This window comes from Ischnura elegans, chromosome 8, assembly GCF_921293095.1.
Source record: "Ischnura elegans chromosome 8, ioIscEleg1.1, whole genome shotgun sequence".
In the NCBI taxonomy this organism is placed as follows: Eukaryota; Metazoa; Arthropoda; class Insecta; order Odonata; family Coenagrionidae; genus Ischnura; species Ischnura elegans.
Window position 1 is genome coordinate 19137093 of NC_060253.1, and position 71857 is coordinate 19208949.

Consider the following 71857-nt stretch of genomic DNA (forward strand, 5'->3'; position numbering starts at 1 on the left):
CACGAAAAATTAATGCAGGTAATTATGCAAGGAGGGATTTTTGAAAAAAGACAGAGAAAACGGTCAAGAATTCCATGCAAAGAAGTATTGGCGATGGAAATGGGATGCATCCCTTACGATGACATGTAGAGATATGCTGGAGATAGAGTTTGTTGGAAGATTAGGTGAAGATTGAAAACTCCTTATTTCGACTTCTTTGCCTACCATTAGTAATCGCTGACTCCATCGAATTAAATAGCAGACTTAATGATATTAATTTGTTGCATTTGAATAATGCAAAATATGCGACGAAAATAAGGAATCCCATCCCGAAAAAAACCGGAAAAACTCCATTCCGTTTAGTCCGAATGTTTGCCACTATCGAAAGGATTATGCTTAACTGAAGTGTCCATGATACGTTTATATTTTATCACCATGTACACTCGCTGAATGCGGGACAAAATCCAGTCAGTTCTCCATGATAACTAGTAGAGCAATTTAGTAGTTGCGTCCAAAATATTTTATGTAGTCTCACACTGGGTGCCAAAGACATGAAGACAACCCTCTTCATTCAAGAATAAAATTATATTTATGTACTCGAAACTGTCCGAAACCAAATCCGCTATCCTGGAATACATGACCTTAGTCAGGGGCGTCAGAAGTAGTAGTAAATGCTAGTTTGATAGGCACTGGAATTAGTTCCTTCTTTTCCTGCAACTGCATGTAACCGAAAATACTATCTTGCTTTGAAATATTTTTGGCGTTTGGAATGGTGAAGCTTGTAATAATGGCGAAAAGCATCCCGGGAAAATAAGTTTGAAAACCCAGTTAACACCCTGCAGTTTTATCATTGTCGGAAGTAAGGTCATCCCTGCTCTATGAAGCCTTAGGCATTTGTCCTGCTCACCTTATCTCCTTATTTTTCCTTTTTAATCTCGGTAAACTAGGATCATTCCAGCCTTTCGATAAGCATCCATATCTCCGTTGCCTGGATATCGATAATCACTATGGTATTGTGTGCCAAGCTTGGTTGGACAATTGTTCGCTCCACGATCGTTCGCTCTTACACTTGGATACTTGAAAATTTTCCTCCACAATTTTGTTGCCAAATTTACCGATACCATTCAAGAAAATGCCCGTCACACTAGCCAGCCAAGTATCTGAATGGCCAACCCACAAGTACACGTAAAGCGAGAAATTTTCCAGAGGAAAAATTAATCTCCTTGACCTTGACCCGAATATCGTGATTTTTTATACGTTTTCTCAGTTAACCGTTTTTAACCCAGAGCAGCCTGTTGGAGAAATTAAATTTCAATACTTTTAAAATATGAGAATTTTCTACTCAATCATAAATATTGTGGAAGCTACATATTTCGCCATTAAACATAACAGCATTAAGGGACACGTAGTTTAAATATTTCCTGAATAGAGCTGAAATTATATAAATTGTCGATGTTGCTTACAAGCAAGATTGGGTTATAATGGAGGATATATATACAAATGAGCAGATTATTATCCTAATTAGTGATGAAATTCAAATTTCAGGGGTACACTTTGAAAAAAGGACCAAAACAACCAAATAAGCCACAGGACCGCGGTAGACAGGGCAGAGGTGGATAAAAATGAAATGACGGCGAAGGAAGGGAAATACCTTCATCCCCTCTTCTGTTATTTCTGTAACTAAATCCTTTGCCCGCCTAGATAAACCAATAATTGCCGCATGCGATATATCCATAGTCATCGATTCCTACAGTGTTCAAAGTTGATTTGCTGCAACTTCACTAACAGGTGGAGTGAATATGAATCATCTGTAGCGGAATATGTAATTTTTTAAAACTCTTCATTAGGGATTGATTTGATAATCAATTTAAGTACCCATGAATGAATACGTATATGTACACATTTTTATGACAATGATTGCTATTTTCTCGTTATTGTGCGCTATTATGATATTTTTGAAACAATGAGGACTTTTATTTACATAGAATTTCCTTAATACTTAGATATTTTTGTTTTTCTGTGCTGGCATACACATCAAATGGCAACCGTACCAGAACAGTGCACTTCTCCGCTGCCTAATTTCATTCCATTGTAGCAGAAGCTTCCGTTTTCTCAAATCTGCGGACTCCTAATTGCTGGTCAATGAATTCCCTATTGCTATAAAAATTATGCTAACCCCACCTCGGTGAATGTGCTTAATTTTTACAACATACTTATCCTGTAGTTCGTCTTGTCCTTCTCTTACACTGGGAAGGCTACACTGGCCCCTAAACACTTTATTGGAACAGCATACTTAAAATGGATGCGATTGAGGCCCGGACGAAAATCCTTTGATTTTGTGTTGGCTCTACTTTAGCTGTCTTTTGATTAGCTGTTCGAAAATAGGATGGTTTCCTATTATTTTTTTATTGCCTAATCGAAAGATTATTACTCCTGGAGTACGCACTTCACGCTTTCAGATTTTTAAATGACGATATCAATTTTTCGCGATTAATTGAAAAGGGAAAATTTTCAAGCGCGCGAAAACGCGACGGCTACGAATGAATGCTGGGAAAAGCTCGTGTGACGTCATTCTAGATCCTTCTTTCACCATGTGAGGTGACCTTTGGGCGAGGATATTGTGCGCCGCCACGATGCTGACTGCTAGCAGGTAGCAGAGTATCTTGCTAAGAGGTAGCGCTTGCCTTAAATAAGGATTATTAATACACTATCAAACGAAGAAAACTTTCCGACCATAGGCAATTTAAATAGGTCATTATTAAGATGTATTTCCCTGAAATCTATGCCTCATGTTTGCATTGGTTATCTCTGACGTAAAGACGATGTAAAACTCTTATGTACTCGTATAGAATCCAGGTCCCTATGACGTCACGTGGAGTGGCATCGCATTGGCGCCAATTTGGCCTTCTTCAAATGCAGTTAAAATTGACCATTGCCATTCGTCTAAACTGGGATTTCTAAAACCAAATACTTTTTATATTATGAATATACTAATGGTGGGTAACGAATCGCAATCAATGCCTTTAGTTTTCTTTGATGTAGGAAACTACCCTATTTAAGGTTGTTAGAGCGCTTCGATAAGAGTGACAAGACTTTGATGAAACTTTGGTCACATATTCATTGAAAGACGCACTTCAAATGATTCAAAGAAGAAAATGATTGCCATGTGCCGTTTTTTATATTTGACGGTAAAATTAGGAATATTTAAGATAGGCTCTTATGGATAAATACGGGTTTTTCGAGCTGGCGAAGCTGTTTGTAACAAGTTGTTGAGACGGCACTTTTTAGAAGCAAAATTTGATAAAAATCTAAAAATTTACTGGAAAGTGTAAGACCATGATGAAATGAGGTCAATAGAAGCCAAGGGGGATTAGTGCAATTTTGATAATTTCGAGGATAAGTGCAGATAATTAATTGTTTGTGGGGTGCTCCACACTATTGCAGCAAAGGGATACATGTGAATCACTGCTAAGCATATCCATATAGATTCAGTCATTTACATGTATCTCTTTGTTACAGCAATATTGTGTACCCAATCAGCCATTATCTATACTTATCTCCAAAAATAAAATAATTGTACTAATCCCTCTTGGCTTCTAATTTCCTCAATTAAGAAAGATATTTGCGAAAAACTGCCTGAAACTGGCAAGGCGGCTGGAAATACCCTATACCAACATTGCAAATCGAAAATCCTTACACCAAATTTGCCTAAATTACGCAAATATATTAAGTTTCCCGGCTTTTACATGTGTCTTACTTATCTTTTGTTTATAAATAAATATATTAATTAGGTTTTACCACTTACATTGTGAATATTTACTCAAAAGTGTCGTCAACAGTTCAGTGAGCAAAGGCTGGAAGGAGTGCTGAAACTAGTCAAGTTGACTACTGTAAATACGTTATAAAAATCTATTTTTGACGTTTGCATTGTGCTGAGGTACAAAATAGCACTCAAATTTCATTTCGAATTATGTTTTTTTTTGTTAATTTTTTCCGTTTGACTGAGAGACATGAGCACTGTGAAAAATTTACTCGCTTGTGGCTCAGTCAAGAGTAATTAACCCATGCCATCACCTATCCATATTCATATCGTTCAACCTTTGGATGAAATGACTGCGTTATGATTCATTATATGGAACTTACCATCGAACGCCTGTTGGCTTAGTCTTAATTGAGCATGCCCATAAAAACCTCCAACTATAACCGCGGAGAGAAATATTTGAGACTGTGCTTTGATAACGACCAATTTTTTAAATGAGTCATGTATTTTTCCTCGGCAACCACACATCTGATACCTTCCCGCTAAAAAAATTATCTCTCTTATTTAATTTTTTCTGTAATTTCTTGAATAATAATAATAATAATGGGGAAGACGCAGAAGGGTCCGGATTGAATCCCCGGTGTAACCTTTGAATAAGTCTGTTAAATATCCTCGCTAAGAGAAACGGTTTAATGAAAGGAAATTGCCCTTCACTGTGTAAAATTTACTCGCTTGTGACTCAGTCAAGAATAATCTATCATCACTTATCGATATGCCATCACTGCCATCACTTATCGATATGCATATCAACCTTTGAATGAAATCTCAGCGCTATGATGAATTATATGGAAATTACAATTGAACGCTTAGTCTAAATAGAGGTCAACCATAACATACCCATAATAACCTCCAACTAGAACCGCTAAGAGAAATACATGAGAATGAAGAATCTGTATTTAGCGGTAGAAATATGAAAGAGGAAATTTAATTAATCATAAACTCAGATATTTTTCTTAGAAGGGAGCTGTTAATCTCGGCTAACACGAGCCAACCAGGAAAGGCGTTGTTGCATGAAAGATTTCCTCAATTGATGGAATATTATTATCCGAATCTTTAGATCCCTATCGGAGGTCACATTGAAGACAAAAACTTGAGATAAAGTAATGCTCGGAAAAGCTTGCAGAGGAAGGAGGGGGGTGGGTGACGAGATATGGAAGATAAAGCGTTATTTATCCCTGGCTTGTGAGACCAACAGCCTTAGTCTGTGTGCTTTGCTGGGCTGGAAATTATCTCAGTGCACCTGCTTCGGATCTGCCTTGTATCCCAGAGGCTTCAAGAGTTGTCGAGGTTCCAAAGTGACCTCACATATTTCCAAGGTACGTCTGTGCGGTTGGATGAGATATTTCAAGACTGAATTAACGCAGAGTTTCTCGAATCTTAGGGTGCTTCGTTTGTGGCCATCTCTGGCGTTACAAAGATCATCAAGAGGACTAGCAGTGCTTGCCTGGGTGTTGCGCACCCAGTTTGACCCTGCTGGGCTATCGGATGTTACCTTGTAGTTTGTCGTGGCCCATTTATGAGAATCATTGCTCAGTCGCGAGAATCATGGTCAAATTGCGAGAAATGGTCGCAGGGGGTTATTAGTGAATTGGAATTAATTTTGGCATGCCTGTGCCTGGATCTCCTTTGCTGGAGTTTTGAAAAGGAGAACCACAGCAGTGGAGAGGCAAGAAATAACTGTGGCTTGCCACTGTTTGTTTCCCGTTTTGTGGGAAGGCCGTTTTTGGTCCGTTTATGCAAGTTTCGGCCTCGCATCGTATCATCCTGTAATTCCTTTTTGCAATCTAAGGATCCCGGGATTAAATACCATCCTTCTGAAGGTGAAGCCTTCGGTATTCACACATCTGAGTCTTAGTCTGGGGTGAACTCGATAGCCCCACATAGTTCCGCCTCCGCCTTTCCTTCATTTGAAGGATAAATATTCAGAAATAGTAAAAGTCTCAAATTGTTCCATGAAATTCAAATCCAAAAGTCTTTACCAAAGGGTGAGTAACAGAGACAGAACCTTCAATGGAAATCTGAGGCTTTTCTCATCATTCCTATCCTATGTCTCTGCCACTTTCCGAATCCAAAACGAGTTGTATTTAAGTGCATAATTCTTGTTCCTAACATATTAAAAAAATATGTAATACACATTAGACAGTCCACCAGATGGCACAAATATCGTGGTATGTGATTTTAACCTCAATAGCATTCAGCGAAATGGGTGATTGCTTGCATTAGACCCATCTTAGTGTATCAAGACGATCCGCGAACGAAAGAGGGGCAAAATTCAGCTGTGGATGGAATTTAAAAAATACACGCGAAAAAAATCCAATGGTGAATGAATTCAGAAATCACTACCGCCGCTATGATCCCTCAATTTTGAATCCCGGAAAAATTCCAGGATGTATTCATTCTCTCCAAATATCAAAGCATGATGGCTTCGCATTCTGATTGCCGCCATAAATCTTTTATCACTTTTCTGGCCAATGGCAGCGAATTGACACTTGATATCCACAGCAAGGATGCACATCTCTTATAAAATACCTTTATCAAAATGAATAAAACTGGAAGCGCTCGCGAGCGGTAAATTAATTTTACGATGCATTGTATCTACTTAAAAAGGCAGGAGAAAAACATGCCATAAAATTACACACTCAATGGACCGTGAACAAATTACACAAGGTGGAACAAACCCGAAGGTTGGTTTTGATTGGTGAGAATAGAGCTCACTTCGAATTAAGACTCAGGTGTGTAAATTCCGAGGGCTTCACCCAAGATTTGATTCCTGGATCCTCTAATGACAAAAGGGAGTAACATGGTAATACGACGAAGTGCCGAAATATAATCCTAAGATTCTATGCAACTATCTCAAGTGATGAAATTTCGTTTTTTACCCAACATACTCGCAATCTTCATCAGGCCAACTTGCCTCAAGGTATGTCCTACACGGTTTTTCCGTCTACTTGTCAAGTTTCTTACGAGGCTTCTCTTTTCTCCTAATATTCTTGCAGGGGGGGTTAACAATGGCTTGAAATTTTATACTGTTAGCGAAATGTTTTTTTATGCAATGAGAGGACGTTACCACGAAAGTGAAGGCGTACGGATACTTAATCATTCCAGTCAATTATGTCCTTTTTAATGCTACGTCATTTTTACGTCACGCAGGATGCTTGATAATTCGGACACAGTTCGAGGCTGATTCTTATGAGGACATAGAGATTCTCAAATTGCGAAAATTCCTCATGAAAAACTGTTTCCGTGTAGGCAGTAAAAAAATAAAGGCATAAAAAATAATCTTGAATTTGTATAACGTTTAGTCAATAGGCTTTATTATATTTTATAAAAAAATATGAGAAGATAGCTTACATAAAGCCATATAATATAGTTAATAATAGTTGATTTCCCCGTGGAATTCGGGTCACTCAGCTGCGAGCGCCGCGAGTGTCGACTCGTGTAAACCCATTTAAACGCGCGGTGGGTGACAGAAAATTGACAAAGACAGGCTAGAGAACTCTCAACCGTAGCATTCGTGGGTAAATCAGTATTTTTGTGCACGGAGAGAAAACATTCTCATCGGCATAGGCATTGTGGAGCGAAGTTTGAACTCCCATACTTGTCTACTAACGGAAGGGCTGTCATAAATTCAATGATGGAACTAACGCGTACTAATTTTTAAATTTTATCGTTTTAACCTACCCTCATGTCCATCACAAAAACCGCTCATATTTCATTATAAACATTATTGGAATCGTACTTGTGACTATGTGTAACCAAAATTAAGGATAAAGTTTGCGGAGAAAAACAGAGGGAATTGCTTTGTTCATGACGCGCCTCGCTTTGCTACATAGGTACATGAACAAGCATTATGCATTCTAAGAAGGCATTGGTTTCTTAATCGCTGTTGGTCATTGCGCTTCAACTTATTTTTCCATATGGGATATCTGGAAAATTTCCACCGGAAAAATATTTTTTTTTCCGTATCAATGGAGGAGAATGTTTGCTCCCTCAAGCCGTGAGTTTTGAAATCTTTTAATCTCTCAAGATTATCTTTTCTAGAGGTTTCAAAGTCTATCTCGAAATGGCATGTATGCATGTGAGATAAAACTTCGCCGCTAAAAACCAAAGAGATTTTTAATCTAAAATTGTTCGATTACCGATAGATCTGAGAGAATCAGGCGGTTAGCCTTCGCATGTCACGGTAATTTTATCTCATAATGGCATCAGGTGATGATCAAACAATGGACGCAATCGGCCAATCATGTGTTACACGAGACTGTTCAAAGAAACGAAGGAAATGAATTCTTTCATGAAAACTTCAATTTCTTTATATAATTTTTCGTAATCGTCTGGAGGCCGACACATGTCTTACATGCTGTATTTCCCATGAATACCACTAGAAAAATTCGCCATTTGACGATTATATCAATTTCTGTCGAAGGTTAAGAAGAATGCTCATGCTTAAGAAAATGCGTTATTTTCATAATCGACTGATCATAGGTTTCGTCAAACCTTCATAAATATTAAACTTCGGCTCAACGAAGAATTAAATTTAGAGATAGTAGCACATTGATTTTTGTTACTATATTCAAATCACGTTGCTTATATCAAAATGGTTCTACTGTTTGATTAGAGAGAGATGATGACTTTAAAATATAAGTTCGACAGACTCGGGCTCGATGTAATGGAAGGTATCTTTTACCTTGTCTTAAAAATTATTTAACAAACGCTCAGCATTTGAATTTATATTGTATTCATGCTTGATTACAATGTTTTGCAACCGATAGAAATTCTTTGAGTTGAAAAGCGTTATGTGGCATATTAATAGTGTTGAGTAGTGAGCAGTTTTTCTATTAAAAACTTTACCGATTCAATTGTTGCGCATTCCATGTACTCTAATTGTTTAAGAAATCGTCGCAGGTGATATTTTGTGGTAGTTGTTGATCTTCGCAATAAAAAAATGCTGTAAACTTGTTTTACTCCACTGTGGTCAACTTATTTCAATACTAATCTTCTTTAATCCTCTAAATCAACCAGATTTCGGTAGTTCTGTGCCATTTACTAGGGTCTATATGTGGTAGTGGCTGGGTATATAATGTTGGAATGGGTGGTTGAAGAAAGAATGAGAGGTAAAGAGGGGTGGGGAGGGGTAAAAATGCGTGTGGAAGGTGACTCGTTAAGAAGTTACACGCGAGTAGCTAGTGTAACCAGGGTGATGGGATCAGTTGGAGGAACGAAGGCTGTGAGACAGGTAGCAGTGACTTTCAGTGTGTTATTCTGCATCTTCGAATTTCGGAACGATACGGATGACGTCACAGATTTAACCAATTGCGGCCATTATTAGGAAGTTCAATTAGTGCCCGCCTGCGGCGTGCGAGAGACCGCTCACGCAGAGTCCTCTAGATTGCTCTCTCAACACTACTCTCGTAGTTATTATATGGCAATATAGAGGACTCTGCGCTCACGTACATGACTCACTTCCAAGAGAACGTGTCATCGTAGTTGACTCCAGCAAAGAATCACTCATTGAACGATTCATTTGAAGATCCAGCATCTTTCCGAAATGTGATCATTTTCATTTAGGTACAGAGAACAATCCAATTAGGACATATGAGTGTGTGGAGAAAATCACACGATCGAAGTATAAAATATTATTGCCATTAATAGCAGTGCGTTAGTGGATAGCGCTACTCGGGATTAACCGCTCCGCTAAGGTGTTCGCTAACTCGAAGGGACGCCATTTTCAACAGCGAAATTCCCCTATGAACGCGGACTTATGTTAGCGGTGATCCCTGATTGGTAGCTATGGTACTTATAGCGCGTATCATGCGTACCACACCTCCACCTGGAACTGTTTTCAAACATGCGTGGTGTTATGTCGTTCCCTTGGCAACAGCACGGCGTTCACCGGAATACATCACCGCTTCATCAGTGCTGCTCGCTTAGCTAGCTCATCGCTAGCCTGGGTGAACGCACCCAATTTCAAACGATTTCGTATATCTGTAATAATCTTTTCTAATTTCTAATCAATGCAAATGCAATGGAGTGTACGATATTTTTAGTGATCCCACGATTATTAAACTTTTTAACGACCATAACAAAGGATTTATTTTATAACAAAGCTAAGAAAGAGACGTCAAACAACATAAACAATACTGACAGTCGTCGAAGGAACATTAACCCAAAAACTCTAAAATTTCACCATTTTTATGAATGTTTATTTTCCAAAATTCACCGTAAATCTCGTGGTAAACGAAATTTAAATGCAAGAATAAAAATGTGTATTTATTTTTATTTTCAATGGCACCTATTTCAACTATATGTGACCCTTATCACTAATTTAAATATGCAAAAGAAAAAAATCTCTGCAGGCATTAACAACGATATTTACATGCATTTCTTATGGAAATTATTCATGCTCCATTCCAGGGCCTCTTGGGCCCTCCGGAATAATGACAAATAGTTAACGTCCTATTCTCAGACCTACTGAATGTACACATAAAATTTCGTAGGAATCGGTCGAGCCGTTTCGGAGAAAATTGTTGCAAAAACTGCGATGCGAAAATTTTATACATTAGAAGATTATAAAATAGCTTAAATTTTCCATGCCCCTAATTTTTTTTAACGGAAATATTCGTTACAACTTTAATTTGTTTCCGTCTCTTCGGTCAGAAACTTTTGGGATATGTTTCCGCGTCACCGTTTGGGTGACTCGAACGTTTCCCATCTGATGCAGGACGTAATTTCAAGGCAATCTGGCATGGGAGGGCTTTTTCTCTTGATATTTATATGCTTTCTGCGTCAAATGTTTAAGTAAGGAAGGGGGAAGGCGGGTCGGAAGATGACTTGAATGCTGTATCTCCGGATTACTGGTTGCCAAGCGCGGCTTGCCATGTCAACGCCGGTATTTCTATTTCCAATTGCATCTATCCTTAGAGCTGTGGTATTCATGAATAAATCTTTCAAAATGAGCGATCCATCGGAATGAATCGTTTGTATTGAATCAAGATCCTGTGATGAAATCTTTCAAAATGTACGTTGAATCCAAATCTAGTTGAGTTAGCTGTGTTGCTGGAGAATCAGTCGAACATAGTTTGGCATATGATTGGCGTTGGTTGTTATAATATGTTGTGATTTCCTTGGCTGCTAATTGGAATGATGAATTCGAAATCACTAAAATCCTCTACGAACGCGCCATGGATTCGCGGTTCAATCCAAAGATTCGTGAATTTCTATTATTTCATTCATCATGAACAAACAATTTGATGAATCAAATATTGCCATGGATTGAATCTTGTGGTCCGAATCATCAAAATAGACCGAAAGTCCCACCTCTCCTTGTCTCCCCCTTCAATGCCTATCGATTCTCGAACGAGTACCTGCTCAAAGCCATTCACTTAAGCAACGATTGTTATTTTCCTTACACTACAAAAAAATACATTTTTCTGAGCACTGACTTCTAATAGCACGAAGAAGCTGTATGCCAATTATATGAATCGGTAGTAAATTTAACTTCAAAATTTTCAAACTCAATTTTCAACGACCGATTTATACTCAGATCGCGCTATGTACAAGTTTAAAAGGTATCAAAAACATTAAATCCACATTTATAATTAAGACTGCGTACTAATTATACTAACAACTTAAATTAATTATTATTTTATCCGACTCATACGATTAAAATTATAATCCAGCAACATAGCCAAGAGCTGAATTATGAAAATGTGGCCAAAGGCTTATGAAAGTTTGTGAGCAATCGATATTTTATCAACTTTATCTCTGGAGTTGTATACTTAAATACGAAATGCGAAAATAAGCGCCAATGGTTTTGAAATTTTATACCGAAATATGCCGATAATTGATAGAATTTTAAAAACTGATGTGCAGAAGATTGAGAAATTATATAACGCGGCGAGTCCAGTTTGAATAATTCCTATCGTATTGACGGTCTAAATTTTATTTATTTTTTCTATCTTCCATACTTTCAGTTTTAAAGGTGGCAAGGAAGCTGGGAGAAAAATGAAGTATTCGAGCCTGTTCGTCGGAGCACTCATCTTGGCGGTAGCTCTGCCTTTATGCTGCGGGTATTACGTTGTGGATGGCCCACAAGCAGGTGAAAAATTAAATTATATCCCTAAGTAATTAGAGAAAGAAAATAGATTTAACAACCAAGTATCGATTGAATTTAGTGGTGAATGTTTACGAGCATTATTTAATAAAAATCGTAATGTGAAAGTAGCATGACCTCATACACTGGGTACACCTACGATGGGTAAAGATAGTAATCAAGAAGTAAAGTTGGAAATCTAAGGATCCATGATAAAAGAACACAAATGGTAATTTTCAATTAATTTAGTACTCAAAAACCGACCATGGTTTCAACATATTGTGTCATTTTCAAGGTGATACAACCAGTAGGTTCTCTTTCAGTATTTATACTCAGGCCAAGGTTTGAGGTGGGGGTATATTGAAATGGCGCGAGGAAAGTGGGAGGGAGAACAGTTTGGCTGAACAAATGAATGAAGGCCGATAACAGAAAACATACAACAGGTGGGGCGTGAGTGAATGTTAGGGTTTTGACGTCATGAGGATGCTTAACTTTAACAAAGGTGAGCTAGTACAAAATAAAACATCATTACAAAGTCCATCCGGGCTATTGTCAATTCCGCTTTTTTCCATAAAATCTAATTTAAGCCCTTCGTCATTACAATGTAAAACATCCATTTCAAAATTGCTAAAATGGTTATCCAGGCAAATATGCTTTGCAAAACAAGATTTTCCGTCATTATATATAAAACTTCGTCTGTATTCCCTCACTTTTGCCTTACAAACTTGCTTTCAAACCTGCCAGTCTGGCCAACATAACACATACCGCAGTCCTCACACTTTAATTTATACAATCCACCTTTGTCCATTCGATCATATCCGTCCATAGAATTGAATGAAATTCCATCCATGTTAAAAGAACACTAATAGTTATTTCCTCACTATTAATTCAAAACTCAACAACTGGCCATGATTTCAACACATTGTCATTCTCAAGGTGATACAACCAGCTCTCTTTCAGTATTTATACCCAGGCCAAGGTAGGACATATAGGATTGGTGTGAGGGAAGTGTTTTTTGTTCTTTTGCCATGGATATATCGAACTTCCACAAAATCAAGCCGCAAACGATTTTAATCGAAACCAAAGGACTTCATTAGAGCCAGAGGAAGCGCTTTAAAGGAGCATATCAAGTTCCCTCAGAGAGTGTATGACTGTAAACAGGACTCAGACAGATCATTAATCTTGGCCCCCAACAAAGCAGCTATTTCAAATATTTCAGGCAGCAAAAGCAAGCGGGTCATTCAGACTTGCTTGATCGGATCAAATCTAAAACGAATATGAGAGGAATGTTATGGTAAATATGGTTACACATCATCCTGGATATATTTGATAAATAACAGCAATATCATTAATTTTTCAAAATCTAAGTTCAGGGGTGCCTGCGGCAGAAAAGATAAATAATATTAAAGGTATGATAATAGCATTTCTATGAAAAAAACGTTTAAATAATAAGAGGAAATTAACAGTCTACGGTCCCTTAAATGATTGAAAATTATAAATATTAAAAGTTAAACATTAAAAAGTTAAAATGAGTTTTGGAAGAACATTTCAGGTACCAAAAACGAAATACGTGAAGCGCTTGTAATATTATAAAATTAATACGTGGTATATAATTTATATCAGACTTGTCTCAAGTAGATATATAGTTACTTGCGCACCACGTTTTTCGTTTCTAATATCTGAAATGTTCTTATAAAACTCTTTTTAACTTATCAAAAATTGAACCATATTTTGATATCAATGTAATTGCAAAAATATTTTCTGAGTTTCGTTGAATTGATTTTTATGTCAATTTCAGACGATGCAACTATTGGAAGTGCCTGCAATGACGGTAAAGGGTGTGAAACAGTCACAGGTTCGAAGTGCAGTATAGGTACTGGAAAAGGAATATGTATTTGCATTGACGGAATGATTCCTAACGGCGATGGGAAATCTTGCGTATCAGGTAAGCTTTGATTTGTGCGAAATATGTATCAAAAAGACTTCTCCTATGAGTTGTATATTAGTGGATATCGATTGATTTCATAATAAATATAATCAATCTCTGTGTAAGCTCACACTTTTGAATTATAATTTGACCCAACTTTCATTACGGAAACGCCATTCCGTGGACTTAATTTTTGGAAATGGTCGTGATGTTTCTGAATGTCGCTAAACTAGCGATTTAGAACAATTGAAGTTGTCAACTTCTCGTGCCTTTTGCGTAATGAATGACAAATGGCTTAAACGCATCGATTCCTCAGGAAATTAAAACAACCCTAATCCAAAACTATTGACAGCCTTTGTCAGCTCATCAATCTCAATATTCAAATAACTTTAATCATCTAATACAATCGCAACCTCCAATCGCAGCCCTTTCACATTCTACGATGACTACTTGTAAATAATTTTCAAAATTTGGGTAATTGGCAGTTCAAATTCTACGAAAATAGCAGTGGAGTGACTTCATTGTAGCCAAGAAGAGACTTAATGGAAGCAATCATTGTTCCCCAAAAGATTGCATGGATCTAATCAGGAAATAAGGGGATAATTTTTAAGGTCCCCGTTTAAGTCACTATTTCAAATATTTCCATCATCACGTGAAAACCGCTCTTGAGCAAATTCGGCGTTCAAACTATTCAAATTTGGGTGCATATAGCGATAAAAATTCCTGAGAGTTATTAAACGAAATTCATTAGAGCCAACAAGCCATATCATAAAAGCTTTCTTTGTTCCCCGAACGATATTCACGGCCGACATCGGGAATGGAAGACATAATTTTTCAAGTTTCCCATTTAAGTAACTATTTCAAACATTTCCATCTCTAAGTGAAAACCAATCTACTCAAATACGACGAAAACGAATGTTTTAATTTAACGAGGAGATTTTGAATTCATTACTTGCCGTAATTTTTCAGCATAAACTATTTCAACCATTTTCGAGATCCTAAGCTTGGAGATGACTGCGACGAAAATGGAGCGGGGACATGTACAATAGTGTGTAGCTCAAGAGAATCATATGCCTGATAGACCAGAATCTGCGCGTGCGTTGACCTTAAATTTGTTCAAATTGATAAAGACCATCCTAGGCATTTTAATATCAGTTATTCACGGCATTGAAGGCACACATAATGCAAGATTAATTTACAATTCTATGAGCTGTCACCATAGAAACGTTATAATGAGAGACATTAATTTAAGCGACTGTACCGATCGTTTTTTAATTACTTAATTAAGTGACCTAAAAAGGGAAAAATTCCAGAGGAGAAATATTTTCATTCTAAAGCTAGTTCTTCATGGAAATATATGTGCTTAAATCGGTGCATCGAGGGGGAGTGATCCCAGCTTGATCAGTGAGCGGAATATGACGTCAGCGCACACTGAGCGATCACATCCGTCATAATTTTTGGAGACAGATATATTCATACTCAACTTATGTTTTTGAAATAATATTTGTCTTAAAATGTTTATGATTCGATTTGATCAACTAGAATATGTCATGTCATGAGATTTCACGGTGTTCCTTGTAATTATACATACGAGCAGGCACATAAACATATTCAAGACATATAATGTTAGTATTAAATTCTTTAAAACTTACATCAATATGAAAGGCAGAAATAGGGTCAGGATATCAACAGTGGGAGCAGGAAGTCACATAGATGCACTGAATATAATTTTAAGATGAAGGTATTTTTCTCTTCGTCACAAGTATTACATACGCACCTGGCCTTCATTTCTTGACATTACTAATTGGAAGAAGGAAGTCTGAATTAATAGACATAGTTTCCTCAATACCACCAATGATAGTTGTAGTTACTACTTATGTTGCTACCAAATCTTTACTTTCGTGGAAGTATACCAATTTAAATTATTATTTAAAAAATTAAAACAACCACTTAACCCCTGGCGAGCAACGAAGGTAAGATTCCATACGGCGATGGGAAATCTTGCGCAGACATAGTTTCCTTAATATGACAAAGGGTGGGTGAATGCAAGTTGGGGGAAGGCGACTTTTATCTTATCGATTTTCTCAAGACATACTATACCCCACTATGTCGTACGAATTGTCGGTGCTGTGTGTCTGCGCCTCTGGACGCTCCTTGTAATTCCACATCCAAGCATGAGCAGTAATATGTTTGAGGTATATAAAGTTAGTATAAGAATGTTTTAAGCATTTATAACTATAAAAGACATAAAAATAAGGTCAGGATATCAACAGTGGAAATCACGTAGATGCGATGTATATAATTTGAAAATGACGGTGTTTTTCACCTCTGCACCGGTATTATTTTAGTACCTGACTTTTCTGTTAGAAAATTCTTATTTGATGGCTAAAGTCAAATTAAGTAGACATAGTTTACTTAATACCACAATGGGTGGGTAAATGGAAGTTAGGCGAAGGCAATTTTTATATTATCGACTTCCTCAAGACATACCATACCCTACTATGTCGTACGAATTGTCGGTCCAATGTGTCTGCGCCTCTGTAGTATGGATTGCACTGTCGTAAAATCACACCACCACTCGTTCCACGTAATTTCAAGGGAAAGTCTATTTTAGAAGTCTGCCATTGCATGCTTTTCTCTGACACATTGCAGCGATTCCACTGAAAATTGAAAGCAAGAGTCACAGTGCAGCAATATTTTTGCATTTATAAATTCCAAGAGTATCGAATTGACTTTTAATCAAATTTAATAGTGAATATATTTGTATTAGTAAGATTACGTATTTTTTTATTTACAAATTCTAGGTGTCGCAACAGTCGGAAGCACGTGCTTTAACAATATAGGATGTGAAAAAGTCACGGAATCGAAGTGCAATGCAGATACTGGAATGGGAAAATGTATTTGCAACGACGGAAAGATTCCAAACGGCGATGGGAAATCTTGCGCAGCAGGTAAGATATTTTTTGTGCGAAATAGGTGTCAAAAATTTATCATTTTCGGATCTATATTTGAGAAAATAGATTGATTTCAAACTATACATATATATAATCAATTTTTGTGTAAACTCAAAATCACGCCATCCACATGTAAATGTTTGTAAACTTCTGTCATGGAGTTTTTATTGCTCAGATGAAGCAATAAAAACGGTACAATATAATTTGGTTTGTATCATGACTGAAAATGAAGGAAAAAGTAATTTATTTGAGATGCAAGCTGACACGGTAAGCGTCGTTTTGGAATATAAATTATTTCTGGTGTTTTATTTGGAAGTAAAATGACAACACTATTGTTAGAGTGATGGGATGTGGATCGTACTAAAAAAAGGAGTACGGATCCTTGAACGAATACGACGTAAAGAAAAAATTAAAAATAATTATATCTAATTCATTTCACTATTATTGTCATAATCGTTGGTTCTAATTAGCTATTACGCGTGCAAAGTATGTATCAAAAGGTTTCTCAGTGCCAGATATATATTTGTGGAAATTGATTGATTTATGAATAAATAGCAACTTTCCGATGCACACGCTTTAACAGTGTAGGATGTGAAAAAGTAACAGGTTCGGAGCGCAGCAAAACTACTCATAAGGGAATGTGTATTTGCAAGGGTGAAATGTATGTCAACGATGATGGGCAATCTTGCGTAGTAGGTAAGTTAAATATTCGTACCAAGTATGTATCAAAATGTTTCTCAGTTCTAGATGTATATTTGTGGATATCGATTAATTTATGAATGAATATAATCTATTTTTGTGTAAGCTCACACTTTCAAATACGAAATTGAATAAAAAATTTCATTGCAGTTTTTCGTGGACACAATCTTCGGATAGGGCCATAACAAATACGATTGTAGGAAAGCTATCATTTTAGAATAATAGGAGTCGTCAATTTTTCGTATCATTGGTGTAATAACCATGACTTAAATATGTCCATTGCTTAGGAAATTAATATCACCCTTCCCCAGTACCATTTACAGCCTTGTTGACTTCATCAAACTGAAATATCAATTTCATTGGCATCCACCTATTGACACAACCATCAAGTTAACCCTTTCAATTCTATGCTAAACACCTGTAGAATGGCTTCGTTAGAGCCAAGAAGTCACTTTATATGTCCATTCCTTGTTCCCTTAAGGAAAGCATGGATCTAATTAGGAATGAAAGAGATAATTTTCCAGGGTGCCAACTAAAGTATGTACGTCAAGTATTAACATCAGATAACGAAATAAAATCCTATGATTACGATTTTATCAATGTATTCATGATATTCTGAAGTCATTCTTTGACGCAATTTATCAACCATAACTGTATCATTATTTTCCGAAATTTTAAGCACAGAGAATACTGCGACAAAAAGGAAACAACGTTAAACACATAAAACGGTGGTTGGCTCAATATGATCATGTACCTGATAGACTGGAATTAATTCGGGCGATGATCTTAAATGTTTTAAGGCGACTAAGACCATCGTTGCCCATTTAAACACCAGTTACGCTCGACAATAAAACAACACGTGAAGCATAAAGTAACTGCCAATTCGTAATGGTAATCACCATAGCATGATTTCACGTTAGATATCAATTTGAGCGACTGCATCCCCATTGATTTTTGATTGTGTACTCAATTGTCAGTGACAGAGAAAATGTTAAAGGTAAATATATTTTCGTACTGAATATAAGTTCTTTTCGGGTATATTTGTGGATGAAAGCATACGATATGCACGTATAGAATATAATATTTCAGGTGATGAGATTTCACGGCGTTCCTTGTAATTGCACATCCAAGCATGAGCAGTAATATGTTTGAGTCATATAAAGTTATTATTAGAATGTTTTAAACATTTTATACTATAAAAGACATATAAATAAGGTCAGGATATCAACAGTGGAAATCACGTAGGTGCTATATATATATTTTGAAAATGACGGTATTTTTCCCCTCTGCACCGGTATTATTTTCGTACCTGACTTTTCCGTTAGAAAATTCTTATTTGATGGCTAAATTCAATTTAATTAGACACAGTTTCCTTAATACCACTAAGGGTGGGTGAATGGAAGTCGGGCGAAGGCGACTTTTATCTTATCGACTTTCTCAAGACATACCATACCCTACTATGTCGTACGAATTGTCGGTCCAATGTGTCTGCGCCTCTGTAGTATGGATTGCACCGTGGTAAAATCACACCACCACTCGTTCCACGTAATTTCAAGGGAAAGTCTATTTTAGAAGTCTGCCATTGCATACTTTTCTCTGAAACATTGCAGCGATTCCACTGAAAATTGAAAGCAAGAGTCACAGTCCAGCAATATTTTTGCATTTATGAATTCCTAGAGTATCGAATTGACTTTTAATCAAATTTAATAGTGAATATATTTGTCTAAGTAAGATAACCAATTTTTTTATTTACAAATTCTAGGTGACGCAACAGTCGGAAGCACGTGCTTTAACAATATAGGATGTGAAAAAGTCACGGAATCGAAGTGCAATGCAGATACTGGAATGGGAAAATGTATTTGCAACGACGGAAAGATACCAAACGGCGATGGGAAATCTTGCGCAGCAGGTAAGATATTTTTTGTGCGAAATAGGTGTCAAAAATTTATCATTTTCGGATCTATATTTGAGAAAATAGATTGATTTCAAACTATACATATATATAATCAATTTTTGTGTAAACTCAAAATCACGCCATCCACATGTAAATGTTTGTAAACTTCTGTCATGGAGTTTTTATTGCTCAGATGAAGCAATAAAAACGGTACAATATAATTTGGTTTGTATCATGACTGAAAATGAAGGAAAAAGTAATTTATTTGAGATGCAAGCTGACACGGTAAGCGTCGTTTTGGAATATAAATTATTTCTGGTGTTTTATTTGGAAGTAAAATGACAACACTATTGTTAGAGTGATGGGATGTGGATCGTACTAAAAAAAGGAGTACGGATCCTTGAACGAATACGACGTAAAGAAAAAATTAAAAATAATTATATCTAATTCATTTCACTATTATTGTCATAATCGTTGGTTCTAATTAGCTATTACGCGTGCAAAGTATGTATCAAAAGGTTTCTCAGTGCCAGATATATATTTGTGGAAATTGATTGATTTATGAATAAATAGCAACTTTCCGATGCACACGCTTTAACAGTGTAGGATGTGAAAAAGTAACAGGTTCGGAGCGCAGCAAAACTACTCATAAGGGAATGTGTATTTGCAAGGGTGAAATGTATGTCAACGATGATGGGCAATCTTGCGTAGTAGGTAAGTTAAATATTCGTACCAAGTATGTATCAAAATGTTTCTCAGTTCTAGATGTATATTTGTGGATATCGATTAATTTATGAATGAATATAATCTATTTTTGTGTAAGCTCACACTTTCAAATACGAAATTGAATAAAAAATTTCATTGCAGTTTTTCGTGGACACAATCTTCGGATAGGGCCATAACAAAAACGATTGTAGGAAAGCTATCATTTTAGAATAATAGGAGTCGTCAATTTTTCGTATCATTGGTGTAATAACCATGACTTAAATATGTCCATTGCTTAGGAAATTAATATCACCCTTCCCCAGTACCATTTACAGCCTTGTTGACTTCATCAAACTGAAATATCAATTTCATTGGCATCCACCTATTGACACAACCATCAAGTTAACCCTTTCAATTCTATGCTAAACACCTGTAGAATGGCTTCGTTAGAGCCAAGAAGTCACTTTTTATGTCCATTCCTTGTTCCCTTAAGGAAAGCATGGATCTAATTAGGAATGAAAGAGATAATTTTCCAGGGTGCCAACTAAAGTATGTACGTCAAGTATTAACATCAGATAACGAAATAAAATCCTATGATTACGATTTTATCAATGTATTCATGATATTCTGAAGTCATTCTTTGACGCAATTTATCAACCATAACTGTATCATTATTTTCCGAAATTTTAAGCACAGAGAATACTGCGACAAAAAGGAAACAACGTTAAACACATAAAACGGTGGTTGGCTCAATATGATCATGTACCTGATAGACTGGAATTAATTCGGGCGATGATCTTAAATGTTTTAAGGCGACTAAGACCATCGTTGCCCATTTAAACACCAGTTACGCTCGACAATAAAACAACACGTGAAGCATAAAGTAACTGCCAATTCGTAATGGTAATCACCATAGCATGATTTCACGTTAGATATCAATTTGAGCGACTGCATCCCCATTGATTTTTGATTGTGTACTCAATTGTCAGTGACAGAGAAAATGTTAAAGGTAAATTTATTCGTACTGAATGTAAGTTCTTTTCGGGTATATTTGTGGATGAAAGCATACAATATGCACGCATAGAATATAATATTTCAGGTGATGAGATTTCACGGCGTTCCTTGTAATTGCACATCCAAGCATGAGCAGTAATATGTTTGAGGCATATAAAGTTATTATTAGAATGTTTTAAACATTTATTACTATAAATGACATATAAATAAGGTCAGGATATCAACAGTGGAAATCACGTAGGTGCTATATATATATTTTGAAAATGACGGTATTTTTCCCCTCTGCACCGGTATTATTTTAGTACCTGACTTTTCCGTTAGAAAATTCTTATTTGATGGCTAAATTCAATTTAATTAGACACAGTTTCCTTAATACCACTAAGGGTGGGTGAATGGAAGTCGGGCGAAGGCGACTTTTATCTTATCGACTTTCTCAAGACATACCATACCCTACTATGTCGTACGAATTGTCGGTCCAATGTGTCTGCGCCTCTGTAGTATGGATTGCACTGTCGTAAAATCACACCACCACTCGTTCCACGTAATTTCAAGGGAAAGTCTATTTTAGAAGTCTGCCATTGCATGCTTTTCTCTGACACATTGCAGCGATTCCACTGAAAATTGAAAGCAAGAGTCACAGTGCAGCAATATTTTTGCATTTATAAATTCCAAGAGTATCGAATTGACTTTTAATCAAATTTAATAGTGAATATATTTGTATTAGTAAGATTACGTATTTTTTTATTTACAAATTCTAGGTGTCGCAACAGTCGGAAGCACGTGCTTTAACAATATAGGATGTGAAAAAGTCACGGAATCGAAGTGCAATGCAGATAATGGAGTGGGAAAATGTATTTGCAACGACGGAAAGATTCCAAACGGCGATGGAAAATCTTGCGTAGCAGGTAAGATATTATTTGTGAGTAATATGTGTCAAACAGTCTTATTTTCAGATCTATATTTGTGGAAAAGCGATTTGTTTTAAAATATATGCTATCAATTTTTGTGTAAACTCAAAATCACGCCATCCACATGTAAATGTTTGTAAACTTCTGTCATGGAGTTTTTATTGCTCAGATGAAGCAATAAAAACGGTACAATATAATTTGGTTTGTATCACGACTGAAAATGAAGGAAAAAGTAATTTATTTGAGATGCAAGCTGACACGGTAAGCGTCGTTTTGGAATATAAATTATTTCTGGTGTTTTATTTGGAAGTAAAATGACAACACTATTGTTAGAGTGATGGGATGTGGATCGTACTAAAAAAAGGAGTACGGATCCTTGAACGAATACGACGTAAAGAAAAAATTAAAAATAATTATATCTAATTCATTTCACTATTATTGTCATAATCGTTGGTTCTAATTAGCTATTACGCGTGCAAAGTATGTATCAAAAGGTTTCTCAGTGCCAGATATATATTTGTGGAAATTGATTGATTTATGAATAAATAGCAACTTTCCGATGCACACGCTTTAACAGTGTAGGATGTGAAAAAGTAACAGGTTCGGAGCGCAGCAAAACTACTCATAAGGGAATGTGTATTTGCAAGGGTGAAATGTATGTCAACGATGATGGGCAATCTTGCGTAGTAGGTAAGTTAAATATTCGTACCAAGTATGTATCAAAATTATTCTCAGTTCTAGATGTATATTTGTGGATATCGATTAATTTATGAATGAATATCATCTATTTATGTGTAAGCTCACACTTTCAAATACGAAATTGAATAAAAAATTTCATTGCAGTTTTTCGTGGACACAATCTTCGGATAGGGCCATAACAAATACGATTGTAGGAAAGCTATCATTTTAGAATAATAGGAGTCGTCAATTTTTCGTATCATTGGTGTAATAACCATGACTTAAATATGTCCATTGCTTAGGAAATTAATATCACCCTTCCCCAGTACCATTTACAGCGTTGTTGACTTCATCAAACTGAAATATCAATTTCATTGGCATCCACCTATTGACACAACCATCATATTAACCCTTTCAATTCTATGCTAAACACCTGTAGAATGGCTTCGTTAGAGCCAAGAAGTCACTTTATATGTCCATTCCTTGTTCCCTTAAGGAAAGCATGGATCTAATTAGGAATGAAAGAGATAATTTTCCAGGGTGCCAACTAAAGTATGTACGTCAAGTATTAACATCAGATAACGAAATAAAATCCTATGATTACGATTTTATCAATGTATTCATGATATTCTGAAGTCATTCTTTGACGCAATTTATCAACCATAACTGTATCATTATTTTCCGAAATTTTAAGCACAGAGAATACTGCGACAAAAAGGAAACAACGTTAAACACATAAAACGGTGGTTGGCTCAATATGATCATGTACCTGATAGACTGGAATTAATTCGGGCGATGATCTTAAATGTTTTAAGGCGACTAAGACCATCGTTGCCCATTTAAACACCAGTTACGCTCGACAATAAAACAACACGTGAAGCATAAAGTAACTGCCAATTCGTAATGGTAATCACCATAGCATGATTTCACGTTAGATATCAATTTGAGCGACTGCATCCCCATTGATTTTTGATTGTGTACTCAATTGTCAGTGACAGAGAAAATGTTAAAGGTAAATTTATTCGTACTGAATGTAAGTTCTTTTCGGGTATATTTGTGGATGAAAGCATACAATATGCACGCATAGAATATAATATTTCAGATGATGAGATTTCACGGCGTTCCTTGTAATTGCACATCCAAGCATGAGCAGTAATATGTTTGAGGCATATAAAGTTATTATTAGAATGTTTGAAACATTTATTACTATAAATGACATATAAATAAGGTCAGGATATCAACAGTGGAAATCACGTAGGTGCTATATATATATTTTGAAAATGACGGTATTTTTCCCCTCTGCACCGGTATTATTTTAGTACCTGACTTTTCCGTTAGAAAATTCTTATTTGATGGCTAAATTCAATTTAATTAGACACAGTTTCCTTAATACCACTAAGGGTGGGTGAATGGAAGTCGGGCGAAGGCGACTTTTATCTTATCGACTTTCTCAAGACATACCATACCCTACTATGTCGTACGAATTGTCGGTCCAATGTGTCTGCGCCTCTGTAGTATGGATTGCACCGTGGTAAAATCACACCACCACTCGTTCCACGTAATTTCAAGGGAAAGTCTATTTTAGAAGTCTGCCATTGCATGCTTTTCTCTGAAACATTGCAGCGATTCCACTGAAAATTGAAAGCAAGAGTCACAGTCCAGCAATATTTTTGCATTTATGAATTCCTAGAGTATCGAATTGACTTTTAATCAAATTTAATAGTGAATATATTTGTCTAAGTAAGATAACCAATTTTTTTATTTACAAATTCTAGGTGACGCAACAGTCGGAAGCACGTGCTTTAACAATATAGGATGTGAAAAAGTCACGGAATCGAAGTGCAATGCAGATAATGGAATGGGAAAATGTATTTGCAACGACGGAAAGATTCCAAACGGCGATGGAACATCTTGCGTAGCAGGTAAGATATTATTTGTGCGTAATATGTGTCAAACAGTCTTATTTTCAGATCTATATTTGTGGAAAAGCGATTTGTTTTAAAATATATGCTATCAATTTTTGTGTAAACTCAAAATCACGCTATCCACATGTAAATGTTTTTAAACTTCTGTCATGGAGTTTTTATTGCTCAGATGAAGCAATAAAAACGGTACAATATAATTTGGTTTTATCACGACTGAAAATGAAGGAAAAAGTAATTTATTTGAGATGCAAGCTGACACGGTACGCGTCGTTTTGGAATATAAATTATTTCTGGTGTTTTATTTGGAAGTAAAATGACAACACTATTGTTAGAGTGATGGGATGTGGATCGTACTAAAAAAAGGAATACGGCTCCTTGAACGAACACGACGTAAAGAAAAAAAATAATTATTTTAAATACATTTCACTATTATTATCATAATCGTTGGTTCTAATTAGCTATTACGCGTGCAAAGTATGTATCAAAAGGTTTCTCAGTGCCAGATATATATTTGTGGAAATTGATTGATTTATGAATAAATAGCAACTTTCCGATGCACACGCTTTAACAGTGTAGGATGTGAAAAAGTAACAGGTTCGGAGCGCAGCAAAACTACTCATAAGGGAATGTGTATTTGCAAGGGTGAAATGTATGTCAACGATGATGGGCAATCTTGCGTAGTAGGTAAGGTAAATATTCGTACCAAGTATGTATCAAAATGTTTCTCAGTTCTAGATGTATATTTGTGGATATCGATTAATTTATGAATAAAAATAATCTATTTTTGTGTAAGCTCACACTTTCAAATACGAAATTGAATAAAAAATTTCATTGCAGTTTTTCGTGGACACAATCTTAGGATAGGGCCATAACAAATACGATTGTAGGAAAGCTATCATTTTAGAATAATAGGAGTCGTCAATTTTTCGTATCATTGGTGTAATAACCATGACTTAAATATGTCCATTGCTTAGGAAATTAATATCACCCTTCCCCAGTACCATTTACAGCCTTGTTGACTTCATCAAACTGAAATATCAATTTCATTGGCATCCACCTATTGACACAACCATCATATTAACCCTTTCAATTCTATGCTAAACACCTGTAGAATGGCTTCGTTAGAGCCAAGAAGTCACTTTATATGTCCATTCCTTGTTCCCTTAAGGAAAGCATGGATCTAATTAGGAATGAAAGAGATAATTTTCCAGGGTGCCAACTAAAGTATGTACGTCAAGTATTAACATCAGATAACGAAATAAAATCCTATGATTACGATTTTATCAATGTATTCATGATATTCTGAAGTCATTCTTTGACGCAATTTATCAACCATAACTGTATCATTATTTTCCGAAATTTTAAGCACAGAGAATACTGCGACAAAAAGGAAACAACGTTAAACACATAAAACGGTGGTTGGCTCAATATGATCATGTACCTGATAGACTGGAATTAATTCGGGCGATGATCTTAAATGTTTTAAGGCGACTAAGACCATCGTTGCCCATTTAAACACCAGTTACGCTCGACAATAAAACAACACGTGAAGCATAAAGTAACTGCCAATTCGTAATGGTAATCACCATAGCATGATTTCACGTTAGATATCAATTTGAGCGACTGCATCCCCATTGATTTTTGATTGTGTACTCAATTGTCAGTGACAGAGAAAATGTTAAAGGTAAATTTATTCGTACTGAATATAAGTTCTTTTCGGGTATATTTGTGGATGAAAGCATACGATATGCACGTATAGAATATAATATTTCAGGTGATGAGATTTCACGGCGTTCCTTGTAATTGCACATCCAAGCATGAGCAGTAATATGTTTGAGGTATATAAAGTTATTATTAGAATGTTTTAAACATTTATTTCTATAAAAGACATATAAATAAGGTCAGGATATCAACAGTGGAAATGACGTAGGTGCTATTTATATATTTTGAAAATGACGGTATTTTTCCCCTCTGCACCGGTATTATTTTCGTACCTGACTTTTCCGTTAGAAAATTCTTATTTGATGGCTAAATTCAATTTAATTAGACACAGTTTCCTTAATACCACAAAGGGTGGGTGAATGGAAGTTAGGCGAAGGCGATTTTTATCTTATCGGCTTTCTCAAGACATACCATACCCTACTATGTCGTACGAATTGTCGGTCCAATGTGTCCGCGCCTCTGTAGTATGGATTGCACTGTCGTAAAATCACATCACCACTCGTTCCACGTAATTTCAAGGGAAAGTCTATTTTAGAAGTCTGCCATTGCATGCTTTTCTCTGACACATTGCAGCGATTCCACTGAAAATTGAAAGCAAGAGTCACAGTCCAGCAATATTTTTGCATTTATAAATTCCAAGAGTATCGAATTGACTTTTAATCAAATTTAATAGTGAATATATTTGTCTAAGTAAAATAACCAATTTTTTATTTACAAATTCTAGGTGACGCAACAGTCGGAAGCACGTGCTTTAACAATATAGGATGTGAAAAAGTCACGGAATCGAAGTGCAATGCAGATAATGGAGTGGGAAAATGTATTTGCAACGACGGAAAGATTCCAAACGGCGATGGAAAATCTTGCGTAGCAGGTAAGATATTATTTGTGAGTAATATGTGTCAAACAGTCTTATTTTCAGATCTATATTTGTGGAAAAGCGATTTGTTTTAAAATATATGCTATCAATTTTTGTGTAAACTCAAAATCACGCTATCCACATGCAAATGTTTTTAAACTTCTGCCATGGAGTTTTTATTGCTCAGATGAAGCAATAAAAACGGTACAATATAATTTGGTTTGTATCACGACTGAAAATGAAGGAAAAAGTAATTTATTTGAGATGCAAGCTGACACGGTACGCGTCGTTTTGGAATATAAATTATTTCCGGTGTTTTATTTGGAAGTAAAATGACAACACTATTGTTAGAGTGATGGGATGTGGATCGTACTAAAAAAAGGAGTACGAAACCTTGAACGAATACGACGTAAAGAAAAAAAATAATTATTTTAAATACATTTCACTATTATTATCATAATCGTTGATTGTATTTAGCTATTACGCGTGCGAAGTATGTATCAAAAGGATTCTCAGTACCAGATATATATTTGTGGAAATTGATTGATTTATGAATAAATAGCAACTTTCCGTTGCACACGATTTGACAGTGTAGGATGTGAAAAAGTAACAGGTTCGGAGTGCAGCAAAACTACTCATAAGGGAATGTGTATTTGCAAGGGTGAAATGTATGTCAACGATGATGGGCAATCTTGCGTAGTAGGTAAGGTAAATATTCGTACCAAGTATGCATCAAAATTGTTCTCATTGTCAGTTCTAGATGTATATTTGTGGATATCGATTAATTTATCAATAAATATAATCTAATTTTGTGTAGGGTCACACTTTCAAATACGAAATTGAATAAAAAAATTTCATTGCAGATTTTCGAGGACACAATCTTAGCATAGGGCCATAACAAATACGATTGTTGCAAAACTATGGTTTTAGAATAATAGGATTTGTCAATTTTTCGTATCATTGGTGTAATAACGATGACTTAAATATGTCCATTACTTAGGAAATTAATATCACCCTTCCCCAGTACCATTTACAGCCTTGTTTACTTCATCAAAATGAAATGTCAATTTTATTGGCATCCACCTATTGACACAACCATCATATTAACCCTTTCAATTCTATGCTAAACACCTGTAGAATGGCTTCGTTAGAGCCAAGAATCACTTTATATGTCCATTCCTTGTTCCCTTAAGGAAAGCATGGATCTTATTAGGAATGAAAGAGATAATTTTCCAGGGTGCCAACTAAAGTATGTATGTTAAGTAATAACATCAGATAACGAAATAAAATCCTATGATTACGATTTTATCAATGTATTCATGATATTTGGAAGTCATTCTTTGACGCAATTTATCAACCAAAACTGTATCATTATTTTCCGAAATTTTAAGCACAGAGAATACTGCGACAAAAATGAAACAACGTTAAACACATAAAACGGTGGTTGGCTCAATATGATCATGTACCTGATAGACTGGAATTAATTCGGGCGATGATCTTAAATGTTTTAAGGCGACTAAGACCATCGTTGCCCATTTAAACACCAGTTACGCTCGACAATAAAACAACACGTGAAGCATAAAGTAACTGCCAATTCGTAATGGTAATCACCATAGCATGATTTCACGTTAGATATCAATTTGAGCGACTGCATCCCCATTGATTTTTGATTGTGTACTCAATTGTCAGTGACAGAGAAAATGTTAAAGGTAAATATATTCGTACTGAATATAAGTTCTTTTCGGGTATTTTTGTAGATAAAAGTATACGATATACACGTGTAGAATATAATATTTCAGGTGATGAGATTTCACGGCGTTCCTTGTAATTGCACATCCAAGCATGATCAGTAATATGTTTGAGGTATATAAAGTTATTATTAGAATGCTTTAAACATTTATTACTATAAAAGACATAGAAATAAGGTCAGGATATCAACAGTGGAGGTCACGTAGATATTCCATATATAATTTGAAAATGACGGTATTTTTCACCTCTGCAGCTATTATTTTAGTATCTGACTTTTTGGTTTGACAATTCTTATTTGATGGCTTAATTCAATTTAATTTGACACAGTTATCTTATCGACTTTCTCAAGGCACACTATACCCTCGTATGTCGTTCGAATTGTCGGTCCTGTGTGTCTGCGCCTCTGTAGTATGGATTGCACTGTCGTAAAATCACACCACCACTCGTTCCAAGTAATTTCAAGGGAAAGTATATTTTAGAAGTCTGTCATTGCATTCCTATAACACATTGCAGCGATTCCACTGAAAAATGAAAGCAAGAGTCACAGTGCAGCTTTTTTTTGCATTTATAAATTCCAAAGGTATCAAAGGGAATTTTAATCAACTTAATAGTGAAAATATTAGTGTAAGTAAGAAACCAATTTTTTTATTTACAAATTCTAGGTGACGCAACAGTCGGAAGCACGTGCTTTAACAAATTAGGATGTGAAAAAGTCAAAGATTCGATGTGTGATAAAGAAACTGGAGTGGGAAAATGTATTTGCAATGAAGGAGAGATTCCAAACGGCGATGGGAAATCTTGCGCAACAGGTAAGATATTATATGTGCGAAATATGTGTCAAAAAGTGTCTTATTTTCAGATCTATATTTGAGGAAATAGATTGATTTCAAACTATACGTATAAAATCAATTTTAGTGTAAATTCACAATCACGCTATCCACATGTAAATGTTTTTAAACATCGGTCATGGAGTTTTTATTGCTTAGATGAAGCATTTAAAATGGTACAATATAATTTGGTTTGTATCATGACTGAAGATGAAGGAAAAAATAATTTTTTTGAGAAGCAAGCTGACACGGGAATCGTCGTTTTGGAATATAAATTATTTCTGATGTTTTATTTGGAAGTAAAATGTCAATACTATTGTTTAAGTAAGGGGATGTGGATCGTACTAAAAAAATGGAGTACGGAATCTTGAACGAATACGACGTAAAGAAAAAAAAATAATTATTTTAAATACATTTCACTATTATTATCATAATCGTTGATTGTATTTAGCTATTACGCGTGCGAAGCATGTATCAAAAGGATTCTCAGTGCCAGATCTATATTTGTGGAAATTGATTGATTTATGAATAAATAGTAACTTTCCGTTGCACACGATTTGACAGTGTAGGAAGTGAAAAAGTAACGGGTTCAGAGTGCAGCAAAACTACTCATAAGGGAATGTGTATTTCAAGGGTGAAATGTATGTCAACGATGATGGGCAATCTTGCGTAGTAGGTAAGGTAAATATTCGTACCAAGTATGTATCAAAATGTTTCTCAGTTCTAGATGTATATTTGTGGATATCGATTAATTTATGAATAAATATAATCTTTTTTTGTGTAGGGTCACACTTTCAAATACGAAATTGAATAAAAAATTTCATTGCAGTTTTTCGTGGACACAATCTTAGGATAGGGCCATAACAAATACGATTGTAGGAAAGCTATCATTTTAGAATAATAGGAGTTGTCAATTTTTCGTATCATTGGTGTAATAACCATGACTTAAATATGTCCATTGCTTAGGACATTAATATCACCCTTCCCCAGTACCATTTACAGCCTTGTTGACTTCATCAAACTGAAATATCAATTTCATTGGCATCCACCTATTGACACAACCATCATATTAACCCTTTCAATTCTATGCTAAACACCTGTAGAATGGCTTCGTTAGAGCCAAGAAGTCACTTTATATGTCCATTCCTTGTTCCCTTAAGGAAAGCATGGATCTAATTAGAAATGAAAGAGATAATTTTCCAGGGTGCCAACTAAAGTATGTACGTCAAGTATTAACATCAGATAACGAAATAAAATCCTATGATTACGATTTTATCAATGTATTCATGATATTTGGAAGTCATTCTTTGACGCAATTTATCAACCATAACTGTATCATTATTTTCCAAAATTTTAAGCACAGAGAATACTGCGACAAAAATGAAACAACGTTAAACACATAAAACGGTGGTTGGCTCAATATGATCATGTACCTGATAGACTGGAATTAATTCGGGCGATGATCTTAAATGTTTTAAGGCGACTAAGACCATCGTTGCCCATTTAAACATCAGTTACGCTCGACAATAAAACAACACGTGAAGCATAAAATAACTGCCAATTCGTAATGGTAATCACCATAGCATGATTTTACGTTAGATATTAATTTGAGCGGCTGCATCCCCATTGATTTTTGATTGTGTACTCAATTGTCAGTGACAGAGAAAATGTTAAAGGTAAATATATTCGTACTGAATATAAGTTCTTTTCGGGTATATTTGTGGATAAAAGTATACGTTATGCACGTATAGAATATAATATTTCAGGTGATGAGATTTCACGGCGTTCCTTGTAATTGCACATCCAAGCATGAGCAGTAATATGTTTGAGGTATACAAAGTTATTATTAGAATGTTTTAAACATTTATTACTATAAAAGACATATAAATAAGCTCAGGATATCAACAGTGGAAATCACGAAGATGTTCTATATAAAATTTTAAAAATGACAATATTTTTCACCTCTGCAGCTATTATTTTCGTACCTGACTTTTCTTTTTACAATTCTTATTTGATGGCTAAAGTCAATTTAAGTAGACATAGTTTCCTTAATACCACCAAGGGTGGGTGAATGGAAGTTAGGCGAAGGCGACCTTTATCTTATTGACTTTCTCAAGACATACCATACCCTAGTATGTCGTCGGAATTGTCGGTCCTGTGTGTCTGCGCCTCTGTAGTATGGATTGCGTTATCGTAAAATTACACCACCGCTCGATCCACCTAATTTTAAGGGAACGTCGATTTAAGAAGTCTGACATTGCATTCCTCTAACACATTGCAGCGATTCCACTGAAAAATGAAAGCAAGAGTCACAGTGCAGCAATTTGTTTACATTTATAAATTCCAAGATTATCATATTGACTTTTAATCAACTTAATAGTGGAAATATTTGTATTAGTAAGATAACCAATTTTTTTATTTACAAATTCTAGGTGACGCAACAGTCGGAAGCACGTGCTTTAACAGTATAGGATGTGAAAAAGTCACAGAATCGAAGTGTGATAAAGATACTGGAATGGGAAAATGTACTTGCAACGACGGAAAGATTCCAAACGACGATGACTGCGACATTACCCTGCTTCAAAACTAATAACAGCCATTTGAAGCTTATGAATTTCAAATTATATCTAACTTTTATTACAAACTATCGACATAATTTTCAGCTGCGACCCATTCACATTCTACGCAGATTACTGATCAGTTATTAAGGTTTAAACCCTAGTCTACCAGATATTTCCGCAGGCAACACACATTTAAAAAATCTGCTTGATACAAATAGTTTCGAATAATATGAATATGTAGTATAAAGTCGACCTAATATTAATGGTAACATTTAAAATTCTACTCACCCGTTCAGCGGTGGATCACTTGTCAAGAAATTCTGGAAGGATTTCAAATAAGGCAAATAAAACACCGCAAATTGATTCTCAGCTCAGTGCAAATGATTGCAATTCAATAGGGGTGACATAATGCCCAGAATGATTATCGATGCCCCATAGATTTTATATTACTACATGAGGCTCCTTTGCGGGGCGGTTGCCGCGTTAATGTGAAACCGGTGTCCGCGCATTGATTCGCACTCCAGCTTTAGTCACCAGTGGCGCAAGAATCGGTGGCCTTCCGTGTTCTCCTCTTTGCCTTCATAACTCCACAGGTACAAATACTGTCATGGACCAGTGGCTGCGGTGCTCCACTCCCACGCTGAGTTTCTAAGATCGAGATGCGTCAATGATACTTTTTTCAATATCACGTTCTACTATTTCTTTTACGTAAGCTTGATTTTCACTATTATATATTCGATTTTCGCTGAAATTTTCACTTTTTCTGTGCGAGGTTTTTTTTGTGCTCATGCGGCATGCGATGTGTTCACAATTTTTCTCTTTGAATAATTTAATTTCCCTGTCGCAACACGACGCATTTTAACATACACTTGTATTCCTTTCATATTGAATTACGGGCTTTTAGGGTCTTAGAATTAGAAGCCTAGTTTTAGAATCGTTGAAAAAGAACCGTTGAAAACCAGATAGCCCGAGCCAGGGAGGGAATGGGTTCTTCCTCCGGATTTGGGGACGGTCAACCATCTTTCCACGCAGTCACTCATCTAACAAGAGTCTCCATAGAAGCGTCCGGTTGGTAAATTTAGCTTTTTCCATCAAGAGAATTGTTAATTTTAATCATCAACGAATATAACTTTTCTGGTTATGTTTTTCCTTTCTCTGCAGGGTGCGTAAAGTTCAACTTATAACGATATCCAATTCGAAAATTTAGCGTGAATGGTGAGAATGTGTCCACAATATCATATTTCAACATATAAGGAAACCGAAATACACGTGCATCTTAATAATGCGTCGTGTTGCGACACGAAAATGCAACAATTCATAGGAAGCTTCCGTGTGAAAAAATGGGAAAACATCAGACATCGCGAGTGCACAAAAACATTATCTCGCTCAGAATTAAAATGATCACTGAAAAACTTGAATATAATTGTGAATATTAGGTTTCTGAAAAAGGAAAAGTAGAAGAAAATTATGGAAATGATTACCGTTAGTGAGAATCGAATATGGAACTTGAAGGTAGTATACCAATATGTTAACTACTGGACCATATTTACTATTACAATATGCGGGCTAATACGTATCTTTTCAAGGAACTTAAATGCAGTCATAAATGTTTACCTGCGTCTTTTTAATTATTAGATATGAAACTAAGCTAATTAACTGAGCTTGGTTTCGAGCATAAATTCAACGCGTGGTGCATCTCTTGCGGGCTAATACGTATGTTTACCTGTATCCTACCGACTGGAACGCCTCTATTTATCGCGACTTGTGTGAATCAATAGAACCATGGGAGTATAGAATCTTACGTAGAGTATTTATGGTGTAAAACATGTAACAATGTAAAAAATTTGGGTAAACTGTTCTCGGGATTCCCACCGAGTTAATTCTTTCGTAACGGCCAAAATTTCAAGCTCCCGTAGGTGATATATAGATATGCAAAAGAAAAAAGGTCAGTTGGCATCAGTCACGAGCCTAACATGTATTTCTTATGGAAATTATTCCGAGTCGAATCAGCCCTGATAATGAGCACCGAGACGAAGCTTGAAGCGTTGGCCGTTACAAAAGAATTAACCCGGTGGGAATCCCGAGAACAGTTTACCCGTATAATTCGCCGGGAAAGCATCAAATCATATTTGACGTGAAAAATATTGACAGTCGCCAAAGGGACGGTAAGCCAAACAGCCTAAAATTTCAGCATTTTTATGAATGTCATTTTAAAAATTCACCGTAAATCTCGTGGAAAACGTAATTCGAACGCAATAATAAGAATTCAAATTTATTTTTCTTTCAAATGTTTCAATTTCGTGTGACCATTGCCTTTAATTTAAATATGTAAAAGAGAAAAGGTCAGTTGACATTAGCCACGAACTTAACTCATACTTCTTATGGGAATGATTCTGAGTCCATTCTAGAGCTCAAGGAGCCTTACGGAATAATGAAAAATAGTATACGTCCAATTATCAGACCAACTGTATATACCTACTCATTAAATTTTCATTGAAATCAGGTAAGCTGTTTCGGAGGAGTATAGTAACTAAAATTGCGTAAACTAAACAAATTAACTAAAATAACTATAATTTTTAATGAAAGGCTGAATAAACGTTCAGATAGGTTTTCTGAGAGAACATCATTTTTCAATGAAAGAAAATGGAATCGACGTGTTACGCTTAAATTCCACGAAACATTACCGGAAGGTTGGTTGTTTATTACTAATAACGAGAACATGGTTTGAGTCGTGATGTGTTTTTCCTAATGCCTCGTGGAACAAAATAAAGTTATAGTGATACGAAACGAGGAAATATGTTTAATCTTATGTCACAGTGGAAACGAGACTCCGGGCCGGGCTCGCGGGGTTACACTGCCGGGGTAGGGTCTATAAGCCTTCGCTTTTCACTTCTGCACCACGGAAGGGGGAGGACATGGAAGGAAGGAGGCGCCGCCGCGATTCGAGACAGACGACGCCTCCTAGCATAGGATAGGTGTGGAAGGGTAGGGATGAGGAATCACCGTCACAGAGGCTACTACTGCCCCTGGTCCTACTACTTGCGGAACCATAATTTAATGTTTCTACAGAAAGGAAAACATTTCCTACGGTTTTCCGTAGATAACCTTACAAAGGAAACGATACCCTAGGGCGGGCTCGCGGGGATACACTCCTGGGGCAGGGACTGTAAGCGCTAGCTTTTCTACACTGCACCCAGAAGGGGAAGGACGGGAAGGAGCAAGGAAGGAGGCGCCGCCGCGATGAGAGCCCGACGACGCCTCCGGGGAGGGGATAGGGAAGGGACGAGGAATCCCGCACCGTCACAAAGGCGGGCGGGCCCTACTAACAGTTACTACTAACTACTAAGGTAACCTTACAGTTGATTAAAGAAGTACACCTGAAATATACGTCTTACATAGGATGTTGTTACTCATATTACGTGACCTACCAACGCATAAAAACGGCCACTTGCACCATAAAAGACGGCGGGTGTGGTCTCCGAAGTAACCGACAGTCAGATCCTGTCTATGGAGACTTCGCAGTTCAATCAATAGGAGGAGCCACGTTCATTAATTTTCGCAGAGAAACATAATTGTGTACAAATACCTTTTATTATCTAATACATTAACTTTGTGACCCGTCAATGGATTTGGTTTTGGTACACTAGCTATTTATCTTAATAATAATATACTTGAATATGCGTACACTGCGATGAGTAAATAAAAAGTGTGTGGGAAGGAAGAAAAGGAACAACCTATTAATGCACTTGAGCTAAAAAGTACAACAGAATTTGGGTGACCATGGTAATATTAATTTGCGCCGTCAGCCAAGTTTGGACAGAACATCGTGCATTAAAATGATATAATAAAGACCGACGTTTTCTGCGTATTTTCCTCGAAAAGTTAATTCAAAACGCCAGTATTTTATGCATCTGTTTAACACATGTCAGCACACCTGTTTGACACGCACCAGGTAGAATATTAATAAAACTAAGCCATATTTGATGTGTGGCCAATTGCAAAGCAATTAGCTGCGCCGCATTGTACTGACTTTCCATTTTCAATTTCAGGCACAGCAGGTATCGGAAGTTCATGCTTTATGAACATAGGATGTGAAACTGTCGCAAATGCCAAGTGCAGCTCAAGTGATGGAAAAGGACAGTGCACTTGCAACGATGGATACCATGATCAAGGCGATACTTGCGCACAAGGTAATCGGTGATGGGTACGAAATATGTATCAAAATGAGTCATGTTTTAGGAATAATTTTATGGAAATAGATTGCATGCATGGAAAACGAAAAATTTCTTTTATACTCACCCTCATTTTAATAATAAAGCATGGAAAGTTCCAAATCAGTACCACCTCCATCTAGGTATAAGTTTTGCACATGGCTAATCTGTTTAATTGGTATAAATTCACAATTTTAGAGAAACTGAAGTTGTTAATAGCCCTTATGTTTCATGTAATGATCAATGGTTGAAACACGTCGATTCCTTGGTTAATTAACACTGCCCTACTCCAAAGCCATTTCAACCTCAGTCAAAATTTTATTCACTAATTTCTACCCGCTTTTTATGCTTCTTATTGAGTCACCCTTCAACCTGATCTACTCTCCCAATTGACCGATAATATATTTCAAATCTGGCCTATTGAGTTATAGTTACTCAATGGTGCTGCAGCAAATTTGAAACCCAATTTGGTTCTATTATTTACTGAACTGTTATAAATAACTTATTCTTTTCGAGATAATTTTCGAAAAGACCGAGAAAAAAATGGATAACGCCATATAATAAAACAACATGCACGAAGAACAATAAAAACTGAATCGACTTGTTACGCACACGTTCCAAGAAAAATTTCCGGAAGCTTGACATTTTTTCATGCTATACAAGACGAAGGGCTCAGTTGTAATGTTTTCTTTTCTACTTCCTCATTGGACAGAATAACAACTGATTTATTTCATTGCAATAATCTTTTTTTTCCGAGAATCACGGATTTTTAAAGATGCTATATGTACGTAAGCATACAGCGAAAATATTTTCCCTGCATAAGAGGTCGCTACGCGTTTCAGGTGAACTTCTGCGGTGAAACCCACTTTTGTTCAGAAATGAAAAGTGAAGAATAAGAATTTCGTCAGTCTCATCGTGAAAATTATCAAACGTTATTGATAATTCAACAAGATTAATCCGAATTAAAGAACAGCATGCGTGAGTACAACTATAACGACTGAACCGAGTTGTCCCACAGATGTTCTCAGAAGCACATCTGGAAAGTTGATTATATTGAAGCGAGACGAAGTGCTCAGTTGTGATGTTTTTATGCAGAATCAAGTAATATGAAATAACAGAAACATAGTGTGACTCGATTTTTCATATTTCAGCAAGTATTTTGGCTGAATAATAGAGAAAAATACGCACCTACGAGTACAAACGACGTAATTATTTCCGGCGCAAGTGATCGCCACAAATATCACGTGACAGACACCCAGAAATGGTCATCTTCGCCATAAAAGGGGACGGATACGGTTTCCAAAATAGTCAATATTTAGTTAATATTGGTGGAGATTAAAGAACATTAAAAAAAAGCATTACACTCACGATAAGGAGTTACATTCGTAAGTTTTCGGAAAGAAATATAACTTTGTCACCATGGTTTCCAATTATAAAATTGCACAGCTGAGATCAGTTGAATGACTTTTGACAGTGTAATCTCTTATTTATCATAAAAATGATTTAGATGTACATAAAATACCGGGATAAGTAAGCGGAAATAAGTATATCAACGGAAAAAACTTATATACCACCTCATTTTGACGCCTCAGCTTACAAGTGCAAGTATGATGAGTGAAGATTGTAATTTTAATCCTAGAGTTCTGATCAAAACACTTCATTTCGCAAAGAAAAATGTTCTATAGGACCATCTTCAGATCCCTCTATTCGACATGTTAATCATCATAGCAATGTTATAATGCTAGACTTTATTTTTAAGATTATTATATTTAAGTGCCAAATATCGATTGAATTCAGTGTTGAATATTTACGAACGCTAATAATAAGAATAATACGAAGATAGCATTTTTCTGTTAAGTTCAAATTATTTAAATATATTTTAGAGAGTAACTTCGTTATTATTATTTTGTAAGCAAACGGAAGTCACTGATATAATTTTATTGTGCTTGCTGTAATAACGAAATGTAATACTACAGCAAACTACCTGCTTCTAATTAGCAATGCAAAAATCCTCTTTCTGGGCTATTTCAGTGTGATAATTTCTGTACAATGGTACATTTCATTAAAATCATCAGTAAATTTCATTAAAATGAAATGTCTGACTAGAAATAACAATTAATTAAAATGCTTAAAACACATACCATCGACTGAATTGGATTTCAAGAATAATTAATATAGTGGAGAGAACGCGGCAGGTTTACAATGGTCTGGGTTTTGGAATTTTGCATTCCTTCTTGAAAACATCTTAGCTTAATACCATGTCAAAATTAAGCAAACATATCCCACATAGCAATTCATCCCAGTGCCTTTACAGCGGTAAATTTTACCCGATTAGAGCAAACAGAGGTGCAAAGCACTAGCAAAACTTGGCTTCTGATGCAAAGCTAGATAGTGAGTTGAGTCCTGACTTGCGTAATTCATTGAATTCACATCAACGCAAATACAATTGATACATCGAATGAAGCCTATACAATTTTCTTAATGAATGCAATGAAATACGATTATTAAAATATACCAGAGCGTTATACATAAGTTACGTCTCTATCTGGCTTCGATTCAACACTAATAGGACATTATCTCCACTTACCAAAAATATTGGACAACATAATTCATGAGCTGACAAAATAGAGTGAATGATCACAATAGAGTCCAAGGACAAAGTGATCGGCGAATAATAGAATAGGTGAAATTGAATGGGATTCCTATGGAGAGATATGAGGTGTGAGGAACGTCAAATGGAACCACGATATCAGGATATAATGAATGTGAAAATAATTGGGAAATGAGGGACAGTGACATTTAAGTAAATCATACCAATGTTACTAGCTTCAAAATAATCACAGAAAGCACAGATTCACACGTCAAAAGAATACACAGATTTATTGTTCCCACACCGAGAAAAGTGATAATATTTTTAAAAATTAACGGCTTCCTGTAGAACTTTACCTTCATAATTTAAAACTTTGAATACTTGCCCACGGAAAAACTCGTTTGGCGTACCACATATCCGGTAGACATATAGAAACAGCCTCTTGGACCCTTAAATGGCACCAGTAAGGTTTCCGAAATAATCAACATTCAGATCCTATCAGTGGAGACAGTGGATTTTGCATTCCACTCAAGACAAGGAGCTACGTTCGTAAATTTTCGTAATGTAGCATAGGTGTGCCCGAAATATCCTCTCCTGCGCTAAAAATATCTCCTATCATACAATTTAATGCCTATGTGATCAGTTGAAGGATTTCTGTAAGGATCATTCTCTTTTATGCCCTACAAATAATTCTTCTAAATATAGAAGCACCACAATAAGTTATGTCAGTGGAAAAGATGCAGATACAACTTTACTGTCACTTAAGCTTACAAGTACGCCTATGCTGGGTGCAAAAGTGGAAATTAAAGGAATTCATCAAATCCAGAAAACAGCTTTTGAAAGCGCATTAATATCCCTCAGAGAGGGTGTGACTGTAAATAGGACTCAGAGAGATCATATTTCTTGGCCCCCAACGAAGCAGCTATTTCAAATACTTAACTCAGCCAAATAAAAGCAAATCGTTCAAAATTTCCTGGAGGAAAATTGTGGTGAATATAACATCACATCATTATGGATACATTTCATAAATAACTACAATATCATTACTTTTCCAGATACTAAGCTCGGGGATGCCTGCGGCAAAGATAATATTTGCACTGGTAGTACAGAGTGTACCTCAGAAGGATTTTGTACCTGCAAGGCCGGATTCCACGCGGGCGACGACCTACTATGTATTACAGGTGAGAAACACCATTTTTGCAGATTGAAAATTCAGTTCTCCTCGGATGTTATATTTTAAATGGATCAAGAATACATTCAAATTCAATATGCACATTACCAAATCAAGTGTCAGATCTCCGTGTGAAGCGATGGCATTCTTTCCGTTATTGGAGTGGTTAATGTAGTTTCCAAAAAGAAAAAAATAATAGAGGATTAAATATCTTGTTGTTATTGTGACTTGAGTGTTGGCATCCTACCCCGTGGGCTTGGATTCAAATACTGGCTGTGGCATAGAATTTTCAGAGACTGCCTAATCCCTGCTTGAATGTTGTATGGAGGACATTTCAAGCGCAACACTCCGTCCGTCGAAGGGGACGTTAACCTGTGGTCTTCTGGACGCCTTTCGTTTAGAGAAGGCTAATGCTGATGCTGGGTATTTCTCCATCTTCTTCTGTACCCTACCTTCATGGCGCAAATGACCTCAGATGCCGATCACCTCCTACAAATACCATGCATTAAAAAATATGCGTAATCTGAATAGCTTCCATACACATTCACTGTCAAATTTGTATGTACATACGTTCCACTAGATTCTAAGATCTAATAGAATATTTCGGATTTTTTATTATCATTTGACTGAACATGCAATTAGGTTTAGGATCATAACTTAGTCATGGTATTTTTTTTGCTTGATGTTTTACAATTTCTAACACTCTAAAAATGATCAGGGAAGTAACAGTACGTTGGAAGCAGGATACCACGAAGCGACAATGAGGAAAAATTCAAAATGATGAAAAATATCTACAGCCGACTCGCATTAACTTCTCATCCGGTCCATCTTACCCTGATCGATATTGTGATTGATGCGTGAGATTGTTTCGTAATTTAAATCTTTTCATATGCTGCACTTGCCATTTGGTTACCAAAGAATTTTTATCACATACCAATATTCTATTTGCCGAAGAAATATTGGCTTGATATTTAAAACACATTTTCCGGCATAATTTAATAGATAAAACGCTACGGCATTTCGGTTTTAAATTGCTACTTAAAAGTAATGAACGAAAGATACCCTCTTTTACCATTTAAGGTCGATAATAATGAAAGAAATGTAAATGCTAATTTGATTAAAACTGCTGATACTAAATAAAGAATTAAAATTATTCAAATAAATTTGAAACGTTAGATATTCATTGTGCCAGGGAACAGCATTCATGATTTACAATCCATATCTCGAAGAGGCTTTGAAGATTAATGTAATATAATGGAAAATAACTTCCGTCAATTCCTCATCTGAAACCCCAACTGCTTGAACGTTAGCTAGGTGAGGTCAACTCGTAACTTTAGGATATTCTCAGAGCAAAGTCTTTCAAAGGGAAAGGAAAACGCTCATCCAATGTGTGCATTTTATAAAATTCGAGGAATCAGGCTAGATGGAGTGGAATTGATTCATAATGAAGGATGATTTGCAATTTTCCACAAATATAAATTAAATCCGACCCGAGTTTCGATGTTACTACATAATTTTCAAGGTACAAATGGTGGTAAGTGCAGTTAATTTATACATATTTAGGAGGCGGAAGTGGGAGAACTGAGGGGTTAGAGAGAGAGGAGAGGGGAGAGATTTCTCCTCTCTCTCTCTCTCCCCTCAGTTCTCCCACTCCCGCCGACTAAATATGTATAAATTAACTGCACTTACCACCATTTGTACCATGAAAATGATGTAGTAACAAAGTCGGATTAAATTTATTTTTGTGGAAAATTGCAAATCATCTTTCATTGTGTGTATTTTATTTAAATATGAATAGCAATCTCGTACAAATAGGCCGCCACTCTGTTTATTATCCTCGATTAATTTATCGCCGAAACGCTACCATTACATCATGGATGTAATCGTTACCACATAGTATTAATAATTGACCTCATTGCTTTTCAATGCATTCATGAAATCTCAAGCTTGACGTAACATATATGATGGATGTTTAATTGGAAAAAAATGGTCTGAGTCTCCTAAAATTAATATCTCATTTCCTATTTCAGGCAATGCGACAATCGGAAGTACGTGCAAGGAGAACTTGGGATGTGAACAAGTAATTGGTTTGAAATGCGATGCAGAAAATGTTACTGGAAATTGCTCTTGCGATCATGGATTCTATGCGAGCGAAGATGGATTAACTTGCGCAAACGGTAAACGGCGATGAGTGCGAAATATGTTTCAAAATGAGTCATGTTTTAGGATAAAGTTTATGGAAATAGATTGCATGCATGGAAAAAACGACAATTTCTTTTAACTCACCCTCATTTTAATAATAAACCAACGAAAGTATCAAATCGGTGACACCTCCATCTGGGAATAAGTTTTGTATATGGCTAATCTATCCAATTGATACAAAATCATTATTTTAGAGAAATTTAAGCTGTAAATAGCCCTTATGTTTGATGTTAACGGTTCAAACACGTCGATTCCTTGGATAATTAAAACAACCCTGCTACAAAACAATAAATAACCTTGTCCACAATTTCAGTCACTAATTTAAAACCACTTCTAATCTCTCTTAATGATTCACCCCAAAACCATAGCTTCTCTTTCAATTAACCAGTAAAATATTTCGAACCTGGCCTATTGAGTTATTGTTGCTCTGATGGTGCTAACATAAATTTGAAACCAACTTTGGTTCAAATTTTAAGTGAAGTATTACAAAGAAGAGAAGTTATTTTAAGTGAAATTTTTGAAAGACTGAAAAAGGAGCGCTCAATGAGAAAACAGCATGTGCGAAAAACAATAAAAATTAAATTAACTTGTTACGCACATGTTCCAAGAAAATTTTCCGGAAGTGGGAGTTTTTTTTATGATTAACAAGACGAAGAGCCCGGTTGTAATCATTTCTTTTCTACTTCCTCGTTGGACAGATTAGCAACTAATTTATTTCTTTGGAGTGATCGTGTTTTCTTGTTCCATAATTAGTAATGTTTTAAGTATAATTTTGTGAAAGTCGGTTCCATGCATGGATAAAACGAGCAACCTTTTTTATTCTCAACTTCATTTGAATAATAAACTGAAGAGAGTTCCATTTCAGCGACATCTATTGGGTATTTCCGCACATGGTTAATGTGTTCAAATGGTTCAAATTCATCATTTTAGATAAACTGTAACATATTTGAAATTTTGCCAATTGAGTTATTGCTGTTGGGATGATGTCAATATGGATTGGAAACCAGTATATAATTAATACCAAGACAAGTAAGAGGATATAAGTATATCTGCGATAGTTCTTACATAGCACCTACTTTTGACACCTCAGCTTACAAGAGGATATATGATGGGTGAAGATTGTAAAGTATATCCGGCAGTTCTGATCAAAGTAGTTCATTTGGTCCAGAAATGCGTTTTAGAGGAGCAGTTTCAGATTCCCTGAAGAAAACTCACTAATTAGGACTAACAGGGATCATTATGTTATGCCCCTTACGACATTGTCATCGCAAATATTACCAACATATTAAGTAAAACGAAAATATTCGAATACAACGAAAGCGAATATTTCACTGAAAAAATAAAATTTTAGGTATTTTCCAATGTTATCAGTAGGGTGCGTCTATAATTGGTTTCGATTAAATATTCTTCAAAAATAATATCCAGGGGTCAAAAATATTAGTAAAAATAGTCCAACTCCCAAAATAGAGTTCATAGGGACGATACAGATGGAAGACGAAGGCGATTACGAATAACGTGAATAATGGATAACAATTGGGATCAGAATTTCATTGGTGAAGCACGAGATTTCACGAGGAGATTTTTGGGGATGAAATCACTCTGTACTTAAAGTTTTTGGGCGTAAACCCCTTAAACTTAATCGGTTGTTGCCCAATCTTACATGGCAGTGGGAGATCAGTTTTGAACCAAAAACTAAACGGATTAAAGTCACCATTTCGCCGACGACAATGGGTCCTTTCTGTTCATGCGACTCACGCGTTACTAGTGTCGACTCACGGTATAACTCTCTAATTCCAGCGCGTAATCGTTTGTTGACTTGCGTGACAACAGTCAGAGACACTCACGGAATGGAGCACGAAAACCGCGTCACAACTTCACGAGTACACTCGTGTTGACGTGTGTCGATGAATGGAAATCACCCAATGTCGACTGCATGACGAACAAAGACAAAAGTACAATTCGCCGTAGCAACTAAAAAAAAGGCAGACGAAGAATCCACCAGTACAGCTCGATTCAAAACAAATGCAAACATTAAACTTTTCACAAATATAATGTGTAGTGCACGGCTTAAACAATAAGTATTCTGGAACGTTAAAAACTTAAGATGTTCTGCACAGCGAGCATTGAGGGTACATATTCTTCAATCAGCACCCATCCAACAGTTTTTTACGACTCAGACATATTTTCATGGTTAATTTTATTAGTTACTATTACTTGCATAAAGCTCTCCTGGGTTATTAAAGATCCATATTTTTCTGGTGTGCTCCGCGTACGCTTTTGTTTTTCCCGACGATTAGTGCCCGTCGATGTTCACTTTTTCTAAGGGAATAAGTCAGCTTTCCAGTGAGAGGTAATGATAGCCTGTGGTTCATAGTGAGGGGGAAGTAGGAAAGGGAGGGAGGGGTAGGAGGAGTTTTTATTTCACTAGAAATCAAAACAGGATATCATGTAATTGAATCGAGGTCCTTACAATTGAATTTTTCGCATTTCCCATTTCTAACTCATGAGCATCGTCGGCCGTGTTTGGAGACGGGTGTTCTGTTGCTAAGGCAATCATAAAAAGTATAACCTGACCAAATATCGTTCAAAATATAGATAATTACTGGGTTATTGCAGTAGCAAACAATAACCACTTTTTGAAAAGAATTCTCACAACTACCTATAGCACTTTTAAAGTGATGTTGGAAATAGATAGACAAGGAAGTGTGTTGTTTCCTCTGCTCACGCTGGGCTGGATAGGATTTGACTTAGGGGTACTATTTCCACTAAAATACAGCTGGAGCAGCCCATGAGGTCTCTCAGTGGCGATAGCCTATATTTTCGACTCAAGGCCGCGTTGACCTGTATCGTGAGGTGTACCTCGACCCTTAAGGCTTACGTGGTTGTCCGCCTTCGGAATGACTCTTTGAGCCTCAACATATTATTTGTTCACTCTAATTATTCTCTTTCGATTACAGTTATTGGATCCACGTGTAACGATAATGCTACCTGCGAAGCTCGGCTTTCAAACACAGAATGCAATGGCGACAAATGCCAGTGTAAATCTGGATACTTAGAAAAGTCTGGCATATGTGAGCCAGGTGAGTCCTCACGTCGAATCGTACGCTAAGCATTCACTGCAATTGCGTATACTGTCTCATCCGCATCTCCTCAAGATGGTTCCTCTACTAATATAAGATTGGGTTAAATGATTTCAAAAATAACGACTTATTTTGCATGACTTATTTAAAATAAACGCAATATTTAAAATGAATAAAATTCGATATTAAATTTAGATGGAAAGGAAGTGCTGGAATAACTTTTGTTTGAAGATTTTTTTGTCTTGGAATTTTCGGCCTCTTGGTTTCAGGTGTACATGTAACGATGTCTCTCTGCTCTAACGTTAACATGTATGAATGGGCAAAATTTATCAAAAGTGTACACGAAATACAATTTTTTTAATGAATTGAAACTCAATGGAACTTCCCTATTCCTCGAGGGTCTTTAATCCGAAGCATGGTTTGAAGAAGCTCCATAACTCTCCGAAATGCCTGCCTTATGCTTATTTGCGTATGTCTTTTCATTCTAAACCTTTACAACTTGTCCTAAGTAACTGATTTTTGGTCGTCCTTGATCTCATTCCCTCCCTCAAATATTGTCATTATCAAACTATCATGCCTCCTATCACGCAAAAATATATACCTTGAGAGACATAACCTTTTATCTGGCAGTAAACAATTTTTACTAAACTATTTTTTTCATCCATTAGGAGCTGGAAGCAGTTGCAGTGAGACCGATACATGCGGCGACAAATATGCAACTTGTACTGACGGAAAATGCCAATGTAAAGCAAATTATACGGCGATGGAAGGCGTCTGTCGGCCAGGTGAGTAATAGAGCCTAATTAATCGAACTTCAACAAGAAAACCCGAGATTTTGTAATGTGAAACATGAAAAAACGAAGAAGAAATCCTAGTGACTTAAAGAAAATGTGAAGATGGTTGCTAAAAGCTGTTCACGGGATATGGTATTAGGTATATTTAAGGGTCAAATGGTCACTGAAACAGATCATTAACGTAGTAACGAAGAGCTTGTATTTTCCAAGCAACAGAACTAAGTTTTGATGAAACTTGATACATTTTAGGCGTTATTTATATTTTAGACGAAGCCCCGTTGTTAAATCATTTATATGAGCATCAAGATTGCTTATCAGTCAGACGATTACTATGTAATTTGTGAATAAATTGATTCATAATAACCTGAAAAAAGCACTAATAAATGAAAATTTTGATATAATTTGTACCGCATTCATTGTGGTGATAATTGGGTGACATTTTGTTAGCCTTCTGCTTAAAATATATTGAAATAACTCATTTGGTGTGGCAAGTAATTCAATGTCAATACCAGAAGTTCAAGCCGTTGCCGTAAAGTATGTTATCATAACTATTATTCAATCGATAGAAAATGCATTAAAATATTAGGAACTTGAAATTGGATGTTGGAAATTGGGAAAAAACGGGGCGAAATTGAAGTATTAGGTACATTGATTTGAAAATTACAAAAGGGATTTTTGATTAAAAGTTATATTTTAATCTATTTGATAGGTATGACAATATATGCATCAAGAAATTATCAGTTGACCAAAGGATCTCTGAGCCACGTTTTTACAATTGTTGTTGAGCTATCGGTTAATACGTAAATTAATTATTTCATGGTAAACTAAATTATCACTTTCCACAAACTAAATAACTAGTGAATATTTTGAAGAACATTTTTGAAACATAAAGAGGTTCTAATTAATAAATCTACGGTGCATCCTGAAAAATTTGCTCGTCTCTCAAGGTGTGCAAATATTTAATTATATTTTTGGCCTCGTGGCATCGATAGTACTGAAAACTTGGCTTAGAATCCCGATGGAAACCCCAAGAAACAAGCCAAGCCTGTTTTACACACGAAAATCGATTGAAATTTTTTTATAGAGCTATTTAAAAAATATTATGTTAGCTTCATTTCTTGTTGATGAGTCAAGAAATCATATCTCATGTGCCTAAAAATCGCTTAAAAGGTAAATGTTGATATTTTTTAACCCTTTTATAGTGGCGATAACAAAGTAAAATTTATTAGCTTCCAGCATAAGGTATACAGAAATGATGTATTTGGTGCACAAAGTAAACCAATGGAATTGAAAATTGGGATGTTTAGCATTTTAATGACATTTTGCTGCTATGCTTCTAAATGGCTGGAATTGAAACTATGGAGACAATACGCCCACATATACCCACTGTTGCCATATTCTATCCTTTATATATTAATGTAACACACAATAATAAAGGGCCTGATTATTACATTTCTCACATTGGAAAGTATGATCAAACTGTAAGGATCATCTATCTACACTGAATGTTTCTCGTGTCTTCGCCCAATTTAAAAACTCCATCGTCGCAAACTTTTCGAAGAGAGCGTCATCGTCTTCAGGGCAGTCTAATGCGGGGATTGACAAATCCGACTTATATACGACTGCTCAAGGTTCAAGTCGTGTGTGATTGCTTGATACGCATAAATAGTTGGTTCAATGATTTGCTGAGGCGGAACTGTTGATTACATTTATTTTCTTTTCTTTTTGTCGGTCAAATTTCAATTTCTCCTTTCACCACCTTGTCCCAGGAGACTCGGGTGTGGCAGAGCAGTAATATATCCTCCCATCTGATGGCATGATCATTGTTGATTAAGTGCTCTGCCGACTTATCAGGTTTTGTCGGCCTGAAGTGCTCCTTGTGCCTCTTCAATCTTGGTTTCTATGGAGCTGCACGTTTCCCCACTGTATACTTCCCCGCACTTTTAGCTGAAACTAAGGGCTTTTCCTCTGCCAACCATGAAATATATTCAATAGGCGCATCCACCAATCACATCCAGCTTGACCCCTGGGTCCAGTTGTTCGATCCCTGCGCCAGTCTGCCCTGAAAATGACGAGAAACAAGTTCATCAAAACGTTGGCGACGATGGAATTTTAATACCCGAGATATTATCAGTGCTCACATGCAGCGGGAAAGTGTCTCTTCATTCATGCAAGGTGAATAATACAATAGAACGTAATAATATATCTAAATACATCCCAAAATAGGTAGATGAACATTAACAGACACTATTCTGAAGATAAAATCATTAATAATGAACATTAGAGACTGAAGTGAAATAATTGCTTCTCAGTGGTACGGACCTTTTTACAATCGTGGGAATAATGCAGTGGGGGTGTAGTAAAGCTACCATAAACAATTTGATAAATTTAGAATTTTATGCTGTCATTGGGACGTTAACGGAAATCACGAAAATTATTTTCTTTGACTGATAACATCTATTTCTGACGCATAAACACAAAACACCAGACGGTCGCACACGTACTTTTAAAGTAAATAAATTTTGATAAAATACAGCCGAAACCGAAAGTTTCAAAACGCAATTCGGCACGGTGTAATACTGTGTGCTAAATTTGAATTTTTATGTGGTTTATTTGCCGATGAATATATACCATAAAATTTATCCACACTTGAAATTTTTCAGAAGATCTTTATCTTATCATCGGACATCCATCATTGACACCAATTTATTAAATTCAGCAATGGCTAACTGTTAATGTAAGTCGCTCAGGTAATCATGGCCATCCGACGGACGGAGTACTATTCTTGTACACACAACACTACCCTTCGCATAATATTCAAGCAGACAGGGCGACGAAATGGAACCTAAAAACTGATCGAACATTATTGTGTTAGGGGTGGCTGCTATCTAGTAAGATTCGGGTAAAATTTAGCCTTGGTAAGCCATTGCAAGTTGGGATGTGATAATACATGATATATCTACGTCGCCGCCGGGACCGGCATCATGGACCACAGGATGGAAAGCCAGCAATGATAGTCGACTCACGAACCCAATCCCTATAATCGTTTTCTGGATGTAGTACATTTTCGAAGAATGTCCGCGATACGACCGAAAATACATTTCAAGCAGTGAAATGAACGTTTGTCAAATGTGGGAATCCATAGAAAAGAAGTGTGAAGTTGAAAATTGTTTCACATTGGTAGGGCTAACTCTCATGGGCAATCCATCAAAACCAATATTGAGAGAGAGTTATCATTGGAGCCTCGTGCAATAGTAATAGACTATTAGCACATGAGCCTATCCGTGTTACATGGAAAATAGTGAGGCTCGCACGTATGAGAAGTGAGGTAGAAGGTCCTTTCATTTGGAATTCAGAGATATAATCATTAACACGCTCCTTTCACTTACCCACAACAAAATGCATTAAATATTTTTATTCCATTCACAGGACTAAATGAGAAATGCGACGATACGGACAACCCATGCAGTGACTTATTTGCTGATTGTGGCAAAAACAGTACGTGTGTATGTCAAGACAAATACGAGGAAAAAGATAACAAGTGCCTGGCCCGTAAGTATATGTTTTCAATTAGTCAGCGTTTCTTCATTTGCTTCCTAAGCAGCTGATATCCTTAGAGCTAAAATGTTTTAGGAAATTCAAGAATTAACAGCTCAGATCTCACAAAACCTTTGCAAGATTATTCAAGAAACGATTTGAGACGGCAACGTTCCATTTTTTAAAAGCCGGTTGTCACAGTTACAATTACAGTGAGAATGTAAACAAGATACTTCAAATTGTTTACGTAATATGCAAAAGCTGTGGCTAAAGTTGAAAGTCTTAAACAATCTCTATTTTATGTATCTTGAGAAATGATACGTACACAAGCTAGGATAAGTCTTCTGGGATTCAAGTTATATTTATTTGTGTGTAAAATGAGAGATGCAACGTATATATAACATGTTCACTTTAATATTGACTCGTACAAGTAGTTTTTACGCAGTCATGCGTTATTTTCAGGTAATTTTGGAGTAGGTTCAGGTAATGTTGGGCTGTGGGATTTTTTTATACCTGGCTGAACCATGAACTGACGATGGGGAGTGGGATGTTATTTAAGACTAGGAGGATAGTATCGGGGAATGCTTATGCTCAAAACAGGTATAAAAACTTGTAAAACCCAGAGCCATGCAAAGTACGTGAAGGTGACGCATGAATGCAGCGAAACTAGTTTTGCGAATCAACATTATATTGCTGAACATATTATATATACATTTCATTTTCCATCGGTTTGATCGAAAACATCTCCCCTGTCACCATTGCTATTATTTGTGGGTATTTGATTGACAATTATTTCTCAAATTTCAACAGCTTATATTGTAAAATGGAAAAGAGAATCCATGTAAGATCTAAGGAGGTAGGTACCATTTTTCTACCATACCAAGTTATGTTCCTATAAAAGTGTAACATTTAAGGGAATTCCTGGAGGCCCATTTTTTCAAATATCAAAATTCTCCCCATTTAGCTGAGGGGAAGGGGAGAAGCCAAGGGATGCAAGTCAATTATTTATAAACATAGTTGGGTAAAGAAATTGATTGAAGGAATGTATAACGTATTGGAGGTCAAGGGATACGCGACAGTCTCTGTTCTGTGGTGACATCGAGTAGAAAATCAAATGCAGTGTGAAATATCTGGTTGATCTCGTTTGTTTTCTTTACCATATTTATGTATTTAACTCTGTTTAGAAAAAAATATTACTTGTACCCTTTGGCTTCTCAACCCATAAATTGTGAAGTCGTGACTAGTAATATTTAAGCTAGCCCAATCCGTTTTGGAAGTGGACCAATTGCAGATACATTCTCATGGTAAGAAACCATGGGACTCCATGAAGTCGACACAATTCATGGAAAATAGCCGACTGAAAGGTGTCCTTAAAATTTATGCTCAAGCAATATTTCTGCCTAATAGAAATACATCCGCTGAAAATTAAGTTTTTGCTTAAATTATAATGTACGAAACAGCAATAGGCTCCCGATTTGACGGTAATGCGTTCTCGGCCAGTCTCGGCCAAGGAGCGAAACACAAGTGGTGGAATTAATAATTTCGCGTTTATGGATTATTTTGATCAACCATCACTGCCAGCAGAAAAAGGGGTAGAGCTGTCATGTCTTAAAAGAAAATGGTAGACTAATGATTTTCCTATCAGTCATATTTTACGATAAAAGTCTCTGCGGAAGTCATCTATTGAAGTTAACTCTCCATAACTTAAAGTCTTTATACCTTTTGGTAAGGTGCATAGGTAGAAATTTATTTTTTTTCTGATGGAGCCGAGTCCAATCAAAAATATATTATACCTTTAAGATACACCAATTAAATGAGTAGTTAACACAAAATTACTGCGGCATGCTTTCTTAAACGGATTTTTTGTGGACCTAGAGGGAAACTAACTTTGCGTTTAGCCGGTCGGACAAATGTTTTGGCAACCAAATTCGGGGGGGATGGGGGCTCCTGTCCCCTTTGCACCCACCCTGGCTGGCTACGAGCCTGCATTTGGTATGATGGTTCAGGATGTACTAAGAATCGCAAGGTTCGAGCTCAGAGCTCTATCTCAAAATTGGGTGGTGCTGCCGATTGGCTGAAATGAAAATTAGAAATGTGTGTCCTAAAGTCAATTTAAAAAGGAATCTCTCTCCCAACCCTGTCCTCGGAAATGCTATGTCACATTCTCCTTCCCGATGTCGGCTGCCTTGCCAACCGAAAATTCGATTTCAGGGACTTTAGTTTCTATTTAAACTGGCTCTAGGATACACAATTGTATTTTTCAACCATGCGTTTAAGCTCATTTAGTCATTCATGCATTACCACAACTGGGCAATACCCAGCTACCCGCTATACAGGGTTGTGGTGGAGGATGGGAGAAATCGGCGACCGATTCCTCTCACCATTTAATGTGCTCATCGAGGAGAATTTTGACGAAGTTGGTGACGCATGAAATGTTTACATCTTCTCTTTTATCCTTAGCATACAATATGGCATGCACTCCTGATGATGGATGCATTACGGCTCGTGCCCAGTGCACGAATAACACTCAAACAATGGAATGGATGTGCCTATGCCCAAATAAGGAAAAATACTTAAAGGATGATGACAAATGCTCAGGTGGGTAATAAATTAAATAGTAAATAGTCTTCCCAAACAAATCGTTCAATGAAGTCAAAACAATGACAAGGGGGAATCTGAAGCAAGGCTGAAAAGTGCCTCCGCTACATGCATGTCCCATTCAGCATATTTTCAAAGGCAATATGTTCAGAGTCGAATGTACATAGAATAAACCTTGGTGTGCAAGACTTATCTCATGGGATCCAAGTCCATTTAGTCTACCAAGCATCAACCAAGTCACGATATCACCCGGATTATATGGACTGAGAAAAAGGGTTTCAAATCCGCGGGATTTCTCATGTTTCTCAAATGGAGCGGATGGATTCTAATAATCCCTGTCAAGACGGCAGTATACCCAATTTCATGGCTTCAGACGGTAAGGTGATATCACAATTCCAATGTTTGCATTTCACTCACGCGGCCCTCGTTCAAACGATAAAAATATCACTCAATCGTTAACAAGTCAATAGTCATTGTGCTAACTGATGCTATAGTATCAGTTTGCTAGCATGGAACCTACCCGACGTATCATCTAGAGCAGTTTTGAATCAATCTCTAGGGGCAACCGGGAGACCTCTTTTCCAAAAATGCAGCCAAAGCCATCAAATTTTGGACATCGTGACACATTTTAGGAAACCGGTCGGTCGACAGTATTTTACTGCTATTTCAACCTATAAAGAAGGAAAAATTGGATATAAAAAGCTACGAGCCGAGATGCATGTGTGAATATGACTGAATGTGAGATAGTTAGACCAAGCAAGAATTAATTTATTTGTCAAAGGCATTGCTGGCCCAAGTACATTTCTCCACTCATTCAGTAATTTAACCCGAAGGTTGAATTTGATAGGTGAGGGTAGAACTGACTACGTGCTAAGTCACGGGTGTGTTAAGTTCACACATATAGTTTAGTATGGGGCCACTTCGAACTTGGAGGATTTTGACTTAAACCCATTGACCCAAGGCTTCACCCAGGAGGTGGCAAGTTTTTTCGATATTCCTTTTGTAATTGTGACCGCTCTCTGCTAGATAGAGTGTCGATCACAGGAGACATAGTTGCTCTCCAATTGGGTGTAATTGACCTTATCCGATTGGCACCGGGTGACTGACGCCGGCTGCATAGCAGTCTAGTTATGCAGGAGATACCACAGTGAGACATAGGCACGCAGCCCGAAATTTGCTTCGTAAGGGAGCTTTGGTGTTTCGCGGGTTGCCTACAAGGATACTTGATTCAATTGACGCATATATGTGTACACAGTGGCGCCGACTCCATGGGGCCTGAGGGGGCCCAAGCCCCCTCAAATATTCGTTTGGCGGGGCGGAGCCCCCTCAATATTTCAAGAAAATAATTAAGTTATATTATGCTTTGTGAAATCACAAAAATATATTGGTAATTTTTATTTCCCATGTTTGACGATAGTTACCTTTTAAATAAATTTAACAATGAGTGTTGAAACAAATAATTATAAGGTTAGTCAGGTTAACTGAATGAAGTGGTGTGAATCATGGTAGTGTTTCGGTGCTGCAACACACTTTGAATTTAACCTCTTCCCGGGGCAAGACCTCCGATATGGGCCCCCCCAATATTTTTTATAAGTCGGCGCCCCTGTGTGTACACAGGACATGTGACGTCTCATAGACGTGCACTTATAAGGGGAGAGTCACAAAAGTGGGTCTCGTCGTTTGTCAGCACAAGAAAAACATAAATAAAACTAGGCTCCCGTGTGAAACAATCTGTATCTGACGCTTCCGCATTGTAGAAAAAGATTTCCACGCAGAAAAATAAAGTTTTCATTGAAAATCATGGATATAATGATGAACGGCAGGTTTTTGTAAAATAAAAGATAAAAACAAATTTTAAAAAAGTACCGCATCCATGAATCGAGCCTAGGACCTTTGGGAAGGAGGCTAATACCGTACTCACCGGGTTACGGGTTACCGCTCCTAGTTATAAGGAGGTGTAATAAACCAGCAAATGTTTAACTGCATTTGTTGTGGAAAGTATTAGTTATATAACTCCATTCGTGGACAGACCCCGACGGACAACAACACTACAAAGTATGATTGAAATCTAAGACCCACTTCTGTGGCACTCCCCTAGTTTGTGATGGAAAAATCCATTTCGATTTAAATCGAAAAGCAAGCTTTAATATTCAAAGTTCGATAAATCAAGATCGAACCATGATCTTCGAGTTTTGATCCTAAATCTATTTTTTAATTTCGTTTTTGGCCATTTAATTTGACCTCAGCAGCGTCACTACCGGTCAATGATAACATCATCCGTCCCGAGTGAAAGACTTTTCCTTAAACACCGGTAAAATTAAGATGCTCTCACTCGATCATAAAGAAAGCATTTCAAGTTGATCTTTCCTGAAAATTTTAGCGGAGGCGAATGATTCTAGGCGGTGATAATACGAAACTTTAAAACACGTGAATTTGTAAATTTTCACTGCTAATAATTCAACATGCATTCCGAGAATAATTTCTGTTACAACTGACACGTGTATTTTGAGTGTTTCTTGAATGAATAATGAACATATTTTTGTACGAAATATAAAAATGTCTGAAAAAGGAACGTCGATTTTTTTCTACTTATCGATCATTTGGTTCAGATTTATACTTTAGCTGAAAAGTCGAACGTATCACTTCCAATATACATCGGTCAATCGATAAATCAGTAGATACGCATGCATATAAGCTAATAGAAAAAAGGTGGTGGCTATCTTTGATATACTGAGCTCTTCAGCCTTATTGCATTCAAGAAATCATAAGGCTCAAAGAGATAAAACTACTGATATTTTGAAGCTTACTTGTAGCATTGCTTCATATATTCCCGAAATACACGATTGAAAATAGGTTTCGTTCCGATTACAAACTGACCATAAATATCAAGATATTCATTAGATCAGACAGAAGCACAGGGTTGATGCATTTCATATTTAAAGCACAATGTCGTGACAGTGGAAAAGTGACACCTAGGTCGGGCTCGCGGGATACACTCCTGGGTCAGGGACTGTAAGCGTTAGCTTTTCTCCTCTGCACCCAGGAGGGGAAGGACGGGAAGGAACAAGGAAGGAGGCGCCGCCGCGATAGGAGCCCGACGACGCCTCCTGGAGGAGATAGGGAAGGAAGGGAGGGGACGAGGAATCCCGCACCGTCACAAGGCGGGCGGGTCCTACTATTAGCGAAACCAAGCATAAGCAATTAATTTTCTACCAATCCTAGTGGATTTTCCTATGAGGAAGAAAAATCCATCGATCGAATCGGTAGATAAAACAATGTCCTGACAGACTGATTCACTCAACGGAGGGTGCAAACAAGTGATAATGCAGCCATGAATTTTTATGCATATCCTACTTGAGTAATGCAAGCGGCTAAGAAATACTTTTTGTGATATGCTACTTTTGATGTGGTTTTTACCCCAGTAATGTTTAATTTATGCTCAAATTACAAGTATTGATTTCGACGCAGATCTTTATGCTGTTACCCTTTTAATTAAATTACATCCACTTCAAGTCATATAATTGTTCGGAAAGGGGGCCGTTGTATTTCGAGATTTATCGTGGTTTTATTTGGTTAAAAGTTTCTAAACGCTTCGCATTCTTCTAATAATTGCAATTACGGATACAAATTGATCCATTGATTTAAAAATCAAAAATCAAGCGTAAACCAGGCGTCAAAATACGTTCAAAACATATTTTTTATGGAATCAAATACATTTAAATTGATATGAATGCCTAAGATACTAGAATATAATGTTGCATGGCCAAATTGAAAGCTGGTTTATCATAAACTTGTTGATTCTTTTTATTGAAATTGCGCAATCTTTCCAGGTTCCATCGCCACCTTGACACTTTGGGCCGCCATCTTGTCTATATCATTGAGGTTTATCATGTGATTCCACCCGTTGCAGTTAACACAAGTGGAGTCTCAACTGTCGGCGCAGCTAAAATCATCAGAGTTATTGTCGTCATGTGATGGGTTTCTGCAAACACCTTCCTTTATTTCTCCTTATGGTTCATGTACCAGTAAACTTAGTTTAATTAATCCCCTTCATGTTAATACCCAACAAAAGACTGCATTCTCAGTCAGCAATCACCGCAATGATAGCCGCCTCCATTCTACGACAATAAGACTGAAATGGAAAAGTTGACCACCAGGAAAATACTGAAATGAGGCTTTGGACGAACGAGGCCAATATTATGCTTAGTAAAGAAATAGACATTTTTCATCCGTCGACAAATACTGTAGTGACTCACTTTCCTCAGAACGTCTGTTCTATATTTATTCTGCCATTGATTACCAGCTAAAAAGTTAATGCACCTCTAACTTGCCAAACATAAATATGAGAATAGGCAAAATATGGCAATTTTGTTAATACTTTTTTATTTCGTCCATGTAATTTTATACCCAATAAAATTTGGGAAAAGAATGAAATGTGTTCTTGACTTGATTGTTTGATTGATTGATCTTGACTTCCATCTCCCTTATCCCTTTAAAATACGCTTGCCTTAATATTAACTCTTCCGAGGTATCAAAAATTTGTTAAAAATACAGACAACACAATATTTGGACAAGTAATTTAATCATACGCAAGAGTTTGGTAAATTATCATCTCTGCTTTCGTCTTGCTGTGATTTAAAACAGTCCCCGATATTTTCCACCCTTCCATCTGTTGCAGCATTTAAAATCTGATATTTTTTCATCGAATTTCCTAGTAGCTTTGAATTTTATCCGTCGTTACTAACATTGAAAGATTAAAATATTAAGAACTCGGGAAAATTATTATCATGGGTATTAAACTAGCGTCCGAGTGACTTTTTCGATTTCGCGGGAATTAATTTTCTAAAAAAGGTATATCTAATTTTTTTTTTCATTTACCATTGCTTTCAAAAATAGTATTTTTCGATATTTGGCCGTTGAGAGGACGCATTAATCTCTATCAACGGAATTCGTCTTATGCCTTGACAATTTACTCTTTAAAAACTCACGTCATTATCTAGAAAATGTCATAGTATATGGAATAGCTCTTTGTCAACATAAGACTAAGTCATCATCCACATCTACATCGACATCTTCATAATACCCTAAGGAGTATTTGGCAGGGGGTGAGTATACACCAGCACTCTGATACAATACCCTGCGTATGCATAGTCAACGAAAAAAATCCATCGCACATGTACCTACCAACAGGGGGTGTTGTATCTCACCGATCATGCATTGCTCCATGTAAGTTGACACCAACCATGCAAAAAATACAATATTATAATGTAGACTCTTGGCATATAAATAAGATCTTTTTATTTAAGTATGGAGTTTTCCGCAACGGTAACAGTTTCTTTCATTTGTAAAAGGCAACTATATTTCATTTTATCGTCAGCCATTGATTCCCCTGACGATAAAGGAAGATATTTGTTAATAAGTATGAGGTTTCTGGAATATTATCATTTTCTCTCACTTGGAATGTGCAACTTATACATATGTATTTCACCCAATCACAATATCTTTACTTCCTCGTCATTACGCTTCTTTTAATTACACCCAGCTTCATATTTTTATAACATTTTCCTTACTTGTTGCTCTAATATAACATTTACCTTTGCTTTTCAATCCTACGTTCATGTTCCATGGTATGTGATTTTCGTTTGCTACAGTGCCAATCACATAACCTTCCGTCGAAAATATTTAGACGGAACTTACTTAATTACAACTATATTACCAAATTATGAATGAATAGCAATATACGACACCAATGTATAAAAAAAGAAACTACAGATAGTTTCAAAAAAATCTCAAGGACAGTTTCAGTAATTCATTCCTGCAACAACAATCTCCATCACATGCAAACTATATTGTGATGTTATAATATTGTTTCCTTCGATTCTGTAGGCACATTATATAAGCATTGTTAACAATTTATACAATATCGATTATCTTAATCTAACAATAAGTCGTAATTCCCCCAAATAAAAAGATTTAAAACGACGACAAAAAACTGCGAGCCAATGAGTCTTCACTTGTTTTTACCCTTATTTCATTGGTGGTGACACGCCAGATGACTCCTAACTTCGGATATATTCGGTTTTTCCATTTTTGGGAAGGAGGGGGACGTACAGTAGCGACTGGTTTGAAACCGACGACCTTACAGAATCGCTGAAAGTGCCGTCGCGACGTCGGTACGGAAACCGTTGTCGGTACGGAATAATGTCCAGTCGGTGGGCTTGAAAGGGAAACCGATCGGTGCGGTAAGTTATAGAAACTAGGTCCCTGTGACGTCACGTGGAAAGGAATTGCATGGGCGCCAATCTGGCCTCACGGAGAAATTCCTTTTATATAATCACTAGCTGACCCGGCGAACTTCGTACCGCCTAACAATCAATGAACTTACAGTTTACTTACACCATTTATAAATCAGGAGCGGCTGTATCGTTTTTAATCATGTTTAATTTATTATAATAAAATAAGGGTACAAATTCAATAAAACTACGTAAATGAGTACCAAAATTGCTTGTCAGAAAGACATTTTCTTTATTGAATCTACATAGGGTGAATCGGAGCACGTTTACGCGGATTTTTTCAACAAATTTTCTTACGTTTTAGCTTAAGAAATTTTGGGCATTGTGGTTTAATAAAGCAGTTCATGAAATAAAAATTATACGCATTCAGTTGTTGGCTATTTGCGTTATTAGCTGTAAAAAAATGTTTTTTGGTCCAAGTCTGTTGCATACACTTGGCCCATTCAGGGGGCAGGTTGACACGACCCCAGACCGACGCTTGACAGATGCTCAAAATCGTGCAAGAAAAGCCCCTATGAAGCAGCATTCGCATTAAATGACTTAAGGCGCGCCAGTTTTAGTATCTCTGTTTGGAAAAAATGCACTGCGTAAACGTACTGCATGCGTAAACGCACCACGGTGAGCCCTACAAATTCGGGTTTAATGTCTTGCGTCAAGCACCTTCTGAGAAACAACAGTTTTTGTTTTGTTATCAGGCGCAAGATGAAGCGGATGAAGCTAAATAAATATAGCGAAGCAAAGCAGTGACGCAGCGAGGGGAGGTTTTGGGGGATAACCCCCCCCCCCCAAGAGCTTAGAGAATTTTTTAATGAAAGATTTTGTTATTAATATTAGGGGAACGGATGACTAACAAACAAAACATATTTAACTATTCACACAGCCGCAAAACCCACTATTTTGAACCATTTATCTCAAAAACTGTCTGAGGGAAGTGCCCCCACACTTCCCGCTTACCTTAGCGAGTTTTCTATGCCCTACAGACCCGTGGTATTAGCTGCGCCCAGAACCCCCTATCCTAGCTACGCACTTGAAGCGAAGGATGAAATACAGAGGATGGTTTATCGACTCGTGAACATAGCACGCTAAATTGACCATGAGAAAATCATGGGTTTTCATTAGCACATGAGCACAAACAACACAAAAACTGAAAGAATGACCATGCGATTTTTTAATCGTTATCACGAATGCAACACGAATTGTAAATTGAATACGTTTTAGCTCAAAAGGGCATATGAGTTGAGATCATGGAATCTACGGAATGAGGACTTCCTAACCTTTGAATTTTCCTTTGAGTAAAGTTGCGTGAATCACATTCATCACCAATTTTTTTAATGATCAAACACGTTCCGTTGGATAGGTATGGTTGGTTTAGGCTTCGAAAGATCATGAGCACAGAAACTACATTTTTCTGTAAATCGTGCCTTGGTAAGCCAGGTACGTCCAAGGACTTAAAATATTCAGATAGATAGTTGGTGATTTCGTCTTCGTTTGTTACACATTTAAAAGATTCGAATCCATGCAGAGTACGAACTATTTGAATTTACCTCGTTTTAGTCATCCACATCTTCGTTCTTGCTCGCTAAATCAACCATCTTTGATTCTTTTGGTGATCAATCATATTCTGGAACTCTTTGTTGATGAGCAAACTACTCGATTCCTCGACAGGAACACGGACATTACCGTTTGTCAACAATTGCTTGGAGATTTGTTTACAAACACGGTAGTGAAGTGTCAACTCGAGCTGGGCCACGGCTGGGCTTACAATCAGCTCGAATTAAATTTTTAAAATGTAATTTCAATTTAATTAATATTTTGAACATATTTAGTAATTAAAATGTTATATTGTTACTAAATTCAGTTATTAAAGTGGTAAAAACAAAACTAATTATTTAATTTGTAGTTTTGACCGACTTATCAATTGTTGTGTTACTATAACTCCTAAATGCATGTCCATAGGAAAGAGATGAATTTTTTTTGTGAAATTATCCTATTTTTAATGGCCTATATGTTAACCCCGCCTGTGACGAATCCAAAGAACCAAATCTCATTGAAATCGGTGCAGCCGTTCTCGAGTTATAAGTGTTCTAACTAACACGATTTTCGACTTTCTTTTATATATATATAGATATCTGTCTTTCTTCCCCAACTAGCCCCAGAAACTTCAAGTGAAAAAATAGTGGACAGAATCAAAAAAGTTTTATTTAATTCATGCACCAGATTGTCCCACCATATTTCGCCAAAAATAGTTGAACTTGAAACGCCTGTTGTCTGTTCAGTTCCAATCTCAGGTTGGTTATTTTGGATAGTTGAGGGTGGAGCTCGCCCCAGACTAAGCTTCAGTAGTGTGAATATCAAATATTTAGGCCAGAGGAGCCAGTGCCTTTCCATGGAACACCTCGCCTTCGAGGATCCATTTTGGGGAGACCGAAAGCTTTACCCTGGATTCCATCGCAGGCCTTCTCGATCAGCAGACAAGCCCTAAACCCATTAAGCTAAAATGCTCCCCGTAACTAAACCCAACTCAGAGTCCTCTAGATTGCTCTCTCAACACTACTCTCTCATCATGTCGAGTCGTCGCATAGGCTTCCACTATGGCAACCACGACGTCCGCCATTTTCAGTGTAAATACTCCGTTTTCCCATAAGGAGATGTGGTAAAATTTCTTCGTTTTTTTGGTAAGCGAAGAATGTTGGTAATTTTCGAATAGGTGATATTGATTTTCGAAACCTTCAGTAACATAAGTACACATTTTCTAGGCATGACAACAATGGAAACGGCGAAAATAAAGGTAAAACCAGGGCAAAGGCTAAACGTATTACGACCTGATCGAACCCTTGTTTTAATGGGTTGACACCCAATTGCGCTAAATAATCACTGAAAATACTATTAACGGAAACTCTTACCCTCAATAAAAAGGCTCTTTGCAAAATATGTACTGACACAAGCAATTCCGCCGCGAGTTTAATGACTGAAATCTGATAGTAGGACAGCGGGTAGATGGGCGTAACCAGCTGGAGACGGCATTTCAGCGGCGTAGTGCGGTGGGATAGGACCCCCCTGTCCCCCGGACAATATGAAAACACAGTTACTTTGATTAATTTAAAAAACAAAATATTGAGAAATGACGAGTTTACAAAAGATTTCTTTGACAAATAGTTTTTTCGATCATTAACCCGAACGAAATTCCTGGCTACGCCCCCCCCCCCCTTAGAAGCGAAAAGAAATTAAGCTCGTAACGAAAATTTTAAAGAAATTATTTTCGCATAAGACATGTAACAAATTTAAGTCATTCTCTTCATTGTATAGACCAATGAAACGCTGTCATAATTTACTTACAATTTTGGCTTCTTCATTCTTTGCAAAAATGTTACTACTTGAAAGACCACGACATGTCCTCCTTGCTTTGATCCTGGGTACCAATGGAGCAGCGAGGGGGGTTATGGGGGATGAATTCCTCCCCCAGAGATATTTTTAATTTTAATCCATTTTACTTAATTGGATTAATATTACTAATAGAATAGTGTAAGGACTAATTAAATATCCCTCAGAAAGCCATAAAACTCACCATTTATCTTAAAATTCGCCAATTTACTAATCTCGCACCGACCGCTTATCCTGGAGGGTATTCCGTTCCCCCACACACCCTGGTATTAGTTGCACCTAAACCCACCCCCCCAGTCTTAAGTACTACCTGGGCCCCTGCAGGGTACTCACATGGATGGATGTGCTCAATACCAAATGCCAATGATAGAAACAGACAGAGGGCATATCTGTTCCAATGATAGTAGTATCCAGCGGTCTGGGGTCCTGATGGGGGGAATTCGGAGGTCTTCCTTGAAAAATTTTAGGGAACTGCATGCCCGAAAATAGATTTTGACAATTTTCTCGCTCTTAAATAGTAGATAAAGTTAATAAAAAAATACTATGAAAATTGAGAAAAATTAATAATTTATTATGGAGCTGATATCTCTTTAATGAATTTGTCCCAGAAACAGCACTGAAATCTAAAAAAAGAAACTAAATACAATCTTTCCAAATAACCATTCCAAATCAGCACTTGCAGTTTTTTTTTACCTTCTGGACACCTAACTCACTTCATTTAATTTACAATGAGTATGCAGTAAAGAAAGCAACCAATGAACACAAAACTTTTTATAATTACAAAAAATATTGGTGCAAGTAACCTAAGTAATGAATATCTTTTTTTAATTACACCTTTAATATCCCCTCAAGATGGAGCAGGGCCCCCCTAAAGCCCGTATGACACTTGCCAATTTATTGGCCAATATATCGGCGCGCAATATTGGTTAAAATATTGGGCTTTAGGCATCGTATGACACGTACCAATATTTACACCAATATTGGCCGTTATAGTGTTCTAATACCCCACTAGAGAACGCCACATAACACAAAATGACAAAAGAGCATCTCAAGACGCAGATTGATTGCCAATGAGCTACAGAATGGGAGGTGGCATAATAATTGTAAATTTAATAACTATTTCGAGGGGCTGCAAAGATATTTTCGAATTGCTCGAAATTTCATTCGGGTGAGTTCCTTGAATGATGAGAGATTGGAAATATTGTGATCTCATAGGTGAGCCAAGATAACGTAGCGGCTCGTTTTGGCTGGAATATGTTCATCGAATAAACAGAGATTGTGTCATCAATTGGGACTTTCACCCGAAACTTTAGCGCTCAAATCATGAAAAATAGTTTAATAATTGTAATTTAAACAAAATATAGACGCAATCGAGGAGAATCACGACGTTTTTATTCATTAAATATCCGAAATGTTATTTCCGAATTACCCACTTTAGACAGTTGATGTTTGTGGATTTATGTTCTCTCAAAGTACATATTAATTATTTGAGCTATTCCATGGATTGCTATGCTTCTAAAGTTTTTATATATGATATTAAAATTCCGAGGTGAAATGTTTTGCAAAGAGCTTCTATATTTGGCCACTAGGAGTCGATAAGACTGAGTTCTGATTGGAGATTGGCCTCGAGAAAATAGAACCCGTTCTAAAATCTAGATTGGCCAAGAAATTGTGCCCAATATTGTGAAACGGAGATTGGGCTAGAAATTGGTGTGTGTCAGTGGGTCCACAATCCAATATCCAATGGATTGGCCAATAAATTGGTAAGTGTCATACGGGCTTAAGCTTGGGTGACTCAGAGATTGCCAACCTGGCCAGTCCGCCCTTGTACCCAAATAGCAATGCAAGCCGGAATCAGGCTTGCAGCAACCTAGAATAAAAACAAACTTGAATCACGGTTTAACAACTTGCTTATTATCATCCCTATGCAAGCCCTTCCACTGTTTACTGCATCACTAATTGAAAAAAAAATTTAATAACTACAAGCCTAGGTGAACCACTGGGGTCTTTTCCTGGGAAATAAGTCCTTGGAATAGAGAACACATAGCAAAAGAAAACAATTCTTAAATGAACATCCATACAATTCCTTGAAAAGTAAAAGTAGAACAAAATCTAACAGGGGATCATGTCAGACCATTCTGAAAAAACATAGTACGTACACTAAGACGCACTCTTGCAATTAAATCAACATAAAAAATTTGTGGGATACAATTAATGAACGCCTAATAACACAACATAGCTCCGTGAACAGTTAATGAGGAACTTGCATGGGTCGTAGATTGCTCTAAAAACTATTTTGAATAAGTCAAATGGATACATTAGCTCGCAAAAATACCTTCAGTTTCTCCATTCAACATCAAAAGAAATAAAAAAATTGCATTTAAAATCGAGAAAAATTTCTCTGAGCCGACCACTGCGCGAAGACACCCGAGCGTTGCCGAGGCCAGGCGTGACGTCATAGGTGCCTAAACAACCGTAGGGAGTAGGGAAATACGCTGAGCGCATGGCGTAAAATTTGTTTTGAGGGAGTATTTAGCCGCTCATCGTCACTTTATTTTGTTCTGTTATTCTTGGGAAAGTTTTCCTATTGCTATTGTGCCTAGATTATTACTTGGGATATTAATAATGCCGCATCGGGATGATGAAGTACAAGCGTTTCACTTCGTGTGTTTTGGTTATCAGAAAAATGGATGATAACGTTGCCACTCGTTCGAATAGTACACCTGAAATTCATCTACGTCTACATAATACCCCGCAAGCCGCCTAAAAGGCGTGTGGCATGGGGTGTTAGGACACCAGCCTTTTTTTAGGACACCAAAAATTGATGCCACGACCCTCATGGAATTTGTTAAGACAAATTATTGCTATACGTCGGCGGCAAATCGAGTTGTAAAAGAAACTTGTAATACTGGATGATAACGATCGTAAGCTGTGCTGTTGACATTAGAGTAAGCTGTGCTGTTGAATTTGGCAACGCCGGATTAACGGAGAAGGTAGTCCTATCCGTCCTACGGTACGAATTCACAGCAAAACAGTCTGCACACAATCCACATGTGAGATCGCGAATCGGTTCCGCTGCCAACACACACACAAGCTACAACCTATTTCAATAATATAGGTAAATCCATAAACAATATACTAGCATATACCATAATAATATAGTGGGAAATAGGCAAATACTCTTATCAAAAACTGGATGTCACTATCACATTCTTATATTCATCACGTACAACTTACAATAACAGAACTCGTTATGATGAATACAACTATTTATTCACTGATTTAAACCCTTAAATTATCCCACACAAGTGACACAGGTGACATTTCTCACTACTATTCGTTGAAATAATGGAATAACAAACTTCACACACAGTTTTTATTTCAATAGCGTGATCGTGAAATGTCATATCCACGGTGAACAACGGAGATTAGCACGCCACTGACAATTTTTACACTACTGTTAGACATTTATCGATAGCGTAGTAGCACTTTTTACAATTCAATCACGATGGAACACTGATAACTCATGGCCGATATTTTTCAACCTTGTCAAACTTTGTGCATTACAACCACTGGCACTGTGATTATTAGCAGTAGCTTAACGGGAGATGTCACGTTGAAAATAACACTATTTTGGCACAAAAATGTTCCTAGATGTCTCCAATCAGCGAGCAAAAGTTGCATTGACTGGAATTCACCCCATAATACAAGCACAGACAGTCCTAAACGACGAATTCTCCGGTACCTACGAATAAACGGATGAAGTTATTGTATATAAAACCTAAGCGGACATTAGTAAACATCAAAATCGTTCTAATTACATACTTAAATGAATGATATGCCGTCGATAACATCAACTTACAATTAACGTATCCCCTTCCCAATGGCCGTGGCCCAGACTCCTACAACGATGTTATTTAGGTATTATCAAAATTTTGGTTTAACTGCTCCAGTTTTATATTTTATGCCCTTACTCAGATATTAATATTATAAATAATGCAAAATACGAGGGCTTCCAAGCCTCTATCGTCGGATATTTATCTTTAAATATAAAATAATCAACACGTCTAACAAACGAAGCTCTCACAACTGCTGGCAACTATTACAAACAATCACAACAATAGCTTCGCGTGATGTTTAGGCACCTTTGACGTCATCGAGGCTTCGTCGGCAGTGGCTCGGGGGGTGAGGGAGTTTTTCCCGCGCTTTAAAATTCGTAATATTTATCATTAAATATCTCGCGAAGGAAAACTCAGATTTACATGCGGTTTTCTTTGTTGTATTCAGAAAATAATTTTCTGTCCGCCTATGAAATAAAAAAAATTCATGCAAGTTCCCCATTGTGATTAATAACAGCAGTAGGTAATACTTAACTAGACATATAAAATTAACTTCTACAATCTGAGTTGACACAAGGGTACTAACTTTCAAATTCCAAGCAGACGCATTTGGTAAAAAATTTATTTATGACTGAAATAGAGATCATTTCTCCCATAATATCCCAATCCCAGATAATATATTCGTGATTATAAGCAATTCCCATCTCTGCTTAAGGTGAAATGAAGTGAAACATAAGATAAATAAAGAAGAACCAAAGTGCTCATATTAAGGCCAAAATGCCTAATATATACCAGGGCACTAATGTAGGAATAAAATTCAATCTATATATGACATGAACTATTTTGCTATTAATCCTAAAAAGATTACTGAAGTCTTTTATGACCAGGACACAGCTCCTGTAATGGCATGCCCATGCACTTTGTAACAAAACACTCAAAAGTATATGATAAGATATGGAAATAAGTCTTCCTTCTTAGTTAGCTTCAAGTCAGCTAAATTGATATGACTTTTGTCAACAGCAGGCTCCTCATTTAGTCAACTCTTGTCTCAATTCAATTCCGTGAAAGATTTACAACAGGACATCTCTGTTAGCCTAACTGAAATATGCCATGGAATAAAATACAATTTCCATACACTTAGGTATCAATATCCTTAAATTGGAGATTAATGTGAATGACATCCATATCTTAGTAGTCATTTTTTACATCCTCATCATATGCTTAGGATAATTAACATATTTATAGAATGATTTCCATACGTCTGCATAATAGTTACAAAAATTTAACATGCATGAATCACCTAAGTTTATTCATGAGTCCTTTGATGTGATCTCATGTGTTCTCTCTAAACAAGTGGACTAGTAGTAGTACTGTATGGGAATAAATGTGAAAAATGGCTCTAAATCTTGACAATATGTTAAGCAAAGGTAAATAAATTTTTTAAAGACCGAACCTTGCACCTTTTAGAAGTGATGTAAGAATCTTTCTCTCACTTGAAAATTCATTAAAATCTTAGGTAAGAAGTGTTCTTGGAAATCATTCCTGCAAATTAAGGATTTCTAAGGATATTTAAACCAGAAAGCTCTGATACTAGGTGGTAAATTATAATAAACTTTGCTCTTTTTATGCCAAAATAATGAAATATCTGATATAACAGTTGATTTTATATCTCTATATAAGACAACTTAATGCAAACATGTTTCACTAGAATGTGTAAAGCCGTCAACAATCCACATTAACCACGACTCAACTGGTAGATAACCAAGTATTCATGGTATAAACATTATGCATATTGGTAATGATAAAATGTGTATATGCCAAAGAGGGATATATGCAATAAGAACTGATTAGTCATCGCCCAGCAAAGAAAAACTGATTTCCATTAGATTTGACACTGATATCCAACAGGTTTGACACACTGATTTCCTTCTCCTTTGAATCTGTTTTGAAAATTGAAACAGCTGGAAATCAGTAGGAAGACAGTTGGAAATCAGTTGTGAAGGTCCAATATGGCGGCTGTTTTCCTACTCATTTCCATGAATGTGGTTTGACTCTGGTTTCCACCGTTCAACAGATTTGAATCCGGTTTCCCCGTTTCAGCTATTTCGAATCTGTTTTTCACCGTCATACCGATCTGAATCTCGAATCCTCCTATGACTTGCTGATGCATGAGTTATTTCCGCCAATTCCAAGTTTCGCAGAGCTGCACTCAACCAACGTTTCTAACTTCACATTCTACATCTCTATCATCAACCTGGATGTAGACTCGGCAGAAAAAAGTTTACAAAATACAGCCTAACAAAATGAACTTCATGTAAGTCTCCCACCACAATGAAATAACACAGGCTCTATTAACGTATTTATTAAGTATCCACAAACTCCATTGAAAGTACATATTCAATTGAAAATACATTGTCATCTAATTTGGTAAATTTCTGAGGCTGAATACACTTAAAATCTCAATGTCATGCATTAGAAATAATTTAGGTAAACACAGAATTTACAGATGAAATCTCATTTGAAGGAGAGTTTGACAAACTAGTAGTGCTTTTCCACACTGTTTATCAGTTCTAAAAATCTTGAACACTCATCGAAAGGCACAAGGTTTTCCAAGAGTAAAAGAACAATCATTGCACCAGAACAACAACTTACATCAGATTTCACAATCTTGAATTATCGAAGAACACAAATTTTTCCGTGATTAACAGAAAAATCACAACACTAGAAAATATTTCAGATGCCTTTATGAAAGAAAGACTTCTTTACATGCCTTATGAAAATAATTCTGATTCAGTATTAAGCCAACCACATCTGTATGTTTCACTAAAGAAACTTGCCATACTGTTTATACATGAACACGGTCGTTTCACTTAGCACAAACAAACCTGCAAAATACACAATACTCTGAAAATCCTGGTAGGTTCTCGTCGGCGACGTAACGCGCGTACATATTATACATATTGCATACAAAAATATTAGCAATCGCTCAAAAACTGTAAACAAAAGATAAATTATTCAATGAAAACACAAAAGATCCAAATCACATCAAGAATTTCACTGTCGCTTAAAACCTGAAGAGATGCACGAATGGCTAAATTCAACGCTGCGAGAATTTAGCACTGGTTAAATAATACTGATATGATTATTTTTTCTCCACACCCTATAACTTTAGCACAAAACAGACAACCACAAGCACGTAAACATTCAAAACGAAATCGGGTGTCAGCGTTGCTACTTTGTCTTGCTATCTTTCGTAGTTAGGTGGCAGCACTATACCGGCTATATTTTTTTAAATGCGAAGTGAGGTTTTTACGTGCTTTCATTCCCAAGTTATGTACCGTTTGGTATATTGGTGGTAGTGAGTTCCAACAGGTGAAATGATGAGCAATACAAAGTGCGGATGATGTACATTAAATTTTTTCATCACCCGTGCATTTTTGCAAGACGGCAAAGTACATGTTTCCTCCTTTATGTCATTATTTTATTTCTGACCATGATTTTGAATTAAATATACTCATTGACACATCAGAAAAAAGTAATTTTCCAATCAACGCAGTGGTAAAGCCTGTGTGAGATGGGTTTCTACAAGACACTCATATCAGGAGAATTTCAAATTCATTCCACAATTCAACTCTGTTGGAAAGCACTTGTGGAAAACACTTTCAAGCCAATAAATAAGGAAAAGAGTTTCAAATGACATTCAATTCAGTGTCAATACAGTCCGTGTGGAAGACAGCTGGAAACCAGTTACAATGGAAATGAGATTCAAATCACTTCCTTCCATTTCCTGTCCGCTGGAAACCAGTGGAAATCAGTGTCAAGACAGAGTCAAATCAGATTTTAACGATTCAGATCAGATTCAAATGAGGTTCAAAACGGTTGGAAATCAGTTTTTCTTTCCTGGGCGTATACACACAACAAACAAAGAGGGAAAAACCACTTAACCAGGCCCAATATACCTATGTAGGAATTAAGGAATTAGAATAAAGGTGCTTCCATGCTATTGAATAGATTGAGAATTCCATATCAGCAACTCATCTTCAAATTTGATGTAAAGAACTCAAAAATGTAACCACTTATGTGAATTACCAGAGTAAAGCAATGGAACAGGTAGTTAAGAGGTAATCATATAAAAAATTACTCTTGTATAAAATACATCAAGGCCAGGTAAACACTGACAGAAGTGATGCTCTAATAACTAGCTATGTGGAGCAACATCAAACACTTGCTCATAAATAAATAATATAGATGACACCCCATGGAATCAGTTTTAACATAATAGAAGTTCAATATGATTTAGACTGAGTGTTGAACTTGAATATAGAAAAAACAAACAACAAGTTAGAAAATTTATGAAAAAATACATTTTGCTACTCCAGATATATTCTCTCATTAAGCAAAATACATGGTGACACCACAATGCCAATGCAGAAGATGATTGCTGTGAATATAGCGCTGCACATGCTTCTTCTGCTTAGGTTATTTGGACATGAAATGCAGTAATTGTATCTGATCATTGTAGAAGTCGTTCCATTATATAGCCATCAATTCCAAACATGATACAACAGGCAGCATTGAATCTGGAACAAAGGAATAATCTTGGTGACATCAACTGAGTGAACTTGAGTAACATATAAGAATAAAACAAATCACCACTGGTATTCACATAACATGCATTTCAATTTAATGCACAATATATGCACTGCAGAACACCTTGGTAAGAGGACTATCCACTTAGAAAATAAAAAAAGCTAATCCATACAATATTATGGGCCAAATTCAGTACCAAAATATTCTTAAGCACTCCATTTAGGAGGATCTGAATTCAAGATATTGCCCACCCTGTTCCTCTAAATGATGCAACAAGATGATGAGCCCAGATATGAAGAAACATTTATGCACATTATTGAATAAGACACTCAAGTTTAATGCAATAGAAGCATAATTATAATAGCATCCAAAGTATATTAATCAAGAAACGATACTGAATTTCAAAGTGTCAGAATGACTTTAGCAAACACGATGGTAGTTTTCAAATCAGACAGTCACCAAAACAGCTTAACATAAGAGCAACCAGTGACTCCATTTAATTACTCCAGAAGTATTTTGAAAACACTTTTTCAATGTAAAGAAGCAATTTGGATGCTATGGAAGTAATGAAAAATGGTATAACTGAAAAATTGTCAGAATATAAGCAAAGGCAATGTGAAATAAAAGAACTTGCAATAGATATAGTTTAATCTTACATTCAAGAAAACTTGTCAATTTGAGAAGCTACCTTATTTGATAGATTATAAGCATTAGCAAAGACTGCATGCTTATTTTACAACAAATGTGCTGATTTCTCAAAACATAATAGATGAATGAGAATGTTAACAAATACGTCATTTCAAAATAAACACATGTATATATACAAAGTAAAGTACTATATACTCAAGTAAAAATTTCTCCCCTGAAAAAGAGCTGATTCTGGGCTGAAACTCCACTGAATGCACTCAAACTGCCTTGAAACAACCTTGTCACTGCACTGCACTGCCTTGTCCTCAACAAGAAAAAGAGCACTCAACTGAAACTCTGATGCCATTCTCCCTTGCGAGTCCATTGCATTTGAACTGCTTCTCCCTTGCTGCATGTTTGCTCCACTGATACTGAACTGGACAATAGCCTCAGGCCAGGTCGAATTTATGGCTCCACTGCATCTCTCTTGCCGAATATCTTTACTGCCCTGCCACAGAGCTGCTGCAGCATTTGGGTATCCCCTCTCCCTCATGAATTTGAACTGCTTCTCCCTTGCTGCACATGAGCTCCACTGACACTGAACTGGACGGTAGGTTCATAGGCCAGGCCAACTTAA

The 71857-nt window shown here is 36.5% G+C and overlaps 1 protein-coding gene and 1 long non-coding RNA gene across 6 annotated transcripts in view; one reads left to right on the forward strand and one right to left on the reverse strand.

Moving 5' to 3' along the window:
• The first annotated feature begins 4981 nt into the window (after positions 1 to 4981).
• Positions 4982 to 56935, forward strand: LOC124163527 (cell death abnormality protein 1-like). 5 transcript variants are annotated; one of them, XM_046540494.1, is made up of 14 exons: positions 4983 to 5115; positions 11770 to 11894; positions 13687 to 13833; positions 16620 to 16766; positions 19231 to 19377; positions 29582 to 29728; positions 36357 to 36497; positions 40164 to 40289; positions 42310 to 42456; positions 45439 to 45561; positions 46230 to 46346; positions 49785 to 49907; positions 52353 to 52490; positions 56321 to 56935. In XM_046540494.1, the coding sequence occupies exons 2-14, from the start codon at positions 11801 to 11803 to the stop codon at positions 56383 to 56385; spliced, it is 1662 nt and encodes a 553-aa protein (XP_046396450.1). In that variant the 5' UTR covers positions 4983 to 5115; positions 11770 to 11800; the 3' UTR covers positions 56386 to 56935. The 5 variants fall into 5 exon arrangements, with proteins under 5 accessions (XP_046396453.1, XP_046396450.1, XP_046396452.1 ...); XM_046540497.1 differs by lacking the exon at positions 16620 to 16766 and having other exon boundaries at positions 4982 to 5115; XM_046540496.1 differs by lacking the exon at positions 29582 to 29728.
• A 13580-nt stretch (positions 56936 to 70515) lies between these two features.
• Positions 70516 to 71857, reverse strand: part of LOC124164021 — a 4775-nt gene continuing 3433 nt past the window's right edge. Inside the window, exon 2 of the long non-coding RNA XR_006865935.1 lies at positions 70516 to 70583. This is a non-coding gene — a long non-coding RNA (uncharacterized LOC124164021). The remainder of the gene's footprint in view (positions 70584 to 71857) is intronic.

Excerpts from the sequence above, each read along its gene's own strand:
- LOC124163527 (XM_046540494.1), top strand. The coding sequence starts at position 11,801 with ATGAAGTATTCGAGCCTGTTCGTCGGAGCACTCATCTTGGCGGTAGCT. Across the intron at positions 36,498-40,163 it reads AGGCGATACTTGCGCACAAG|ATACTAAGCTCGGGGATGCC; the intron begins GTAATCGGTGAT and ends TTACTTTTCCAG. Across the intron at positions 45,562-46,229 it reads GTCTGGCATATGTGAGCCAG|GAGCTGGAAGCAGTTGCAGT; the intron begins GTGAGTCCTCAC and ends TTCATCCATTAG.